A 72,089-nucleotide genomic window follows, 5' to 3' on the forward strand; every position below is an offset into this window, starting at 1 on the left:
AAATGTGATTTACCCTGTGGCATGTTGAATATTTAGCATGGAAAATAATTATTTCCAACCATTAGACGTCTGCCATCACATCAGGTGCTGAGATTATGATTATCTCAAACATGCCTGCATTGGCATGCAGTCTACTTAGTGAGGTTCTGTTTAAAGTGTGCATTTCATATTAAGCCAGCTTGGAGAGGTTACCTTCCTACTGATTTCCACCAACTGTCAGATTGTCTTGTAAACGCTCAATGATTCCCTGGAAGCTTCTTTGATCCTGTTCAGGGCCGGCATTACGGTTAGGGGGCCTGGCCCGCCCTACCATACCTCCTTGCCCGTCCTAATAAAATAATGAAATATTGGGAATTTATTTGACAGAGACACATGCTGAACAGAAAGACGCATCTCAGTTAAAGCATCCGAGCCCCTCTGTCTCAGTATGTGTACACCATATATCGGATGCTGTCTGGAATACATATAGATGTTTTCTCCAGCAATATAGTTTCAGCAAAGAGGAAGAGGCTAAGAGAGAGGGCTCACTCTCTGGTTTCAGCCTCTTGCTAATTGGAAAGAAAAGTTGACGGGTGCACAGTACGCTGTTAGGATGCATGGATTGCCCTAAAGTAAATAGATGTTTCGCTAAAATTATAGAATTACTCCTGTCTAAATAAAATCATTCAAAAAAAATTCCCAGGGAGCATGACTTAGCCACAGAGGATCATTAGGTTCTTTAAAAAAAATAGCTGTGGATTGTTTCAAATCACAAGTGTGTTTGGGAAGCCCGCAATTGGCTAGTACGCATGGCAATAGTCTAGCTGATTGAGTTGCGGCTGTCAGTGAAAAGCATGTGAGAAGATAATGTGTCTTGAGTATAATTACAAATGTTTGCATCAAGAAGAAGGGGAGGAGGGTGTGGCGAGGATATGGTGTGTCTCTCTCCAAAATGCATGCATATGTAGGAAAATGCGCATTTGGTTATGTGTGATTTCTGATTTCTTAACTCACTACGTGCACCACAAATGTTTTCTTCCAAGTCCGTTTTTTTAACATTCATTGCGAATGGTAGTTCCTCAGCATTTGAAAAATCTTTCCAACACTCCTGGCCTCGATAATCACCAAGCCCCAGTGAGAAAGAGGAAAATATCATGATCTGATGATCCCATGGGAAATGTCATAAAAAACAACTCACTGCATCAGTTAGCCTATCCTGCTCAGTCATCATATATTTATATGTATATATTCTTATTCCATCCCTTTACTTAGATTTGTGTGTATTAGGTAGTTGTTTTGGAATTGTTCGAATACTTGTTAGATATGGTGGGGCAAAAAAGTATTTAGACAGCCACCAATTGTGCAAGTTCTCCTACTTAAAAAGTTGAGAGAGGCCTGTAATTTTTATCATAGGTACACTTCAACTATGACAGACAAAATGAGGGGAAACAAATCCAGAAAATCACATTGTAGAATTTTTAATTTATTTATTTGCAAATCATGGTGGAAAATAAGTATTTGGTCACCTACAAACAAGCAATATTTCTGGCTCTCACAGACCTGTAACTTCTTCTTTAAGAGGCTCCTCTGTCCTCCACTCGTTACCTGTATTAATGGCACCTATTTGAACTTGTTATCAGTATAAAAGACACCTGTCCACAACCTCAAACAGTCACACTCCAAACTCCACTATAGCCAAGACCAAAGAGCTGTCAAAGGACACCAGAAACAAAATTGTAGACCTGCACCAGGCTGGGAAGACTGAATCTGCAATAGGTAAGCAGCTTGGTTTGAAGAAATCAACTCGGGGAGCAATTATTAGGAAATAGAAGACATACAAGACCACTGATAATCTCCCTCGATCTGGGGCTCCACGCAAGATCTCACCCCGTGGGGTAAAAATGATCACAAGAACGGTGAGCAAAAATCCCAGAACCACACGGGGGGACCTAGTGAATGACCTGCAGAGAGCTGGGACCAAAGTAACTAAGCCTACCATCAGTAACACACTACGCCGCCAGGGACTCAAATCCTGCCAGACGTGTCCCCCTGCTTTAGCCAGTACATGTCTGAAGTTTGCTAGAGAGCATTTGGATGATCCAGAAGAAGATTGGGATATTGTCATATGGTCAGATGAAACCAAAATATAACGTTTTGGTAAAAACTCAACTCGTCGTGTTTGGAGGACAAAAGAATGCTGAGTTGCATCCAAAGAACACCATACCTACTGTAAAGCATGGGGGTGGAAACATCATGCTTTGGGGCTGTTTTTCTGCAAAGGGACCAGGACGACTGATCCGTGTAAAGGAAAGAATGAATGGGGCCATGTATCGTGAGATTTTGAGTGAAAACCTCCTTCCATCAGTAAGGGCATTGAAAATGAAACGTGGCTGGGTCTTTCAGCATGACAATGACCCGAAACACACAGCCAGGGCAACTAAGGAGTGGCTCCGTAAGAAGCATCTCAAGGTCCTGGAGTGGCCTAGCCAGTGTCCAGATCTCAACCCCATAGAAAATCTTTGGAGGGAGTTGAAAGTCCGTGTTGCCCAGCAACAGCCCCAAAACATCACTGCTCTAGATGAGATCTGCATGGAGGAATGGGCCGAAATACCAGCAACAGTGTATTGAGATAAACTTTTGTTATTGACCAAATACTTATTTTCCACCATAATTTGCAAATAAATTCATTAAAAATCCTACAATGTGATATTCTGGAAATGTTTTTCTCATTTTGTCTGTCATAGTTGTAGTGTACCTATTTTGAAAATTACAGGTCTCTCTCATCTTTTTAAGTGGGAGAACTTGCACCATTGGTGGCTGACTAAATACTTTTTTGCACACTGTATTACTGCACTGTTGGAACTAGAAGCACAAGCATTTCGCTACACTCGCAATAACATATGCTAACCATGTGTATGTGACCAATAAAATTTGATTTGATTTGAGTAGAGAGATGAATGGGATTGAAAGAACCAGAATTTTAATCAGGATATTTTCTACTGTTTTTATTTGTCGGCTTTAAGCCTATGTATTTTGCTTAGTTGACGATGGAAATTACTACTGCATCTCTGAGTTCTAAACTTGAATTTCTTCAGCCGCCAATGGATCACAGTGTATCATTGTGTCCACATGGCAGAGGTGGGTGCTTTCGCCATAGTTGAATTTTAACTTTTAGATTTTGATAATTTTACTTCAGATGTTTAATATTAACCACGTGATTTTGAGAAGAAACATTTTATTATTGAAATGAAACTGTTCCACGAAAATGTTCACAAAATAATAATTATAACTGACACGCAGATCGGTAGAAAGGGTCGGATAAATTGTAAGTGTCCCCAAACTTGAAACTCACCAGCTGTCTACGGTCTTTACTATTACAGCACAAGCACGTGCACACATAAGAAGTCCAGTGAAAAAACATGCCCAACTATGGAAATCAAAGGTCTGTCCAAATGATTTGTTCTGGCGCCGGGTCTGATCTTGTTGCATTGTCATATCAAACAAAGTTCCCATGAAGGAAGCAGCAATAGGGACACATTTTTACAGCTCTGAGAAACACCTTGAAGATGTTTTGCTTTTGCTGTTCAGGAGGCGGTTGGTTATTGCAAATGTGTCATTGATTTATCAGAACCTAATTTGCATTTAAATTTGAATTATGGCAGCAGTATGCTTCCATGGGTTTCCACTATACTGCTTAAAACCAAGAACTCATTTTCACATGAGTGGTCATGAAGGAAAATAAACCAGGAATGGGGATGCAGCCCGTGCTTCAACAGTGAGAGTTGACTGACACCCACCACAGACTGAGCTGAGCTTATCCCCATCTGCCTCAACTTATGACAATTTCTCTAATTGTGCCAAATTGAGCTGCTGTCAGTGATTAAAGCCATTTGGAGGAGGAACAAATATCTTTGCCCTGTAAATTATTAGCTCATTGATTACAATAATGCGGGAAATTGCCCATTAGAATCAAATGTTCACTAAGACACCTGGCCCTCACACTAAAAGGATACAATACGGCAGCCATATAGGGAGGGTGGGCTCGATCAGGCATCAAATGCAAATGTCACAGTAACGTTGTGGAGCCTGAGTGAGTTAATTGACGTTGGAGAAATTTAATCGGGGCTTGAGATAATGGAGTTCTCACTGTGTCATGGGACTTGACCTTCTAGAATTCTCCTTTGCACTCGGCCCATGCTTCAATTGCAAGTGAATGCGTGTTTGAGCTTAATGCTCATTCTTGGATACAGTATTTTAATAACATTTGGGCAAACGCACAGAAAAATGGTGCTGTTGTCAAACCAGACAAATTGGTATCCACATATTGTCTGTACAGTGCAAGGTTTTGAAGTTAATATGACTACACATGTTGAAATGGATTAGAAAAGAGCAAATTCTTACACTCCAAAAGTCTCAACAATGTGCAAGCTTGTCTTGGGGGGGAGATTGTAAATCTACTTGTTGACAGAGGGAAGATAACTTGATTAACATGAGTCACTGATATTCACTCCCTACACCACTGACTCATTTTGGGGGTTATGTTTACGTGGACACCACAGCCATAACTTCATGGGGAGAAGAGAGGCTCTTTTGCAATCCCTCTTTTGAAATCCTTGATTTTAGCTCTGGACATATCCCCTTTCCTCAATCTTCTCATTTCAATCAGTGAGCTCTCACCAATCAGGAGAAATAGGTCTCCTAAGCGTCAACTGTGCCACCCTCACCACTCAAACTTTAATTTCCCTCCACAGTTGCTACGCTGACTTATACTGGGCAACAGGTCCAAGCAATTACTATGCAGTTACTCTGTAATAGACTAGCAAGTACATGTACAAGCAGCTTTGAAAGAGAAGTACTAACTTTGGCCCATTAGTGCTGCTAAGCAATGTCGGCTGCTGGGTTTGTCTTGTCATTTCGTCAGTGGCTGATTCAGACCTGTGGAGGTTTACACACTCTCTGGACAATCACTGATTAGTGATTCATTGATTAACTTGAAAGCTTATGGAAGTATCATATACTATCATATATCATATATATCATATACTTATGAAGTATCATGAGGACATGCTATTGTTACATGCCCTGTCCCATGGTCAAAATCATTCATACACAAATCATGTAGTCACAAAGTTTGCTGGAAGTGAATTTACTGTAAAAGCAAGGGAGATCCGAAAGACAAACAACTAGATCTCACTCGAGCCAACATTTCAACAAAGACTTGTCTATTAGTCAATGATTCTATCTGCATTGGAATCAGCAGGTGCTGTGCTCTAGCTCTCTCCAGGAGCTCAAACTGCATCTTAATGCTGTTTACATTAAGGGGATTTTCAAGCCATGCCCTTGTAATCCCTATTACCAGAGACAGTCAGGAATCCAATAGTTCCCTGCCAAGTACAACTCAAAAACATATGGATCCAACAGGAAAGGCTCATAAATAAAGCAGCATTGTATGGAGTTGCTCTGGCACTTATCAGTGCGGTGTGAGTGGGCACATGAGAAACAGCTTGCGATTTGGGACGCAATCAAGAGAGATGGGTTTAGTTGTTATCTGCTTGTCTAAGTTGAAATAGTGGATTGTTGTCTCATTTGTCTTATTTACCACTTACATACTTTTAATTAGACTGATATGTTCTTTATTACCATGGAAATCCATCTCAGTCCTATAGGACCACACCAAAACAAAGCATTCATATCCATAACACTTAACAGTAGGAGGCAAAAGAAAATAGAGAGTACTGGTTTACTTTGTATAACTAGTTGTAATTGATTATAGAAACAGAACCTTAAAGGCATAGTTCTATCTTAATTATTCAGCCAAATGGCTGAAATGACCATTAGACTGCAGTAAATATTGCAGATTGCACCTTTAATTGAAGATAAATCAATACAATCAAGGGTTTAAAGTCCATCTGTTTTAAAAGATGGTGAACAGTGACTAATCTATTGCACAAGACTGGCACTGTGTGCAAGGAACAGTAGTAAAGGGCGTATTGATTCACTCTCTAAGGATATTCTGTCAGACATTCCCCAATAAATAGCTTGGATGGACCACGCCAATGATAAAATATTCAGTATCACAATTTTCCTCAAAAGCACACACACATACACAAATAAAGCATTTGAAATCTGCATCAAATGTTTAGCACTGGGGTTATCCACATTTATTTCGCAAGTAAAAACATGGTATTTTCCCATGTCAAATAACACCAAGGTTTTGCCAAGATTAACAGATATGGACCATAGTACATTTTATGGGAGGAGAAAATGAAATATTGTGCAGGAGTATAATCGGGACTATGGCAGGTTCGCACTAGGTGATATGAGTGGACCAGTCAAGATATTGTTGTGTGTGTGCACATGTCTATGCTAATTCTTAGTGAGTGTTTTGTGTGTGTGCATGTGCGTATGTGAGTGCGGGTGGGTGCGTGGCTGTCTGACCTTCCCTCTCCATCAACATTGTGACCCCTCTTAAGCACCCTCTCTGTGGATGGTCCCTCTCGTTCTCGAGTAAGAAAAATAAAAAAGAGAGATAATGAGTAGGAGAAAGAGACAGAGAGCGTGGGAGGAGGCTGTTCTGGATACATTTGTTTTATGCCGGGATGCGTTGCTGCTTTGGAATGCGTTCAGCGTGAATATGATCCTCCTGGGCTCCTGCATAAACCAAGAATGTTTCATGGTTGGAGCCATCAGTAATCGCTTCAGAGCCCTTGTGGTATAAAACTGTTTATGTTGCCTGCTACATATTGCATTGGCATTAGAAGTGAATTGCTGTACACAGATAATAAATAACTTTGCTTCCAAATTATTTTCCTTTCATACTATTAAACGTCTAGTCCAGACAGTGGCATGTTGGATAAATAAGTAACTCTAAAACGGTGGAGGACCAGTCAAAGTACATGTACAAGTCATTTCTCAAATCTGCACCGGTAACAAGGATAGCCTAAACATGGGGCTTCTGTAATTTGTTCAATCAGGTTCATTTATTGAGGCCCTATAAAATGAGCAGAAATATTTTTATTTAATTCAATAAAAGTAAATATTTCTTATTCAAATCTGTGTCCAAGGTGAATTTAATAATGCACAGTACATTGTGTTGTTAGCGGAGCCACTGTTGTGTTTGAAGTTGATTTCACCTAGAGCTTCACCACCAACGAGAGGGGGCCCTACTGGACTGATTTTAATGGTGCACAACAGTATTCAGAGGGAGTAGTAGGTTACTGTGGTTCTCTCACCGCTGGAATGTTTAGTTGATCCAAAATTATAACATTTCATGATAGTCCACAAGGATTTGAACATTTTGGATTGGTCTAGTTTTCTTTGCCATTCAAGTCACTTTTCTGTACGTTGGCATGCGCAACTGCAAATACCAAACATACAGTACGTTACTCCACCACATTCATTACCATTCCCTGAAATGGAATGCTACCTCATGTTGCAAATATTGGTAATACAAGTCTAGATACATAAATGTAAATGTTCCATATGCCCTAACTTTGTCTTACAGATAATATGCCCATGCCCACACACACACGCTCATACTGTACACACATTCCCCCTGTCTCCTACAAAGTTTCTCCTATACACATGCACACAGGGGCAAACACATGTGCAAACAACACACACGCACACACATGCACTCACTCACACACTATAATTAGCCTCTCATGTGGCCGAAGCATGTTAACCGTCCTGACACAAGCCTGGCTACCGCCGCCGTTGAGCTCTCCATGTGTGTTTCATTACCATACACAGGTAGTACACGTTCTCCATCACAACCAAAGCTTCTGTCTGGTAAATTACACTCAGGGCTTCCCATGCAAGGCAGAGCAGTAGAGGTGGGGGTAGTGGGGGCTGAGAATAGGAGGAGGGCAATTGAAGATTGAAGACCAACTTCTGGCCAGACCTGATATATCACTGAACCCAATACTTTCATCCTTTTCTTCTAGTAATGAGACGCAGTGCATCCAAGCCCTTTGATTTATAATGCCTGCTATAGCCAAACACTAATCATTTATTATATTCCCTGTGTGCCAAGACGCTTTCACACAATCTGTCAGCATATGATTCATCTTATGATGTACATCTTAAGGTATTACTCAAGGTTTTTAAAGCTTTGTACATTAAAGGGTATTAAACTCCTTGGCAGAAACTGAGCATCACCATGTTGAAAATGTTTGGACTTTCAACCACGTAGTCAGCGGAAGATTTACACAGTGGTTTACAGTAGAACCAGTCGGTGTATCCCTTATGTACAAATATCTTCAGGAGACATACAGTATACGGAACTTATACAGAAGTATCTCTGAGGATCTATATAACATCATGAAATCATCATGACTAGTTGAATCAAAAGCTGGGCTAGAGCAAAAATGTGTAGCACTGTGGGTTCCAGTACTGGAACGGAGAGACACTGAATGGTTTGAGGTACACTAAGTAGTTGTGATGTCCATAATTCAATCCAATTAACTTAGCTGTATTCAATCACCAGTACAGTTGTCGGAGGTTTACATACACCTTAGCCAAATACATTTAAACTCAGTTTTTCACAATTCCTGACAAATCCTAGTAAAAATATTTAATCCTAGTCTTAGGTCAGTTAGCATCACCACTTTATTTTAAGAATGTGAAATGACAGAATAATAGTAGAGAGAATTATTTATTTCAGCTTTTATTTCTTTCATCACATTCCCAGTGGGTCAGAAGTTTACATACACTCAATTAGTATTTGGTAGCATTGCCTTTAAATCGTTTAACTTGGATCAAACGTTTCGGGTAGCCTTCCACAAGCTTCCCACAATAAAATGGGTGAATTTTGGCCCATTCCTCCTGACATAGCTGTTGTAACTGAGTCAGGTTTGTAGGCCTCCTTGCTCACACACACTTTTTCAGTTCTGCCCATAAATATTCTATGGGATTGAGGTCAGGGCTTTGTGATGGCCGCTCCAATACCTTGACTTTGTTGTCCTTAAGCCATTTTGCCACAACTTTGGAAACATGCTTGGGGTCATTGTTCATTTGGAAGACCAATTAGCTTTAACTTCCTGACTGATGTCTTGAGATGTTGCTTCAATATATCCATACAATTTTCCTACCAATGATTCCATCTATTTTGTGAAGTGCACTAGTCCCTCCTGCAGCAAAGCACCCCCACAACATGATTCTGCCACCCCCGTGCTTCACGGTTGGTATGGTGTTCTTCGGCTTGCAAGCCTCCCCCTTTTTCCTCCAAACATGACGATGGTCATTATGGCCAAACAGTTCTATTTTTGTTTCATCAGACCAGAGGACATTTCTCCAAAAACTACAATCTTTGTCCCCATGTGCAGTTGCAAACCGTAGTCTGGCTTTTTTATGGAGGTTTTGAAGCAGTGGCTTCTTCCTTGCTGAGCGGCCTTTCAGGTTATGTCGATATAAGACTCGTTTTACTGTGGATATAGATACTTTTGTACCTGTTTCCTCCAGCATCTTCACAATGTCCTTTGCTGTTGTTTTGGGTTTGATTTGCACTTTTCGCAACAAAGTACGTTAATCTCTAGGAGACAGAACGCATTTCCTTCCTGAGCGGTATGACGGCTGCGTGGTCCATTGATATTTATACTTGCGTACTATTGTTTGTACAGATGAACATGGTACCTTCAAGCATTTGGAAATTTCTCCCATGGATGAAACAGGGTCAGAAGTGAGTTATACACGTGGCAGACCACGCAGACCACGTGTAAACAACACCTGCATATTCTTTATCCCCTTACACTGTGTATAAGACAGTAGTTTTGGAATTGTTAGTTAGATTACTTGTTGGTTATTACTGCATTGTCGGAACTAGAAGCACAAGCATTTCGCTACACTCGCATTAACATCTGCTAACCATGTGTATGTGACAAATGCACAGGATCGGTACATCCGAACAGCACACCTGAGGGACAGGTACAGGATTTGGATGGTCTGTCATGGTCTGGGGCGGTGTGTCACAGCATCTTCGTACTGAGCTTGTTGACATTGCAGGCAATCTCAACGCTGTGCGTTACAGGGAAGACATCCTCCTCCCGCATGTGGTACCCTTCCTGCAGTCTCATCCTGACATGAACCTCCAGCGTGACAATGCCACCAGCCATACTGCTCATTCTGCGCATGATTTCGAGCAAGACAGGATTGTCAGTGTTCTGCCATGGCCAGCAAAGAGCCCGGATCTCAATCCCATTGAGCACATCTGGGACCTGTTGGATCGGAAGGTGAGGGCTAGGGCCATTCCCTGCAGAAATGTCCGGGAACTTGCAGGTGCCTTGGTGGAAGAGTGGGGTAACATCTCACAGCAAGAACTGGCAAATTTGGTGCAGTCCATGAGGAGGGGATGCACTGCAGTGCTTAATGCAGCTGGTGGCCACACCAGATACTGACTGTTACTTTTGATTTGACTCCCCCTTTGGTCAGGGACACATTTTTCCATTCCTGTTAGTCACATGTCTATGGAACTTGTTCAGTTTATGTCTCAGTTGTTGAATCTTGTTATGTTCATACAAATATTTACACATGTTAATTAAGTTTGCTGAAACGCAGTTGACAGTGAGAGGAAGCTTCTTTTTTTGCTGAGTTTATGTATATTAAGGTATGTTCTGACTTTATTGAACAGATAGAGCGACAGGATGACAGTGGCAAAAGATAGAGAGAGATTGTGTCAAAGAGCAGTAGGATTCAAACCCATGCCGACACTGAAGACATGTGTGCCGGAGGCTGCTGCATTACTGCTAGACCAGCCAGGCCACAGTGTCCACACACTCCTGTCAGATCCATGCGATGCAGTCATAAAGTGATGGTGAAAAAGTCACACATGCCATATTGATTCCTGCTGTTCTATAAACAGGCTTTACTTGGTCACAGTGGTGGTTCTTATTGGAGTTGTGTATTGTGTATTATGTCTGTGGGTCTGTGTACGCTCACGCTCACATGCCTGTGTGTGTATGTGTGTGTATGTGTGCCGGTGCACTTGCATGTACTAATACATCAACCCTAATCAAAACCAGCCCCAACCGCAAAATACCTCTACTGTGAGTCAACAACATGCCAGGCTACAGCCGAACACCCTCTGTGCCTTTAATACATACTGCCATAAAATGACACATTCCATCAGAGAACACTAGAACACTGGCATGCCTCTGGGCAAGTCCTCAAATGTCCCAATATCGCCTCATGAAAAAGAGGGCAAGTCAGTCGAAAGAGGGAGACAAGAGACGTACAATTGGAAGTACATCTGGGACCATCGTGTTAACCGTTGGCAGATACAATGCTCAACAGCATCGTAGTGGTTTCAAAAAGGCTTATAAACAGTATATGAAATGTGGCGTGGCTTGGGTTGGATTTAATTAGGAATTAGTAGGGTCTCAGACATCAAATCACTCTAAGGAACGGAGGTTTTGAAATAAAATGTTGGTTCATCAAACATCAAACAGTCAACTAGTCCAATCAAATGCCCACAAATCAAAAGACCCGTAATCAAAGCCACGAGTCATATCATTGATCATCTTTAACCAACTTCCTGTTTTTTTAACCTATCATTAGATGCTTGCCCATATGGGCCTCTTTTGTCTGCAGGTGTTGCTTGTCCTGCTGTAGACTACCAATTGGACAAATTATGAATCCCTATACTTCTAAGTGGCTTCCTTTCCTGTGGCATACTGCCTTTCCGGCACCTCACTCTCTATGGACTGGATAGGTGAAAGCCATGTAGTAGATGCACAAAGCTTGCTAGCTGGTGAGGCACTTATCTGGTCCATTTGTACACTCTTATAAAAAAAAGGTGCTATCTACAACCTAAAAGGGTTCTTCGGCTGTCCCCATAGGAGAACCCTTTGAAGAACCCTATTTGGTACCAGGTACCCTTTTGGTTCTACCTGGAACCCAAAAGGGCTCTACCTGGAACCAAAAAGGGTTCTCCTATGGGGACAGCTGAAGAACCCTTATGCAACCCTTTTTTTAAAAAGTGTAGTAAGGGAGAAGTGGGTTTATGATTGGGCTTTCAGTGTAACACTGGCTCCGTCTTGACCTTGGCCTGTGCAGTTTACCTCGGATGCAGAATCCTCTTTCAAGACAACACGTTGTACTCCCGAAACTAGTGTACGACATTGCTAACTACTTGTCTACCGAAACCATATACCACCAAGATTGTGGCTTTTGTAGTTTGTGGCAACACTACTTCATGTCTCAAGGGAGGTCGCATCACTGCACGATGGGCTAGTCATGACTGCCTAGCTAGCAACTTCCCATCTGCAACACTAGTATACAGGAGATATCGCCCCTTGTTGGCCTGTGGGTCTAAATGAAGGGCAGGATTAAGTACAGGTTTACAGTCTCAGGAACAGACTGTCAAAACTAACAGAACAAAGGAAAGACATAAAGAATGTAATTGTAAATAATGAGGGAAATTAAGAAAATAATGAGGCAGCCCTTCGAAGCCCTTCCTCAAAAAACCTGCTTGAACCTCACCATAGATTCTGCATCCTTCATTACAGTTCCTGAGAGATTCAACATTTAGGGGCAAAGCAGAACTTTAGGTGGCCATGACATGCTATTCTTGGATGATTTCCCATGTCTGATCATTTTGATTTAATGATAGCTAAATTGAATCTCATTTATACGGCATCCCTGCGCCACCCTTTATTCTAACATGTGTCTTTGTAATGAGCCTCTATGATATCATGCAATCTCCCGTGTAGACATCCTCCAGAGAAATCTTCCTTGAAATTTCACAAGGAGTCAAGCCCCTAAGAAGCCCGCTGCGATAGACCGTTTTAATAAAAGGTCATTTAGAACTGTCGGAATCTCTGGTTGCATTGAATCATAGCCAAACCGACAGAATGAGCGCTATTGGAAAGACTGAAGTCTATGCTGTAAAGTGTATGTTCTTGCTTTAAAGGTCCCCTGTGTGCTTGTGCTTGTAAGACATTTCATTAAAGATGAAGATCCCCGAATACTTTCAACAATGCATCTGAGTATTTCGCAGATTCCTTCTTCGAACCTTTCATTTTAAACAACTCTTCTGTCGAGGCTAATATGCACTGAGATGTTTAAATGTGGACATCCTCCTTTAATCCTAAACTTTCATCCCTTTTCCCCCCAAAAAGACTCTCGTCTGTAGGTTATAAAGCTTTTCCTTTATTCCTCCAAATCATCACAGAAAGACCTCCTATGAAATAATGTTTCATAAGACAGCTACATCTGCTGGAAACATTGAAAAGGATGTTAGTAGTAGTAGCCGGTGGGTCATTACTTCTGAAGCCAATACAACTCAATAGTACTATCTGCACATATACTAGATATACCTGTACAGCACAGCACAGGAAAATTGTTTCAGAATTCAATTACCAATCCAAAGCAATTTACAAGGTAATGTATTTCGGTCATTTTTTTGTTTTTCTTAAACGTAATCATTGTTGATCATGGTAATGATATATCTAGGTATATTCGGGAGTGATAATGTCACAACAGGGCACTTAGTTCCCACCAAATCATTAGTGCACATAATACCTCACATAAAGCACAGAAGGTTCTGGTTTTCCAATGTTCATACACATACCCACACAGCTGAAATACTCATCAACGGGTCCCCAATGACCTAGGGTGCGTCAGTATTTTTATACTCCACTTGCTCTGAAAAGGCAAACGAAATAACTTCTACCCCATATGCGTGCACACACACACACACACACACACACACACACACACACACACACACACACAGGTATTACACCACACCAACACCACTTCTGCAAAATAGCAACGCCAACACGTTCACATTTTTGTTTTATGACATTGTTCTTGTGGAGAAATTGATGGTGTGTCTGACTAATAAGTGCTAGGGAGCTAAAATAACACTTGTCCCCCTCGAAGAGCCTGCTTCAGAGGTAATTAGCTTATAGTCTGCAGTCTTGATCAAGCCCTCCTATAATCTAATCATTAACTTGTTTGGGGAAAAAGTGAAGGAATGCTACACCATAAGGATGTGTTGGATTGCATTACACTGGAGCTCCATGGGAAACCAAATCTCCCACAAGTCTCCATGACATCAATTGAAAACTGTTAACTTTAATTCTATTTGAATATCTTGTTAATTTAATTGCATCAGGCTGGGATTAGGGTTCTTTGGTTAAACATAGACTAATGCTTGTTCAGATGGCAGATCTTAGCTTGGTAATTTCTGATGTGATCAAACATTTGTTTTATGACCACAGTCAAATGTAATAAATTCACACCCATTAGACTTGGACTGAAGTTGAATGTGACATTCCTGGTCAGCTGTGATGAAAATGTTTATCATGTTTGACCAGGGGTGTGCATCATTAATATTCTGATGGCCACTTTCTTTTTTATGGTATGATGTCATCGGTTTGAAATATTCCAGGATTAGTGTCCATATTAGGACAACCGACACAAACTCCTTGCAACTCTGACACCAACTTGTTGTGACGATGACAAGTCCAAGTGACTCTGAGGCTGTACGTTCTCCATAGCCAACAGTTCCCTCCCTACTTCAGCATGTCCTCCTAACCCTGTCTCTGTCTGTCTGTCTCCCAGCCCCTGCTGGTGAAGGAGGAGCTTTGCCTGAACAAGCCAGAGCATCAACCAAAACCTCATGAAGGGAAGGTGGAAATTGTCCTAATGTTAAGCAAGTAAACATCCTTGGCATGTTTTCTGCCACAAAAAAAAAAACAGTAATCTACATTTCCACAATGAAGGGAGTCATACATAGTCATTTTCCAATCGCTTTTTCAATTGCATCAATTAACCATAATACCATCCTTAGTCGTCAGACATCCATGCAGTCTGATAATTCAAAGAATTGCCACGAATAACAACGTAAAGGCAATATAAACACGCTACCATTTTTTTATCTTTAAACCGCTGCTGGTCTGGATGATGCCGTCATATAATATAGTCTGTTCAGCGATATAAAAACATACCCTGAGTCAATCAAAAGCTCTTGGGATCCCATTCGTTTATTACCTTATCTGTCAATTACAACACTCACGCAGAAACATACATCACAATCATTAATCTAATCACCAACAATAATATTTGAGTTAATAGCCTAAAACGTCCCATAGCAGCCATGAGTTCATCATCTGGCACCACGTATCGGTTGGTAGTAGGAGAAGCAGCCACTTCCCAACCCCCTTTATTAGTTATTACAGGTTTATTATTATTGTAATACGAACGAGTGAACTTAAAGGGCAACATTGAGGTCTAGGGTTCCTTTAACTTTGAGTATACCTCAATGACATCACCGAGCCATGACTGATCCACCCCCTTTGTTCTTGCATTATAATGAATGTCCAAAAGATATATAGCTAAATGGAATTGGTTTGATTGTAATGTAAATACACAATTGAATGAAAGCTGATTGGAGATCAGTTTAATCTTATGTTTTGAGTTATTGCATGTGACAATAGGAGAGACGTAGAAGGGAAAATAATTAAACCACAATGAAAGGTGGAGATCTCAGAAGATATCGTTGGTTCCGAACACAACGTTGTTTCTGCAGCCTTGAGAATGGTATAGAGTTCTAATGGACTGCAAAGAAAGGAAAAATTTTTACAAAATAATATTGACCACTCATGGGGTTCCTATTGCCTTATGCACCCGACTCATGAAGTCAGAAGTTTACATACACTCAGGTTGGAGTCATTAAAAATCGTTTTTCATCCACTCCACAAACGTCTTCAAAACAAACTATAGTTTTGCCAAGTCGGTTAGGACATCTACTTTGTGCATGACACAAGTAATTTTTCCAACAATTGTTTACAGACAGATTATTTCACTTATAACTCACTGTATCACAATTCCAGTGGGTCAGAAGTTTACATCCACTAAGTGGGGCGGCAGGGTAGCCTAGTGGTTAGAGCATTGGACTAGTAACCAGAAGGTTGCAAGTTCAAACCCCTGAGCTGAAAAGGTACAAATCTGTCGTTCTGCCCCTGAACAGGCAGTTAACCCACTGCTCCTAGGCCATCATTGAAAATAAGAATTTGTTCTAGTTGCCTAGTTAAATAAAGGTAAAAGATTTTTTTTTTAAGTTGACTGTGCCTTTAAACAGCTTGGAAAATTCCAGAAAATTATGTCATGGCTTTAGAAGCTTCTGATAGGCTAATTTACATAATATGAGTCAATTGGAGGTGTACCTGTGGATGTATTTCAAGGCCTACCTTCAAACTCAGTGCCACTTTGCTTGACATCATGGGAAAATCAAAAGAAATCAGCCAAGACTTCAGATGCCTGAGGTCACCACGTTCATCTGTACAAACAATAGTACGCAAGTATAAACACCATGGGACCACGCAGCCGTCATACCGCTCAGGAAGGAGATGCGTTCTGTCTCCTAGAGATGAACATACTTTGGTGCGAAAAGTGCAAATCAATCCCAGAACAATAGCAAAGGACATTGTGAAGATAATGGGGGAAACAGGTACACAAGTATCTATATCCACAGTTAAACGAGTCCTATAAAGGCCGCTTAGCAAGGAAGAAGTCAGTGCTCCAAAACCGCCATAAAAAAAGCCAGAATACAGTTTGCAACTGCACATGGGGACAAAGATTGTAGTTTTTGGAGAAATGTCCTCTGGTCTAATGAAACACAAATAGAACTGTTTGGCCATAATGACCATCGTTATGTTTGGAGGAAAGAGGGGGAGGCTTGCAAGCCGAAGAACACCATACCAACCGTGAAGCACGGGGGTGGCAGCATCATGTTGTGGGGGTGCTTTGCTGCAGGAGGGACTAGTGCACTTCACAAAATAGATGGAATCATTGGTAGGAAAATTGTATGGATATATTGAAGCAACATCTCAAGACATCAGTCAGGAAGTTAAAGCTAATTGGTCTTCCAAATGAACAATGACCCCAAGCATATTTCCAAAGTTGTGGCAAAATGGCTTAAGGACAACAAAGTCAAGGTATTGGAGCGGCCATCACAAAGCCCTGACCTCAATCCCATAGAATATTTATGGGCAGAACTGAAAAAGTGTGTGTGAGCAAGGAGGCCTACAAACCTGACTCAGTTACAACAGCTCTGTCTGGAGGAATGGGCCAAAATTCACCCAACCTATTGTGGGAAGCTTGTGGAAGGCTACCCGAAACGTATGACCCAAGTTAAACAATTTACAGGCAATGCTACCAAATACTATTTGAGTGTTTGTAAACTTCTGACCCACTGGAAATGTGATGAAAGAAATACAATTAGAAATAAATCATGCTCTCTACTATTATTCTGTCATTCACGTTCATTTCACACACAGGTGATCCTAACTTTTTAAAATCATTTTTATGTTTTATTTATTTCCCCTTTATTTAAACAGGTAGGCAAGTTGAGAAGAAGTTCTCATTTACAATTGCGACCTGGCCAAGATAAAGCAAAGCAGTTTGACACATACAACGACAAAGAGTTACACATGGAGTAAAACAAACATACAGTCAATAATACAGTATAAGAAGTCTATAAACGATGTGAGCAAATGAGGTGAGATAAGGGAGGTAAAGGCAAAAAAAGGCCAGGGTGGCAAAGTAAATACAATATAGCAAGTAAAACACTGGAATGGTAGATTTGCAGTGGAAGAATGTGCAAAGTAGAAATAAAAATAATGGGGTGCAAAGGAGCAAAATAAATAAATAAATAAAATAAATGCAGTAGGGAAAGAGGTAGTTGTTTGGGCTAAATTATAGGTGGGCTATGTACAGGTGCAGTAATCTGTGAGCTGCTATGACTGACCTAAGGGAATTTTTATGAAAATTAAATGTCAGGAATTGAAAAACTGAGTTTAAATGTATTTGGCTAAGGTGTATGTAAACTTCAGACTTCAACTGTAGGTACTGGGAAAACAGGACCACAGACTTTTAATTATCTCTGTTGCCATGGCAACTTCTTGGTTGTTAAACTCCCCATATACTTGATTGCATGATTGATCATTGATCATGACTTGTTCCCACAAATGTATGGGAAGCGTATAGTTATTAAGCAATGTGACTTATGAGAGACTTTAGCTGGCCAGTGGAACTTGACTAAGCAGAATGTTAAGGAAAAACATTTCCAAAAGCATCAGTGTGGCACATAATGAAGGCACAATCTGCTACTTTTCATTTCCAGTCAAAAGTGCTGTCCCTGCACTTGTTTGTAAATGATGGTGGTGGGTCTCTGCAAACAATATAACTCAAACCTAAACTGAACCAGTCACATTTCTTACCTAAACTTGACCAAACCTTGAGCCCTAACCTTAACCAATTGGAATTACGTACCTAAATGTAACCAATTACGTTGCTTGCCTTACCTTATGCAATTTCAATTTCACTCTGAGCAGAGTTGCCCAAGAACAAGATGGAATAAGAAAAAATGTAATCTGCATCTAAAGGTTGACAGACGACACAACAGCCACTGCTCAGACAAAACATAGCTGAACTCTCTGTTTGGATTTAGGCATTGGTAAAATGTTTTATGCTGGAAATACAAACCACTTATTTTGTTAAGTCTAGCTAGTTCTCAAGACAAGCTGCAAGTGGTTGGCTGTTAGCTAAATGCTATCTACACATGCGCTGTTTCGCTTGACACAAACAGGGCTGGAGACCTGGCTTCGATCACACCGTAGGTCATGAATTCAGCCTCCTTTCGGCTCACCATGATTCATGTCAGTCAGAAAGGGAATGATGTAAGATCAACCATAACCATATGGAGATGGAGTATAGACAAGAATAGACCGTATAGTTCAAAACCCCGGTGCAGGAGTTTGGTCTAACAGTATAACACAGCACATTCTGGACTACACATGCCCTGTGAGAGATCAGGGTTTGATCCCCATGCCGACCTCTTCAACTTTAAATACTGCATCTGTCTTCCCCTCTCACTTCACCTATATACCATAGCTATCCAAATAAAATAACATTTTAAAGGGGAGGTGAATTCCTCTCCCCTTAAAAACAGGTAAAACATCATTCCCTGCTGCAAAATGTTACATTAAAAATTGAGTGCAATACTCCAGCTGTAAACTGTGTGTTATGAAATTACAGCTGCCCAACATACCATACTGGTCAGGTTATGGCTAAGGTCTGCATCCTCCAGCTTCTGTTGTTATGCACGTGAGTGAGGACCCAAAAGCGGTTTAACAAAAACAGAGTCCTTTAATGTCAAAACACAGGGAAGACATAGATCCTCTTCAGATGTATATAATGGCAAAATAGACAACCCGCAGAGAGGGCGACAAATGAATCATAAAGTCCTTCTGATATTTACAGAAGAGTTCCCCTTCTTAGCAGCGGAGGAGAATAGCTGGGTTAGAGTCCCCTTCTTAGCAGCAGAGGAGAATAGCTGGGTTAGCGGCGACAGACTGCTGGTCTCTCTGGGTAGGCGCGGGTCGTAGAGGACAGAGGTACCTGATCACACGTAGCATCAGATGAACAGGCAGATTCCGACAGGACGGGACAAGGGTGAAGCAAACAAGACGATAGTTTGGTTCTGGCATGAGAAACTCAAACGAGAATCTGACAAAGACAGAAGCAGGAACAGAGAGAGAAATAGAGACCTAATCAGAGGGAAAAAAAGGAACAGGTGGGAAAAGGGTGAACGAGGTAGTTAGAGAAAATGAGGAACAGCTGGGGGAAGGAGAGGAAGAGAAGGTAACCTAATACGACCAGCAGAGGGAGACGGAGTGAAGAGAAAGAACAGGAACAAGACATAATATGACAATACATGACAGTACCCCCCCACTCACCGTGCGCCTCCTGGCGCACTCGAGGAGGAAACCTGGCGGCAACGGAAGAAATCATCGATCCGATGATCATCATCGAGCCGACAGAGAGTATAGTCTACCCCGGGGGGAGTGGTTCCCGGAAGGAGATCAATACTACAATCATACGACCGGTGCGGAGGAAGAGAGGTGGCCCTGGACCGACTGAACACCGTGCGCAGATCGTGATATTCCTCCGGCACCCCCGTCAAATCACCAGGCTCCTCCAGTGAAGAAGAGACAGAGGAAACAGGAGGGATAGCAGACATTAAACATTTCACATGACAAGAGACGTTCCAGGAGAGGATAGAATTACTAGACCAATTAATAGAAGGATTATGACAAACTAGCCAGGGATGACCCAAAACAACAGGTGCAAAAGGTGAACAAAAAATTTAAAAAGAAAGGGTTTCGCTATGATTACCAGAGACAGTGAGGGTTAAAGGTAGCGTCTCACGCTGAATCCTGGGGAGAGAACTACCATCCAAGGCGAACAAGGCCGTGGGCTCCCTTAACTGTCTGAAGGAATGTCATGTTCCCGAGCCCAGGTCTCGTCCATAAAACAGCCCTCCGCCCCAGAGTCTATCAAGGCACTGCAGGAAGCTGACGAACCGGTCCAGCGTAGATGGACCGACAAGGTAGTGCAGGATCTTGAAGGAGAGACCAGAGTAGTAGTGCTCACCAGTAGCCCTCCGCTTACTGATGAGCTCTGGCTTTTACTGGACATGAAGTGACAAAATGACCTGCAGAACCGCAATAGAGACAGAGGCGGTTGGTGATTCTCCATTCCCTCTCCTTAGTCGAGATGCGGATACCCCCCAGCTGCATAGGCTCAGCACCCGAGCCGGCGGTGGAAGATGGTAGTGATGCGGAGAGGGGGGCAACGGAGAACGCAAGCTCCTTTCCACGAGCTCGGTGACGAAGATCAACCCGTCGCTCTATGCGAATAGCGAGTTCAATCAAGGAATCCACGCTGGAAGGAACCTCCCGGGAGAGAATCTCATCCTTTACCTCCACGCGGAGACCCTCCAGAAAACGAGCGAGCAAAGCCGGCTCGTTCCAGTCACTGGAGGCAGCAAGAGTGCGAAACTCAATAGAGTAATCTGTTATGGATCGATTACCTTGACATAGGGAAGACAGGACCCTGGAAGCTTCCTCCCCAAAAACAGAACGATCAAAAACCCGTATCATCTCCTCCTTAAAGTCCTGATACTGGTTCGTACACTCAGCCCTCGCCTCCCAGATTGCCGTGCCCCACTCACGAGCCCGTCCAGTAAGGAGAGATATGACGTAGGCGATACGAGCTGTGCTCCTGGAGTAAGTGTTGGGCTGGAGAGAAAACACAATATCACACTGGGTGAGGAACGAGCGGCATTCAGTGGGCTCCCCAGAGTAACACGGCGGGTTATTGATTCTGGGCTCCGGAGATTCGAAAGCCCTGGAAGTGGCCGGTGGATCGAGGCGGAGATGGTGAATCTGTTCTGTGAGGTCGGAGACTTGGGCGGCCAGGGTCTCAACGGCATGTCGAGCAGCAGACAATTCCTGCTCGTGTCTGCCTAGCATCGCTCCCTGGATCTCGACGGCTGAGTGGAGAGGATCCGAAGTCACTGGGTCCATTCTTGGTCAGATTCTTCTGTTATGCACGTGAGTGAGGACCCAAAAGCGGTTTAACAAAAACAGAGTCCTTTAATGTCAAAACACAGGGAAGACATAGATCCTCTTCAGATGTATATAATGGCAAAATAGACAACCCGCAGAGAGGGCGACAAATGAATCATAAAGTCCTTCTGATATTTACAGAAGAGTTCCCCTTCTTAGCAGCGGAGGAGAATAGCTGGGTTAGAGTCCCCTTCTTAGCAGCAGAGGAGAATAGCTGGGTTAGCGGCGACAGACTGCTGGTCTCTCTGGGTCGTAGAGGACAGAGGTACCTGATCACACGTAGCATCAGATGAACAGGCAGATTCCGACAGGACGGGACAAGGGTGAAGCAAACAAGACGATAGTTTGGTTCTGGCATGAGAAACTCAAACGAGAATCTGACAAAGACAGAAGCAGGAACAGAGAGAGAAATAGAGACCTAATCAGAGGGAAAAAAGGAACAGGTGGGAAAAGGGTGAACGAGGTAATTAGAGAAAATGAGGAACAGCTGGGGGAAGGAGAGGAAGAGAAGGTAACCTAATACGACCAGCAGAGGGAGACGGAGTGAAGAGAAAGAACAGGAACAAGACATAATATGACAATACATGACATCTGTAAACAAAGACAAACAAAACAAAGTATGTAGCCTATCAGGGCGAGCCCCATGTTTGATTCATCGTCTATGAGAAGCCTACGCTCTTAGAAAAAAGGGTTCCAAAAGATTATTCTGCTGTCCTGATAGGAGAATCCTTTTTGGTTCCAGGTAAAAACCTTTTGGTTCCACGTAGAACCCTCTGTGGAAAGGGTTTAAAATGGAACCAAGAAGGATTCTACCTGGAACCAAAAGGGTTCTAAATGGAACAAAAAGGGTTATTCTAGGGGTTATCCTATGGTTCTAGATACTACCTTTTTCTAAGAGTGTATGGACTTAAGATTAATTGGAGGACAGCTGACATTTTGCACATATTTTAGGCCTTTTGATTATTTCTAAAGCCAATAGGAACAGATCTGCAGATGTTCCTTTTTGCATGTTGTCAATTATCATAGGCTTTCTGTCCTCTATAGAATAATGTATATGCATTGGAAAACCAGAATGCATATGTAAAGCATGGACCAATCTGTGCCTGGGTTTAATGACATTCAACCCACCAACACTCTGAACTCTAGTGTATCACTAACCAAACATATTGCCACCTCTGCAACATAATACTGTTGATGAGCTACTGTATCCACTACTTTCATCATTACCAGTGAGTGACTTAATTGTGTTCTTACAAAATGTTGGTAACACTCAAATGCATTATAAACACATTTACAATTATGAGCTATGTATAATACATAGTATTGCTTATAGCCACTAATAAACACTGGATTATATGGTTGGGAGCTCTATAGGCTTACATGAATAGACAATCTCATCAGTTTTCATGTATTATTCTGGTGAAATACCATTTTACTGGGGATACTGAATGTTTTTTTCCTCTTAAATCCAAAGCTAGACTCCAGTCATATTGCCTGTACTGATCCAAAGGTCACAAACTTTGCTACCTCCCACAAAAGCCTTCCAACACACTCTACTTTTACTCTCTCAAGTAGTAGACTCTGGATTTGACTCAGATGACATTGAGACCACATTTCCCTTGCCTTAAGTGTTTGGATTATCACAAAGTGATGTAAATAGTGGGAATAAAATATGTAAGTGATCTGTAAACATAATTTCAGAGGGAGGGGAGAAGGGGGGTCAATCCAGTGGCAGTCTAGTGGTGTAATCATCTGTGTGTATAGTGTGGACAGAGTGCTGAACACTTAGCAGTCACTTGTACCCAGTCCATTCTTTACATTTTTTGAGAAACTATTATGTATTGCCTGTGGTTTTTTTATTACACACAGACTTGGACTATTCCATGTGCTTCTGTGGCAGCATTGATGATTCATTATTGAGGTCAGCGCTCTTGAACTTGGCGCTGTGATTCAATTTAGATGAGTCTTGCCAAAACATGCTCTTAAAATAAACTTTTCACAAGATACAGTACTCAGGAGCAGTTTCAATCATCATGTCAAACCTTCATCGTCAAATATGTTTATCAATCATGAACATTTTTAAAAACAATAGCAAAATGCAGTGCACCAGATGATAGGACTTTTTAATAGTTTGTCTTTAGCAACTACTCCAGCAAAATAATGACATACAGTGCCTTGCGAAAGTATTCGGCCCCCTTGAACTTTGCGACCTTTTGCCACATTTCAGGCTTCAAACATAAAGATATTAAACTGTATTTTTTTGTGAAGAATCAACAACAAGTGGGACACAATCATGAAGAGGAATGACATTTATTGGATATTTCAAACTTTTTTAACAAATCAAAAACTGACAAATTGGGCGTGCAAAATTATTCAGCCCCCTTAAGTTAATACTTTGTAGCGCCACCTTTTGCTGCGATTACAGCTGTAAGTCGCTTGGGGTATGTCTCTATCAGTTTTGCCCATCGAGAGACTGACATTTTTTCCCATTCCTCCTTGCAAAACAGCTCGAGCTCAGTGAGGTTGGATGGAGAGCATTTGTGAACAGCAGTTTTCAGTTCTTTCCACAGATTCTCGATTGGATTCAGGTCTGGACTTTGACTTGGCCATTCTAACACCTGGATATGTTTATTTTTGAACCCTTCCATTGTAGATTTTGCTTTATGTTTTGGATCATTGTCTTGTTGGAAGATAAATCTCCATCCCAGTCTCAGGTCTTTTGCAGACTCCATCAGGTTTTCTTCCAGAATGGTCCTGTATTTGGCTCCATCCATCTCCATCCATACCCATCAATTTTAACCATCTTCCCTGTCCCTGCTGAAGAAAAGCAGGCCCAAACCATGATGCTGCCACCACCATGTTTGACAGTGGGGATGGTCAGGGTGATGAGCTGTGTTGCTTTTACGCCAAACATAAAGTTTTGCATTGTTGCCAAAAAGTTCAATTTTGGTTTCATCTGACCAGAGCACCTTCTTCCACATGTTTGGTGTGTCTCCCAGGTGGCGTGTGGCAAACTTTAAACAACACTTTTTATGGATATCTTTAAGAAATGGCTTTCTTCTTGCCACTCTTCAATAAAGGCCAGATTTGTGCAATATACGACTGATTGTTGTCCTATGGACAGAGTCTCCCACCTCAGCTGTAGATCTCTGCAGTTCATCCAGAGTGATCATGGGCCTCTTGGCTGCATCTCTGATCAGTCTTCTCCTTGTATGAGCTGAAAGTTTAGAGGGATGGCCAGGTCTTGGTAGATTTGCAGTGGTCTGATACTCCTTCCATTTCAATAGTATTGCTTGCACAGTGCTCCTTGGGATGTTTAAAGCTTGGGAAATCTTTTTGTATCCAAATCCGGCTTTAAACTTCTTCACAACAGTATCTCGGACCTGCCTGGTGTGTTCCTTGTTCTTCATGATGCTCTCTGCGCTTTTGACGGACCTCTGAGACCATCACAGTGCAGGTGCATTTATACGGAGACTTGATTACACACAGGTGGATTGTATTTATCATCATTAGTCATTTAGGTCAACATTGGATCATTCAGAGATCCTCACTGAACTTCTGGAGAGAGCTTGCTGCACTGAAAGTAAAGGTGCTGAATAATTTTGCACACCCAATTTTTCAGTTTTTGATTTGTTAAAAAAGTTTTAAATATCCAATAAATGTCGTTCCACTTCATGATTGTGTCCCACTTGTTGTTGATTCTTCACAAAAAAATACAGTTTTATATCTTTATGTTTGAAGCCTGAAATGTGGCAAAAGGTCGCAAAGTTCAAGGGGGCCGAATACTTTTGCAAGGCACTGTATTTACAAAACATTATATAATTATATAATATATTATTCTGAAGTGCATGATCTCCAGAGGCTACATTCACCATATGAACTTGTCATATCAATGTTATATCCAATTTCTTATCAGAAAGTATTTATACCCATTGACTTTTTCCACATATTGTGTTACAGCCTGTGTTACAGCCTGAATTTAAAATGGATACATTTAGATATTTTTCCACTGGCATATAGTACCCCATAATGTCAAAGTGGAATTATGTTTAACAAAAAAAAATGAAAAACTGGCCCCCCAAGTCGAGCAGTGGTCTAAGACACTGCATCGCAGTGCTAGAGGCGTCACTACCGTCCCGGGTTCTATCCCAGGCTGTGTCGCAGCCGGTCGCGACCGGGAGACCCATGACGTGGTGCACAATTGGCGAAGTATTGTCCTGGTTAGGGGAGGGTTTGGCCGGCCAGGATGTCCTTGCCCTATCGTGCTCTAGTGACTCCTTGTGGTGGGACGGGTGCATGGACGCTGACTTCAGTCACCAGCTGTATGGTGTTTTCTCCGACACATTGGTGTAGCTGGCTTCTGGGTTAAGAGAGCAGTGTGTCAAGAAGCAGTACAGCTTGGCGGGGTCAAGTTTTGGAGGACGCATGGTGCTCGACCTTCGCCTCTCCTGAGTCCTATCACAAAAAAGGGGTAAAAAGTACAACAACAAAAAAAATATGAAAAGCTGATATGTCTTGAGTCAATAAGTATTCAACCCCCTCAGTAAAAATGTGCTTAACAAGTCACATAATAAGTTGCATGGACTCTGTATGCAACAATAGTGTTTAACATGGATAGGCCAAGTATCATCAGGGCCCCTAGTACCTGGTTGGAAACCACTGGTGTATCAATACAGCCAGTCACTGCAAATATACAGGTGTCTTTCCTAACTCAGTTGCCGGAGAGGAAGAAAACTGCTCAGGGATTTTACAATGAGGCCAATGGTGACTTTAAAACAGTTAGAGTGTAATGCCTGTGATAGGAGAAAACTTGAGTATGGATAAACAACAATGCAATACTAACCTATTTGACAGAGTGAAAAAATATATATTTTATTCCAAAACATGCAGCCAGTTTGCAATAAGACACCTATGTAATACTGCAAAAAAATGTGGCAAAGCAACTCATTTTTGTTCCTGAATACAAAGGGTTGTGTTTTGGGTAAATCCAATACAACACATTAGTGAGTACCACTCTCCATATTTTTAAGCATGGTTGTGGCTGCATCATGTTATGGGTTACGGGTATGCTTGTAATTGTTAACAACTGGGGAGTTTTTCAGGATAAAAAAAAAACGGAATGGAGCTAACCACGGGCAAAATCCTAGGGGAAAACCTGGTTCAGTCTGCTTTCCACCAGAAACTAGGAGATGAATTCACCTTTCAGCAGCACAATAACCACATGTAAGTGACAAGTGTAGACACAACCTTAGAGACTTACCCAGTAAGACTGCTGTAATGGCTGCCAAAAGTCGCTTTTACAAAGTATTGACTCAGGGGTGTGAATACTTATGTGAATTAAATATTTATGTATTTAATTTTCAATAAATGTGAAAACATTTCTAAAAACATGTTTTCACTTCATCGATTGGGGTATTGTATGTAAATGAGGGAGAAAAACTATATTTTGTATACAGCTTGTAACACAACAAAATGTGGAATAAGTCAAAGGGTATGAATATTTTCTGAAGGCACTGTATATAAACTAAAAGTATGTGGGCACCCCTTCAAATTAGTGGATTGAGCTATTTCAGCCACACCCGTTGCTGACCGGTGTATGAAATTGAGCACACAGCCGTGCAATCGCCATAGACAAACATTGGCAGTAGAATGGCCCGTACTGTAGGGCTCAGTGACTTTCAACATGGCACCGACTTCCCAACAAGTCAGTTAATCAAATGAATGCCCTGCTAGAGCTGCCCTGGTCATTTGTAAGTGCTGTTATTGTGAAGTAGAAACGTCTAGGAGCAACAATGGCTCAGCCATGAAGAGGGAGGCCACACAAGCTCACAGATCAGGATCACTGAGTGCTGAAGCTCGTAAAAATCGTCTGTCTTCGGTTGTGACACTCACTATGAGTTCCAAACAACGTCAGCAGAAGAACTGTTCGTCGGGAGCTTCATGAAATGGGTTTCCATGACCAAGCATCCGCACACAAACCTAAGATCACCATGCACAATGCCATGCGTCGGCTCGGGTGGTGTAGAGCTCGCAGCCATTGGACTCTGGAGCAGGGGAAACGTGTTCTTTGGAGTGATGAATCACGCTTCTCCTTATCTGGGGTTTTGGTGGATGACAGGAGAACGCTACCTGCCCCAATGCATAGTGCCAACTGTCAAGATTGATGGAGGAGGAATAACGGTCGAGGGCAGTTTTTCATGGTTTGGGCATGGCCCCTTAGTTCCAGTGAAGGGAAATCTTAACGCCAGAGTATACAATGACATTGTAGATGATTCTGTGCTTCCAACTTTGCGGCAACAGTTTGGGGAAGGCCCTCTTCTGTTTCCGCATGACAATGCCCCCGTGCACAAAGAGAGATCCATACAGAAATGGTTTGTCGAGATCGATGTGGAATAACCTGCACAGAGATCTTATCTCCATCGAACACCTTTGGGAGGAATTGGAATGGCGACTGCGAAGTCGTGCCTATTTGCCCAACATCAGTGCCCGACCTCACTAATGCTGCTAGTGGAAAGCCTTCCCAGAAGTGTAGAGGCTGTTATAGCAGTAAAGGGGTTACCAACTCCATATCAATGCCCGTGATTTTAGAATGAGATGTTCGACGAGCAGGTATTCACCTACTGTTGTCCATGTAGTGTATTTCCAAGTGTTTTAGTTCACAGTAGGCTACTTTTCTGTAACAATATTACTGAAATCTGATAATAATACCAACAACAAAGGTAAGTTATTTGGGTCGATATTAGACAATGCATGGCATGGGGTTAGGGCTCTGGCCTTACCCCTCATTTGTTTGTGAAGGAGGAACACAGGATGATGCAGGAGACGATAATGTTATGTCCAGCAGGTGGCGGGTTTTGTACACTATAGCACCACCGCAAGGTGTTGCTTATCCTCACTTTTAAGAGGGATCAAATGCCTTCCAAATGCAAGAAGAAAAAACAGCTTGACCACAGGAGCACAAACACCTTGTCAATATAACAACGATAACAGTGAAGACCTACAGTGAGCTACATTTGTGCTGTAACTTGGACAATGAGTGTTTTATATTAATCAAATGTATTAGGTAAATGTATTCATTCGATTTTTTAAATAGCTCACTTAGTGATTATTCAACAAAGTCATAGATCTCAGCGGGCCTAATGTTTCCAGTTTCGTAAATTCTCCTTCCCTGCCTTGCTTAATTTGAGTTTAACTTCAGATATTTACTTTATTGCATAAACAGCCTAGAAATACCTAATCTCAACTGCTCTTTCTTCCGTATAAAGAAGATATTTTATCCTGCATTTGAAATTGAACACAGGTTGAGATCCGTCTTAATTGAATAATGGTGTGGGGGGGGTAAATACACTAATGCTCTTTATTTCCCTCCCGATCTCAAGTTAAAGTGACAGTTGCATATTTACTTTAATTAGGAGAAAGAGGGAGTTGATTTGTTAGTCCCTTCCACCTTGTACAGAAGCTTATTTTAAACAGGAAGGCTCTGAGGCCTAATGGAATTATTTATTTTTAAAAGAGCAATTTGCTTTTATTCCAATGAATATAATAATCGAAATTATTTGTTTTGTCGATTTTTGCCCTTCAGATTACAGATCGTATGCTTTAGATGCATGAGGTTAAATCCACATGTTGTTGCATCCACTAATAATACCAACCCTATGGAAATAAGTATAAGCATTGTTATTAAAACTAGGATGATGCTGATAATAACAATAATATTAATATAATGTGGATAATATCTTAATAATTATATTAATGAAATGCCTGTTTATAAAGTATATAGGCCTAGAAGCTGGTTAAAAATAAACAATTTTCAGTTATGGGCTAGACAAAATGGCAAATTGATACTTTGATTCGTTTGTAATAGGAAAATGCTGTATGCATTAAGCTCATTAAAGCCATACACCAACGTTTTGTTTTAGTTTAGAGATAACGTTTGACACTGTGCTGCAGCTATGTTCGCCCGTACAACTATGTTCGCCCCCCCCCCCCCCCCCCCCCCCCCCCCCCCCCCCCCCCACCACTTTGTGGCATAAAGTAAGCCTACTTCCAAAAAAAGGGGGAATTGAGTTTACGGTAAAGAGCTGTCTCAAATTCGAATGGGGGCTGACTAAATGACGCGCATGTGCGAGTAAAGGGTTTGGTTGCAATAAAGAGGCGGTTTGAGTGCAGACCGCAGGGCAGTAACAGAAGGCGTCTTCCCCAGAGTCACTATAGAAGTCCTGCACACAACTATTTGGGACAGCTGTGAACTACACGCGCTTACATTCTGAGCTCGGTGTGAACATGCGGGACAAGTTGTCTTGCGAAGTCAAAAACTTTCTCTGAACTACTTGAAACTTTTTTCCAAGGCGTTTTGCATCGGACCGTCCCCACGTTTTTAACTCCAGGACCCCTCCGGATCCAAGGACCGACCAATCTGAGCTGGTAACTATTTCCTTGTATTACATTTTGTCTGTAATTTTTCTATGAGCCATCTGTCATAATATGACGTTTAAACGTTGTTTATGTTCAGGCTTCTTCGGGGGTAATGAACAAAGCTGTCAACTTTAGCGCAACTGGTCTGAGCTGAGTTCTAGTAACATAACTGTTCCATTAAAAGTAAATATAGGTGTTATGACAATATCCCCTAATATTCCGTTTTTGACTTTTGGCATGTTTTAACGCAGGAACTAGAAGTAAACATCGTCGACAGTGTCTCGAGCTTGCATGGAGTCAGTTCTGGGTGCCTTCTGAGTTAGATGCGCCAGGCGAGTGTGAAACAGGTGGGATCTTTCACGTGTTATACGGGATCCTTAGGCAAGGGGTTATGGTTAAGGATAAGGGCAGGGGTTAAGGGTAGAGTATGAACGTCCCAAGCACTCTGGATAGCACTGACCGATCTTTCAGGAGTAAACACATTCCAGCACGATGTGAAGTTGATGGAGTAAAATCAACAAGGATCTATGTGAAAATAAAGAAATAATTCCATGCAAAACATACATTTCGATGAATTGCATTATACATTACATGGTCTGAGTCAACATAAGAAAGATTCCTGTGTTTGATGACGAGGATGGCCATTGATTTTGAGGGTTTTCCCCAATTTAATTGATCCAAACCAGTATGAAAGTCGTAGTGAATGCATGTTTCTGTTGTCTATAATGTATCATATTTTTTTCCATTAATTTGTAGGATAAGGTAAGCATACATCCAAATATTAGTAATATATTGATTTACTCAAATATAGCTGGAATGGTTAGGATGATTATGACCATCAGGCTATCGTTGTTATTTGTTTTAGCAGTCTCTTATAGTACTTACTTCAACGAATTTCAATAGGCCATCAAAAAACAAAAGCTAGTGTCGGCGTACATTTCATAATTTATTTTGATATCTATCAACTTTAAGCTGTTTTAGTTGTAGGGGAATTCCATGCTATTAATAATCACATATTTAGAGTTAAACCACTGTGATGGAATATAACGAAAGTCGTCCTTTTATTGTAGGCCACTTTACATGGATAAGCGTTATAGTTTTTTACTTGAACACAGTGTTTTCTGCTGTAGGAATCTATACATCTCATATTAAAACACGGTATTTTGTCTGAAATTACAATCATCTGCATTAAAACAGTGACCACATGTTTGTGCTAATTGCTATGAACAAATTCACGGGTTTATGGTATGAAATATGATTTGGAACAATTGTCTTAAATTGGGATCCTTCTTAGGCCTATTCATTTTTTAATTGTTGTTTTCAGAGACCTTTTTCCCACGTTGCTTAGGTGCACACATCAGTTGCTTTATTTTATTTTATTGCGCTCAAGTGCCCATATCCTCTCATGTTCTGCATCAACACACGGCTAAAAACATGCGTATTCGCGGTAATTGCTGCACAATTAACCAAAGGATCTGCATTAACATAAGAACTCTGAAGTTGCTCTCCAAAACCCATTGGGCACAGACGTCAATTCAACATCTATTCCCCGTTGGTTGAACGTAATTTCATTGAAATTACGTGGAAACAACGTTGATTCAACCAGTGTGTGCCCAGCGAGTACACACACGGTCACCATTCCATCTATAAGAATTGAACACTATATGTTTCTAAGAAAGATACGTTGTAGTCTACTTTAATCCACTTTTAAACAGGGGAGCTAATACAATTAAATCATCCAAGTTTGCATGCAGTTTGGTTTACCAAAAAGGTATGTAGGCATATGACAGAAAGCCTATCCTAGCCACAGTAGTGAGGTTAGGGCTATAAGGCAAATTGACCATATGGATTTAGTTTGACTGAGTCGTAGCCTGTAGTTTCCCGAGTGTATTTGCTCCCGAGTGGCGCAGCAGTCTTAGGCATTGCATCTCAGTGCTAGAGGCGTAACTACAGACCCTGGTTCGATCCTGGCTGCATCACATCCGTCCGTGATTGGGAGTCCCATAGGCACAATTGGCCCAGCGTCGTCCAGGTTAGGGTTTGGCCGGGGTAGGCCATAATTGTAAATAAGAATTTGTTCTTTACTGACTTGCCTAGTTAAATAAAGGTTCAATAAAAAATATATAATAATGATATATAAAAAATATTCCCACATTCTTTAATCCTAAACTAGTGCATTACAATGTAATGCTTACTGTAGCCTATATTCGTCTCTTTGTTTATGTACAACCTGAAAGATGCAAGCTCCCTCTAAATTCTGAAATTAAATGTAGGCCTAATGTTATATGTAAGGCCCATGTCTGTCGGCTACAAGAGGGCGCATATATGGATACAACATAAAGTGAGCCCATTAACTATTTCATCACCTCAGTTTAGATAAACTTGTGGCAAGGAAAAGCTGCGCTGATTTTCATCCATTTTGGCGAGTGGGGACCGAAATGGGAATGCTGGTTTGATTTTTCTTGTCAACACCAATGCAAAATTCTCCTAATTAGCCAACAACGTCTTGGCAATATGTAATTTAGGTTTACCTCGGGTCACCTTTAATCCATAGGATGTGGGATCTTGTTTTCAACTGTCCTAGTAGTCTAACCTCTATATATTTAGAATTAGAGTAGAGAGCACATGTCTGAAACATACTAACAATAATATACCTGCGTGATATGTGTGTGGGACAATTCGATCATGCTTTGCGTTATCTTGTATGTTCAAATCTCACAACACGTCCGCTTTCGGCCGAGGCGCGGAATTTAACGGTTGGCCAGTCACGACCAACCGGGAATGGGACGTAGCAGTGTTCAGCTTGATTGTTGAGTCGTTGAGATGGTATGTAGACATCAAAGGGTTATTAAGGATACGAGACGGCTCGGGAGCAACCGCTGATCTCCCCTAATGACCTCTAAGTAAAAGTCAATTACTTCTGCGTCATGATCAGAAAGGAGAAATCCCCGGGGGACGTTTGAACTTCGGTAATTCTAATTAGGACTATTTCACTCTTATTTACTGCAGCGCAACCATGGCTCTCACTCACTCCCGACTTTTATTTATCAACATTTTAGGCCTATGTTCACCAATATGATCAAGAAGTCCTTTTCTCTAATATGCCTATCTATATACATGGAGACTATTATTATCTATATCTTGATTAGGCCATATCTTGTGGTTTCCTTATGTTATTATAACACAGTATGTATGACTAAAGTAGATAACCCATGACCACTTTTAACAATAATATTAATAATATCAACCAGTAGTAGAATTATGACGAAGTCATATTTGCAGAGCAGTAAAAAAAATGGGGATTACACACAAATCCATATGACTAACAAAATCAAACAAAGCAAATGGCATGGCTTAGGGGTAAATGCTTTTTTGGTGGAAAGCTAAATCATATCACAATGGTGCGGCATGCCAGCTCTGTTTAGACTAAGACAGAAAAGACACAGGATAACTGTGTCATATCCTGACCATCAAATAGGCACAGAAACAGAGGCATTATTGTGCTTTGTTATTTCCTCTTATCAAAACCTGTTTAAACAGATTCACAGACAAGGCTATACATTAAAAACATGAATTGGTAGCACTGGTGCTCCCAATTGAAAACACTTAAGAGCACCACATAAAATGTAGGAGCACCAGAAACTAACCTTTTTACAGCCTTTATTGGGCCTATATGAATTTGAGGTACTTTTGAAGTACATGGTGTCCACTAGAAACTACTATATAACCCTGTAAAGACGTTTGTTAATTTTAAAAGCTAAAATTGTGTTTTTTTTCATGAGCAAGTCTTCACCACATAATTCTACATGTAGGTAAGGTGTTTTGTGGTTGTCGAATCAGTATTTTTGAAAAATGAAATGTGCAAGAAAATTAACTAGCATGTGTCTGCTTGCTGGCTGAACCAGCCTCAAATTAATCCATATGAAATGAAAGCTGTGCTAACAACGTCAGTTCACACACTCAATGCTCCCTGTAGCTAGTGTAGTGAAATTATAGCTAATAACAGCACACGTGAGTTTTTCATGATAAAACTGTTTCTGTTCTGCCGAGATTAATTCACCAATTTTTTGCTGCACAGCTGACTGCTTTAGCTGTGACATTATCGTGTTTTCCCAACTGTTACAAAGTAGGCACAGTGCCAGCAGTCAGAGTCAAATACCTGCTGATTTCTGAGAACAGTCCCATAACTTTGGTGCCGTACAACTTCATCAACAAGCTGGCAAACTAGCTACCGTATTGGCCATTCAAAACATGATATCACTAGGCTGCTAGCTGGAGCAAATTTGCTCAGCTGATCAAGCATGGTTTGCCGTAGTAGCCAGTGCGTCATACCTACTGTTAGGCGGATGATCTAAATCCTGATTTAGTTCCATGTTTGGTTAGACAAATGGCGCCTGGCAACTGCGTGTCGTGTAAGAATGACACCATCTGACGTGAGACTATGCATTGATCTCCTGAAGAAGCTGTCCCTTTACCATTGTTTCTGTACCCCCAAATGTTTGGATACACTGGTAAAGTTACCAGGTTGTTAGCTAGCTAGCTAATAAGGCAATGTTAGTAAACAAGGTGTTAACGGCCCGCGACATGATTTATTAATGTAAAATATGGCCTGCCAATGGAGATGCATCCAGCTGCAGCTGGAAAAAAACGGAGTGCTGGTAATATACTGTAGTCACAACTTTTCAATGGTTTGGGCTAGGGACAAGCGGTTTTGTCTGTAGTAATGGTGCGACATCCACGGTCACAAATCTACGCTCATTTTTATTTATCCAGGGCACTCGGAAACAGTGGTACAGCTAAGCCTCATCATTACGACAATTATAATCTAGTCGCACTGGTGCAAAATATTTAGGAGCATATGGTCACACTTTAGAGCCCTGCTCACGGAGGCATTTCACCTCAGTGAATGGTGTCATTCTATTTACCCTGTCTTAACAGCCCCCGGCATGTTTTCTGGGAATGGGAAACACCCACACCAAACGCACACCAGTGTCTGTGTCAGCACTGGGAGTGCAGTGCACACCTTCTCTTCTCTGACCTGTACACATGTGCCACACACGCGCATGTGTGTACACACACAAACCCACACATGCAGGCTGTCCTCACTCATCGTGTGCCTTGAGGACAATACGTGATTCATAGTGTGTGTGTGTGTGTATCGGACCATGTGTTGAGCTGGTAGCTCCTGTTGCACGGAGGTCTGGTTCAGACAGCTCTTATCACTGTCTTCCCCTTTGTCTCAGTGGTAAAGGGATACATTCACATGCATCACCTTAATCCACTGATATGAGGCCTCTTGAAAAGCAACTAGATAATCAAGCCGAGCCGCTTGTGTATTGGCTTGGCATTGTGGTTGTGCTAGGGTGTGGGGGAAATACGCCAGGATGACTCAAAAAGAGGGGGTAGCAGGAAATACTTAGTTAGAAATGTTATTTGAATAGTAAATATCACAATTATGCTTCCTGGTTCGTGATGAAAAAGTATGATCATTATTGTCCTTATTTGTATTTTTAAAATAGTAGAAGATACTGTTGTTAACAATGTATCATTGGTTTGTAAAACAATAACATATGATGAGTTATACTGTATGTGTTGTCAAAATGACCTGACTTTTTTGTGGTGTTGCTTTTCCAGAGAATCCCGTGATCTGGTGATCAGTAGCGACACCAACCATGGGCAGCAAGACTCTTCCAGCCCCGGTTCCCCTCCACCCCTCCCTGCAGCTCGCAAACTACTCCTTTCTCCAGACCTCCAATGGCTTCCAGCTACCCACGGATCAGGTCCCTGGCATCTATAGCTTCAGCGCCCTGCATGCCGTCCACCTCCACCAGTGGACCCTGGGCTACCCTCCCTTCGCTCTTCCCCGCTGCACTTTCTCCAAGCTCCCAGCCCTGATGGACGGCCGCTTCCCCGGCATACCTTCCATCCCCATCTTTCCCCACCTGGTCCAGTCCAAGGACCAGGCCGCTGCGGCCGACGCCGCAGCTACCGCCATGGGTCTCTTCCAGGGCTCCAAGAACAAGCCTCAGCCACGCTTCGACTTCGCCAACTTGGCTGCTGCAGCCACCCAGGAAGACCCACTGAAGGCAGAGGACTTGAGCATAATGGGGGCAGTCGCCACCACTTCTCCTCGCCATGGCGGGCTAGGCTGTCTCATGGACATAGCCAAGCTGTCGTCGCCCGAGCGCAAGCCCAGCCGCGGCCGCCTGCCCTCCAAGACCAAGAAAGAGTTTGTGTGCAAGTTCTGCGGCCGCCACTTCACCAAGTCCTACAACCTGCTTATCCACGAGCGGACGCACACGGACGAGAGGCCGTACACCTGCGACATCTGCCACAAGGCCTTCCGGAGGCAGGACCACCTCCGAGACCATAGGTGAGACCCGCACTTTTCTATTACAATGAAGCTCAATTTAATGAACGAGGAGTATGGAGATAGATGGCTGCGAAAATGTTGTAAATTAATGAATAATATTTTATTGGAAACTTTATTAATTGGCCACATAACCTTCTACATAAGAACAGCATAGGATATTAATACAAAATATGAGTAATTGCTTCCTAAATTGTCGTATACACTACTGATTAATCATGTTGAGTCTCTGACAGTGTAATGCATCAGGATTGAGTCCAATTCCATTTGAATTCATTCTAATTCAAGACATGGAATAGCCCTGACTGGAATTTGCTCCAACCATATCATGCATTGGACCGTTAATCCATTTAGAGCGATAGGCCACTAACATGATCAGTATGTGAAAAAATCCAGTAACAATCCACAATGTGAATTAAATCGTGTAAAAATCTGGTTAAGTAGTGTCAAAAGCTGCAACAAAGGCATGAAGCGATATCATGTATATATTAAAGAGTTTAGCGGGGGCAATCTAAAGCTAATACATCGGAATGCCTTTGAATTGACATTGGCACTGTTGATATTGATTTGAATTATAGCTGTAAGTGATATAAACAACATCAACATTTTGCATACGTGTTGAGTATGAGAGTCATACGTTCTAATTCATACCTTTTAGAACAACATATCACCATAACGTTCACCTCCTTTTTCTCTTTCTTATTTCTATGTTGTCTCTTATTAATTTGTGGCTTTAGATTGATAGTTGTCTTTGTGTGTTTGTTATGTTTTGTTACTCAGACCTGACACTCTTTTTGTTCTGTTCTGCCCTGCAGGTACATCCATTCCAAGGAGAAACCTTTCAAGTGCCAGGAGTGTGGAAAGGGATTTTGTCAGTCCAGAACTCTAGCCGTCCATAAAACGTTGCACATGCAGGTCAAGGAACTAAAGCCATCCAAGATGAAGTGATATCAATAACTAAAAAAGGAGGAATAGGGGACACTGGAAAGAATAAAAGCAAATACATTTTTTAAAGCAAATTTAGGCATTTAGCAGACACTCATATCCAGAGTGATTTACAGGAGCAATTAGGTTTAAGTGCCTTGCTCAAGGGCACATCAACAGATCTTTAACATAGAACATCTCTGAACTTGAACTGAACTGAAGTGTTCTGACTGAAAAAGTGAAATGTTCACCAACATCTTGAGCTCATCGTGGGGAACGATTCTTCACAGATATTTGAAAATCCTGGATCTCTATGATGTATCCAGACAATTTCCAGGAGCACCTTGGACTATAAACTAAGTTGTTTTTCCACGTTTAGTTAAGAGATAATTGGGCTAAAGGACTTAAGAGCCTGTGTATTGGTTGGGCATGATGAAACCCAGTGGGGCGAATGGATCATACATCATGGATGTATGGAATGTGATCCAGATCCAGATGTGATCCAGATCTTTCTGACAAACTTGACCTCTCAGACATTCCGAGAGACTCTCACTTTTGATCCCCACATTGTTTAAGGGACATTACGTGTCTAACGCAGTCTTTTTAAAATTTGCTCATTTGGTTAAAGCCATGTCAGCATATCAGCATATCAGCCTCTTTCGAAGCTCACATTCCAATGTTATTTTTGTACAGATTTCTTTTTGTATAATTTTTTGTATAATTGTATTTTTGCACTTTAACCTGATTATTGATTATTTACATATATCACTGGATTCCTTAAACTTAAACTTATTTTTTTAAATAAATAGTCATTTTCTAAACAAAATAAATATTGTATAATTGATTCTGGTTTGTTGTGAGAGAAATACTATCAAATACTTTGCCCTTTTAATTTACATAACATCTTTTGAGGTATTTCAATGGAAATCAGTTGCAAACATGTTTTGTTTACTAATTTCCTGTAGTTAACACATTCATTTAATTGGGATTTCCTTGTTTCTGAAGTAGATTCCCTTGAATTGAAACAACTAATAGGCACATTACATAAAGAGTATAGAGACATTTTCAGCAAGTACCTTGAACCTACTATAGATTGATTACATAATGTATCTGTGTGAGTGTGCGTGCGTGTGTGTTGTGAGGTGTAGCAGTGGTCCTAATCTGAATCGCAACATTTTAGGAGTTGGTTTAACACTTGGCAACGTGATTTTGGTGGCAGGTAGCTAACCTCACTGTCAACATTAGGTGTTAACAGGATCATCAGACATGTATATTGTGAACATGAAAGGACAGGTCTTGCATTAGTCAATACCTTGCACCCTGTCACTGTCTTCCCTTTTGAAGCTCTCACAAGTTGTCACTTCACACTATGCATGTGAAAGTCATAATGAACGACGTTAAGAGATCGGTCACATGATACTAATGACACCTCAATAGATTATCTTATTCTTCCAAATTCTCCCCATTGTAGAGATCAAATGCATGACACCCAATGACTATATGATACCACACCCCAGTCAATAACAAACGTTCCCCCAAATGTAATGGAACCTTTCAAGAAACATTCGGACAGTATCAAATGAGTATCTTGGCATAGTTTTAAAAATAATGTTGTCAGATCATTTCAAAACAGGACCATCAATGTTAGAGGAGAAAGACAACCTGTAACCTACCATAACTGTTTCTGCAGAACAAAATTTGTCATCTGAAACAGTTTTCATATATTTGGTTAGACGGCTAAGCATTTTTGTAAGTTGAAAGGCATGTAGACGTAAGGGGCTCCCGAGTGGTGCAGCAGTCTGAGGTACTACATCTCAGTGCTAGAGGCGTCAGTACAGACCCTGGTTCGGTCCATGGCTGAATCACAACCGGCTGTGATCAGGAATCCCATAGGGCGGTGAATAATTGGCCCAGCGTTGCCCGGGTTAGGGGAGGGTTTGGCTGGGGTAAGGGGAGCGTTTGGCTGGGGTAGCCTGTCATTGAAAATAAGAAATTGTTCTTAGCTGATTTGCCTAGTTAAATAAGTAAAATAATGTTGCGGCCGGCCCGAACCGAGAGACCCATGGGGCGGCGCAGAATTGGCCCAGCGTCGTCTGTTAGGGGAGGGTTTGGCCGGCAGGGATGTTCTTGTCCCATTGCGCACTAGCGACTTATGTGGTGGGCGGGTGCAATGCACGCTGACACGGTCGCCAGGTGTACGGTGTTTGCCCCGACACATTGGTGCAGCTGGCCTCCGGGTTAAGAGGGCATTGTGTCAAGAAGCAGTGAGGCTTAGCTGGGTTGTGTTTCGGGGAACGCACGGCTCTCGACCTTCGTCTCTCCCAAGTCCGTACGGGAGTTCCAGCGATGGGACAAGACTGTAACTACCAATTGGATAGCACGAAATTGGGGAGAAAAAGGGGTAAATAAAATATGAATAATAATAATATTTAGAGACTGTGTAACCTATGAAAGCTGTATGGTCTGGTGGAATATGAAATCAGATCTGATTGCACTGCAAAGCATACCTAAATTGCCCCTGTTTCTGAAATAAGATAATTAAACCCTAGCTCGTATAATCATGAGAAGCCTACAGTACGTTATGGTAGTACCTCTTGGGGATATGAAGCAAAAGCGTATCTCACGCAGATTCGTGCTGACCTTTCTTACTTTGCTCAACGTCTCCTTGGAGCCCTTTACTACACTGATGTTTCATTTGAGTTACTAACCTGCAGCTGTTTTTTTTTCTGAACTTGTGTCCCAAATGGCACCCTTTTCCATATTTAGTGCACTACTTTTGACCAGGGCCCATAGGGAATAGGGTGCCATTTGGCCCCGACTGACCTTCCACATTGTTATCACATGATCAACAAACTGGGACTGTTTGGAACGTGCCTGCAGTGAACCTTCTCAATCTACGTGTTGGAGTTATTCAAGAACCACTTGGTGCTAGGTCCAATTGTACTGATTAGGGAAAACAATGATCTAAGCACAGGTCTTGGATCAGCTTATCATATTCCAATCCAAACCTAAGCAATTATGAAGTCTGAAAATGTAAATACTAAACTGACCCCATTTATAACCTAATACCATCAACCATACAGCCACTAAGAACAAGCTACGGGTGAACATATTTGTAGCACTATTAATAAAACATCCATAAATGAGTCACTGACTCATACATAAACGTGATGTCAAGGGACTGAGCATTATAAAAGCTTCATGTTACGTCCAACATATAATATAGTGCAAATATGTAAAAAATGCTATGAAAATGAATGACAAGATGTTCACACGGACAATTGAGTATGTAGTACATCAATTAACTCAATCTTTCCTATAGAGAGAGCTTAGGCCTACAAGGTTCAATTAGCATTTTAGTCAACATTTTGTTATTGATTTTGTTATTGTTCTATGCAATGTTCTCTACCTATATAGTACACGAAATGCCCCAATTCATGTTCTGAAGTTCAGAAGAATACAAGATCAAAATTGCTGACAATATTCAAACCATTGAGGGTTCGGATCATCAAAGCCAATTGTCTCAGAATCATCTTTTTGCAGATAGAACCTTCTAGTCCCAAGCTCTCGTTAAACTTAGTTCCATTTGACATGCACACTACATGTCAAGTGTGCTGTAATGCGTTGAACATGCTCTGGTGAGCTGTTATAGATGAGTTGGATGTGTCGTGAATGATTATTTGTTAATAGAGTGTACGTTTTTGCAGATGAAAGCCATGGATATGTACTTACCTTGGAATGCACATTATAGTTCCCACCTTGATAACAACTTAACTTTGTGTGCATACATATTTAACTATTATGATTCTTAAGGCGGTAGGGACAAAACATTCCAATCTAGAGCCGATTTTGGCTATTGGTTAACTTTGTGTCAATTCAGTGTTCTTTATTACACGCCATACTATTTGCTATTAATGCTTTTTGCTTTGGGTGTTCTAATAATCGCCTTATGTTTGATTTCGAAACCGTGGCATTGAAGCATTTGACATCAATCAATTAAGTGGTTCAGTCCCTTGCACAGCGAAATGACATGACATTGCATATTTTAACACACCTTAACGAGCACATGAGCACAGTGGGGATGTAAGGTAGGTCAGATAATTAAATGTTAATGAATAGTATGAAACTAATGGAATGATTCAAATAATCTGCGGTTTTAAAGAGTGTCCTTTGACTCTATTACATTGGTCCTGGTGACTGCTGAAGAAGTCCAGCCAGTAACTGACTGGCCATAGCGTAGTTTGACAGATGGGCTGGTCCATCTTTAGACCGGTGGGTCTGTCTAAATAGTTTGTTATTGTTGCATAAAATGGATAAAAGTGGGGGCCTCGAGGGAAAAAAAGGGCCAGTGTGTTAGAAATGCCGTGGCAATTCCCAGTCAGTCCCTGTATCCAGACCCATATGGAATAATCTGAGCCCCGGTATTTCACCCAAACCATTGCATTGTGTAGCAAGCAACATGGAAAACCCTGGCATGTTCAAAAGCAATTATATTCAAACACTGGATAGACGAGTGATGAAGAGGCAATACACACACGCGTAAAATAATTATGTTAAAGCGTTATTCTAAACTGGATTAACCTTTAAGTCTTTACTGAAGACTCATCTCTTCAGTGGGTCATATGATTGAGTGTAGTCTGGCCCAGGAGTGGGAAGGTGAACGGAAAGGCTCTGGAGCAACGAACCGCCCTTGCTGTCTCTGCCTGGCCAGTTCCCCTCTTTCCACTGGGATTCTCTGCCTCTAACCCTATTACAGGGGCTGAGTCACTGGCTTTACTAGGGCTCTTTCATACCGTCCCTAGAAGGGGTGCGTCACTTGAGTGGGTTGAGTCACTGATGTGATCTTCCTGTCTGGGTTGGCGCCCCCCCTTGGGTTGTGCCGCTGCGGAGATCTTTGTGGGCTATACTCGGCCTTGTCTCAGGATGGTAAGTTGGTGGTTGAAGATATCCCTCTAGTGGTGTCGGGGCTGTGCTTTGGCAAAGTGGGTGGGGTTATATCCTTCCTGTTTGGCCCTGTCCGGGGGTGTCCTCAGATGGGGCCACAGTGTCTCCGGACCCCACCTGTCTCAGCCTCCAGTATTTATGCTGCAGTAGTTTATGTGTCGGGGGGCTAGGGTCAGTTTGTTATATCTGGAGTACTTCTCCTGCCCTATCCGGTGTCCTGTGTGAATTTAAGTATGCCCTCTCTAATTCTCTCTTTCTATCTTTCTTTCTCTCTCTCAGAGGACCTGAGCCCTAGGACCATGCCTCAGGACTACCTGACATGATGACTCCTTGCTGTCCCCAGTCCACCTGGCCGTGCTGCTGCTCCAGTTTCAACTGTTCTGCCTATGATTATTATTATTTGACCATGCTGGTCATTTATGAACATTTGAACATCTTGGCCATGTTCTGTTATAATCTCCACCCGGCACAGCCAGAAGAGGACTGGCCACCCCACATAGCCTGGTTCCTCTCTAGGTTTCTTCCTAGGTTTTGGCCTTTCTAGGGAGTTTTTCCTAGCCACCGTGCTTCTACACCTGCATTGCTTGCTGTTTGGGGTTTTAGGCTGGGTTTCTGTACAGCACTTTGAGATATCAGCTGATGTACGAAGGGCAATATAAATACATTTGATTTGATTTGATTTGATTAAATTGTTTTTTTCTTATTCTCATCAATCTACACACAATAGCCCATAATGATAAAGAAAAACAGGTTTTTAGAAATGTTTGCTAATAAAACATAAAAAACTGAAATATCAAATGAACATATTATTCAGACGCTTTTCTTAAGTACTTTGTTTGGCAGCGATTACAGACTTGAGTCTTCTTGATTCTACAAGCTTGGCACACCTGGATTTGGGGAATTTCTCCCATTCTCCTCTGCAGATCCTCTCAAGCTATTTTCAGGTCGCTCGAGAGATGTTTGATTGGGTTCTAGTCCGGGCTCTGGCCGGGCCACTCAAGGACATTCAGAGACTTGTCCTGAAGCCACTCATGCATTTTCTTGGCTGTGTGCTTTGGGTCGTTGCAATGTTGGAAGGTGAATCTTCACCCCAGTCTGAGGAGCAGTTTTTCATCAATTATCTCTCTGTACTTTGCTCTGTTTCTCTTTCCCTCGATCCTGGCTAGTCTCTCAGTCCCTGTCGCTGAAAAATATCCCCACAGCATTATGCTGCCACCACCATGCCTCACTGTAGGGATGGTGCCAGGTTTCCTCCAGACGTGATGCTTGACATTCAGACCAAAGAGTTCAATTTTGGTTTCATCAGACCTGAGAATCTTGTTTCTCATGGTCTGACAGTCCTTTAGGTGCCTTTAGGCTCCAAGCGAGCTCTCATGTGCCTTTTTCTGAGGAGTGGCTTCCGTCTTGCCACTCTACCATAAAGGCCTGATTGGTGGAGTGTTGCAGAGATGGCTGTCCTTCTGGAAGTTTCTCCCATCTCCACAGAGGAACTCTGTAGCACTGTCAGAGTGACCATCGGGTTCATGGTCACCTCCCTGACCAATGCCCTTCTCCCCCGATTGCTCAGTTGGGCCGGGCGGCCAGCTCTAGGAAGATTCTTGGTGGTTCCAAACTTCTTCCATTTACAAATGATGGAGGCCCCTGTGTTCTTGGGGACCTTCAATGCTGCAGAAATGTTTTGGTACCCTTCCCCAGTGCTGTACCTCGACTCGTTCCTGTCTCTGAGCTCTATGGACAATTCCTTCGACCTCATGGTTTGGTTTTTGCTCTGACATGCACTGTCACCAGTGGGACCTTACTAGTGTGTGCCTTTCCAAATCATGTCCAATCAATTGAATTTACCACAGGTGGACTCAAATCAAGTTGTAGAAACATCTCAAGGATGATCAATGGAACATGATGCACCGGAGTTCAATTTTGAGTCTCCTAGCAAAGGGTCTGAATACTTATGTAAATTAGCAAAACATAAAAAAAGAAAAATACATTTTTCACTTTGTCATTATGTGGTGTTGTGTGTAGATTGATGAGTAAAACAAATAATTTTATCAATTTTAGAATAAGGCTGTAACGTAACAAAATGTGGAAAAAGGGAAGGGGTCAGAATACTTTCCAGATGGACTTTATGCACAACACATACAGTCGATTTCAAAGTATGTTGAGCGATACAACTCTGCATTATTAGAAAGGCTGAGAATATACATTGAACTTCTATAGCTGATGTGATCCATGACACCATACTGTACGTTTCAGGCAGTGTGAACATTTTGTTAACCACACAATCACGGAAACTAGATACTGGCTGTCTCTTTGTCCCAAAAACAGTACAGTAATAAGAGTGTAAATATATCAGTTCATCTGCGTGCAGACTTTTCCTGAAGTTCACCAATTCTGTCAATGGGGACACTGCAGCGCTACGTGCTCTTTCCATTTCTCCCAGGCAGAGCGAGAGGGAGAGAGATTTCTGAATTTAAATCATTGTAAACAAATAACTTTGAGTGAGGCCTTTTCATCCTTACAAACATTTCAAATCTGTCTCTTTTTCTAATGTTTTTCAGTACAGCTCAACATCCAAATAACAAAAGCATGTATTGAGAAGCACTTCAGTTTCTTATATATCTGGCATCAGAGAACAGTTACTGAGGGTAGCCATGGCTGTGGTTGTACCACTGACTCAGTAGGGGATTTTAGTATAGGAAGCTACCTTACGTCTTTGTGGTCGATATATAGCTTTTATGTATGTACCCAGTGCAGTTTTCATGGTAAAAAGCAGTGCGTTTTCTCAGTAAACTTACATCTCAATAACGTTGTTAGGCGTAGAATCACATACATAAACACAATAGTTGATTAGTAGTGTCAGACAGTACAGGATTTATGTGTAGGATCAGGGCTTTAGGGTAAGACTATGACATTATGAAGTGGTAGGCCCCGTTTGTTAGATATCCTCTGTCAGGTTTTTGTGTTATGGTGGATTGTGCAGTGGGGAAGCAGCTCTGGGGCTGGCTACAGGGAGAAGCAGAGTTCACAGGATGGCGGGCCCTGTTGCTCACCGCCAAGAACTCATCAGTACGTCAACATCTCACTGTCTGACCCTCCGGTGGGACAAGCCAGGGACATGTACTGGTCTGTGCTGGTCATCCACACACACACACACACACACACACACACACACACACACACACACACACACACACACACACACACACACACACACACACACACACACACACACACACACACACACACACACACACACACACACACACACACACACACACAGCTGGCCAGCCAGGCAGTGGCAGCCTTGGGACAGTGTCGTGACACTTCCCTAGTCTGGCCTGCCACTGCAGGTGGCTGAGAGGGCAAGGAGGACACTGTGCCCTTCGTAACAAAGCCCCCCTCCCTCCCCGCAGAGAGGTGAAATGGTACATTCCAAATGGGGAAATGAATAAGACATGAAGACAATCTCTCAAACTGTAAAGCTGGAGGGATCTAACACACTTCCAAAAGGTTGCCAAGCTTTTCAGTCAAATATGAACCTTTGTTTGACCATACCTGACACCTATAGCCTTTAAGCAGCGCTTTTACCTCTGTGGCTGACAGAGATGTCATTCACAACTACTGTACAAATGGAATGATTTAGGGCAGACTCCCAGAAGACAGTGCAAGGGGTAAATGTATGTGTGTGTCAGTGTTTTGGAGAGCTGCATGCAGTAGATGGTGGCCTACGCGATGACACGTTTAATGCCCCTGGCCGGGGGGTAAAGTAGAGGGCGGCAGGATGAGCGGACGAGGGACTGACAGACACAGTGGCCCGAGGGGGACTGGTCCGCCCTCGCTTCCTCCTGCAAGGAAAAGGGAAACTGGTGCGACAGAAAAACTGCTCCCTCAATATAGAAAAGAACAAGGGGAAGGCCAGGAAGGTGAAAGCGGGTCTCAATGAAAATCAGTTCCACTTAGTGTGTGGCCTCTTTACCTTTTGACCGTCAAAGAGAGACACAATAAGAACCGGTCCCCATTGGACCATAGGCTATATGTTAAGGTTGTTAGTCATAGGCCTATAGCTCTCATAGGGGCGAATTAAAGGTGATGCGTGCTTAACTGTATGACCTAATACATGCAAACACCGCCGAATGACTAAGACGATTTTAAAATGCAGATGTCAAATGGAGACAAATTAGCTGTGCATTTTGCAAGTGAGACCTACAAATGTGCAATTTCATATAACTTAAAGCATTTACACCTTTCTGATTGCCAACACGCCATTAAGGTTAATGTGATCTGGCTCTCTCTTGACAACTAATCTGAATTTGATTGGCTAGGAAAAGGGAGCAAGTTAAGTTAAAGTATGTAGTGATTCGCCACGGCCCTTTTGAGACAATGGACACTCACACACACTATTTCCATATATGGGCAATATTACAAGTGTTTAAAGTTCATCATTACTGTGGCCATGTGACTGCCATTTCTATATCAACTCCATCTATACAGGGCACACTGCTATGCAAATCAAAAGCACTTACAATAGGGGTTCCCCAAAAATCCACCATCTGCAATTGTTTGACTTGATAGAGGAAAGGAAATGGGGCAATTTTGAGTATAAACATGCAGTAAACTTGGTTTGCCCTTGGTAGAATGACAACTAAGACCTTATTGTGCTGTTACAATTAAGGATACATAAGGGTTCACCAAGCAAACCTATAGTTCTACTGTATAAGACACTGGTAAAAAAAAAAATATTGAGAATGTAAATTTGGGAGTTCAAAGTCAGAATTACATCTAAATGGCCGATTAAACCAATGGCTGTTGTTTACAAAGGACCATGGGAAAATGTCAGAGTAAGGTCAAAAAGAAAATACAACTTTATGGAAGGAGAAAGTCCAAATTCTACACATTATCTAAACACTACCTGGATTTTAGCCCCTAAAAAAAACGGCAAGTGATTATCTATCCCGATGGAGAAATGTTATTATTTTATTTTCTCCAGACAATCAATCCATACCATAAATATGAAACAAAAAGGCAATAAGGAGTATAAGAGATCTGACTGTAGGGAATGGAATGGTGCCTCATCAAGTAGTATCCAACAATGCCAAAAAACTCAAGTTAGCCTTGAGTTAACATTTATTGAATCGGTGTGATCCTCTCCAAGCTTAGTCCATTACCTAAGCTTTGACAGGACCAGAGTAAAACTGTTTCCATGCCCAAAATGCTGATTTATTTACTAAAATACTAATTTATGACCGTTTAACAACATTATGATATTATTGAAAGCAACAAGCTGCAAATATAATTTGAAGATCATTTCAATGTGCCTAAGGCCCTAAAAATGCAGGGCGCTGCCAAAGGGTAGGAAAGCAATTACACTTTTGAGTGTAATAATATGTTTTAGTGGTCAAATACTGTGCGAGAGAAAATTCCCTGCATGCAATTTGTTTGGGAATTTCACATTTTAAATCACAGGGGTTTAGCTGGATTCTTGCCTGAAACCAATGTTGTCTTATACTTAGTAAACTGTACTGAACATGCATAAATCATCTTAAGAACATACAAGACTTAAAGTTAAATCAAATTTTATTTGTCACATGCGCCGAATACAGCAGGTATTGTAACCTTACCGTGAACTGCTTACTTACAAACCCTTAACCAACAATGCAGTTCAAGAAATAGAGTTAAGAAATTGCTAAATAAACAAGGCTCTATAAAGGGGGTAGTCAATGTGCGGGGGTACAGGTTAGTCGAAGTGTAATTTGTACATGTAGGTCAGGGTAAAGTGACTATGCATAGATAATAAACGAGTAGCAGCAAGGGGGGGGGGTGTAAATAGTCCGGGTGGCCACTTGATTCATTGTTCAGTAGTCTTATGGCTTGGGGGTAAAAGCTGTTAAGAGCCTTTTGGACCTAGACTTGGCGCTCCGGGACCACTTGCTGTGCGGTAGCAGAGAGGACAGTCTATGACTTGGGTGACTGGAGTCTCTGACAATTTCATGGGCTTTCCTCTGACACCGCCTAGTATATAGGTCCTGGATGGCAGGAAGCTTGGCCCCAGTGATGTACTACCCTCTGTAGTGCCTTACGGTTGGAGGCCGAGCAGTTGCCATGCCAGGCGATGATGCAACCGGTCAGGATGCTCTCAATGGTGCAGCTGTAGAACTTTTTGAGGATCTGGGGACCCATGCCAGGTGTTGTGCCCTCTTCACGACAGTCTTGGTGTGTTTGGACCATGATAGTTTGTTGGTGATGTGGACATCAAGGAACTTGAAACTCTCGGTCTGCTCTGCTACAGCCCCGTCGATGCTAATGGGGGCCTGTTCGGCCCTCATTTTCCTGTAGTCCATGATCATCTCCTTTGTCTTGCTCACATTGAGGGAGAGGTTGTTGTCCTGGCACCACACTGCCAGGGCTCTGACCTCCTTCCTATAGGCTGTCTCATCATTGTTGGTGATCAGGCTTTTGTGTCGTCAGCACACGTAATGATGGTGTTGGAGTCGTGCTTGGCCATGCAGTCGTGGGTGAACAGGGAGTGCAGGAGGGGACTAAGCATGCACCCCTGAGGGGCCCCAGTGTTGAGGATCAGTGTGGCAGATATATATTGTATTTACTTCGCCACCATGGCCTTTGCCTTTACCTCCCTTATCTCACCTCATTTGCTCACATCGTATATAGACTTATTTTTCTACTGTATTATTGACTGTATGTTTGTTTTACTCCATGTGTAACTCTGTGTTGTTGTATGTGTCGAACTGCTTTGCTTAAAGGTGCACTTTGGAAGTTAAGCTAATTGTTTACCTCAAATTTTGGCTGTGTTGACTGTGTGGTTTGCACAATCCTTAGTTTTAGACAAACAAACTTTGAATGGAATATAAGCTTTTTTTCATGGGCGATGGAGGAGGGCCCATTTCTGTCAAATCAGGTCATTTCTGGACAATTCTTCTGACCATTTAGGAGGCCATTTTTGACTCAAGAGCACCCCCAAGGCCAAGTCTTCTGTGACGTAACTTTAAGTGAACAAAAATGCATTAATTTAACTTCTGTAAGGTGAAAATATTCAAGCAAGACAAAGAGTGATTTGAAAATCGTCAGCACAAGGTCTGGGTTATAACAGTTTGCCAACATGCTTTTCAGGCTATGTAATGCCCCTGCTACATTCAAAAGACTGATGTAGAAAGTGCTGTCTGGCGTCCATGCAAAGACTTTCCTGGTGTATCTAGTTCATGCTCTGAAACTGAATGTATCAGCTCTCTCCATATTCACTTTGATTTGATTTGCACATTTGACATTTCATTCTAAGGTCTAAAAAAAGAGCTTATGTCGAGATTAAGTGAAAGCCAAAGAGTTTTATAGTCTGCCAATGTAAAAACGTTTCAGCTAAGATTGTTTGCTGTACAATAATATTGTTCCCCCTATGATACACTACAAATTTTGAGGAATAACTATTAATCCTTACCCAGATACAAATAATTATTATATACTTGACTTTTGAACTATGAGCCTCACAACAAAGGCTACTCCAGCGTAGATTCAACCCACTCACAACTCATGCTGTGTTGACTCACCAAACTATTCACTCATAAATACAATTAAACTGATAAATATGTCGCTCTCAATCATAGTGGAAGAATTCGCTGATACTCAAAGTTATATTTATTGACTTTTACAGTCGGCCTGTGTGGTATTATGTGTTCTATTTCTCGAATTCACTCGGGGGAGAACAAATGCAATTTTTTACAGTTGTGAAATAAAAAGGCACATCAAGTTCCGTCATTAAATCCATGTTCTTTCCTCTGAACCCAGAAATCCTTTTGTGACTCCTTTGAATATGGATTCAACTGAATTCCCACACCGCCATAATACCCAACATCTTGCCAGTTCCCCAACCCCTGGAAAGACCCTCTGGTGTGTACCCTTCCTAACAAATCATTATAGCCCAGTTCGTGCTGGCTCAACACATTACTGTCGGGCAACCGAAATTGAAGTTAGCTTAACTAGGGCCTATAAACCGAGGTCGTTGAATAAGCCATTGGCTACTTCTAACACAATCCTAATGAGGCGTGTTAAGTATTTTATAGCCTTCATCCTCTGGAACAAAAGTCCACTCGCAAAATACTCCCTTATTGCCATTGATTATGATAAACATGGGTATTGGTACAGTAATACCCTTATTACTGTTGTCCATTTGATTGTCAACTTCACAAGGACATCACATTGGTGGTTTTGTCTGTCATACATTTCTGCAGATAGGTCCTGGGGGCACTTCTCCAGTCCTGTAATATTAAGACAGTATAAGGAGCAGGAAGAATTGACTGGGTCTCATTTGGATTGCATATGTGCATGGAATAAAAAAAGTTGCATTTTGACTTTTTTCAATTAAAGTATGGTGGTTTGTATTATTCCCTGTGTATACCCTAGTCTCGACCCAAATTGGGCCAACTTCTGGTTTTCGAGGACGGTGCCCTCTCCAGCAGACCAGATGCGTGTTTTGGTTCAGGGGGAAAACACCAGCCGTGCAAGGGAAAATCTGTGCACTCCACTTCTAAGTAAAACGTGTTATCCCGGTCTCTTGGAAGCTGCTCTGCTTGAAACTAAAAAGCTGTTTGAATCAAGTGCCTCTCAGTCTTCTTGCCAGTGGTTCTGATGATTTGTCACAGAAGATTGGGTTGACATGGTGGTGACAGCGAACACAGCAGGTACAGAGTATCTCTGTGGCTGGCATTGCATTAACATGACCCTAACAGGGAGCAATGACAATTACCTGAATCAAAAGAGTTGCCAATTCCTAACGGCTGGCCAATTCCATTGCTCGTCTTTGTAGTAAAAACCCAGAGCAAATCATAGATAATCTGTTCTGAAATCTCTGCTCAGATAGCAGACAAACTAGCCAACTTCTGTGGTGTTTCACATTTGGAAATGTTTCAAGTTCTTAGGGAGGAATTTACTTAGATGAACTGTGGGAAAAGGTAGAGAGAGCGGCTATAGCCATAACGTCTTCTATCTGTACGTCCATGCTGTGAATTTGAGATGGTGTACTTGAGCTTCTGGAAGGCCAGTCTAAAACCAAAGTAGAATACTTTAAACAGGTGGCAATCAAATCAAATCAAATGTAAAGTACTTACAGTACTGTATAGAAACCCAGCCTAAAACCCCAAACAGCAAGCAATGCAGGTGTAGAAGCACGGTGGCTAGGAAAAACTCCCTAGAAAGGCCAAAACCTAGGAAGAAATGTAGAGAGGAACCAGGCTATGATGGGTGGCCCGTCCTCTTCTGGCCGTGCCGGGTGGAGATTATAACAGAACATGGCCAAGATGTTCAAATGTTCATAAATGACCAGCATGGTCAAATAACAATAGTAGCAGTTGTCAAGGGTGCAACAAGTCCACACCTCAGGAGTAAATGTCAGTTGGCTTTTCATAGCCGTTCATTAAGAGTATCTCTACCGCTCCTGCTGTCTCTAGAGAGTTGAAAACAGCAGGTCTGGGACAGGTAGCACATCCGGTGAACAGGTCAGGGTTCCATAGCCGCAGGCAGAACAGTTGAAACTGGAGCAGCAGCACGGCCAGGTGGACTGGGGACAGCAAGGAGTCATCATGCCAGGTAGTCCTGAGGCATTGTCCTAGGGCTCAGGTCTTCCGAGAGAGAGAAAGAGAGAAAGAGAAAATTAGAGAGAGCATATACATTCACACAGGACACCGGATAAGACAGGAGAAGTACTCCAGATATAACAGACTGACCCTAACCCCCCGACACATAAACTACTGCAGCATAAATACTGGAGGCTGAGACAGGAGGGGTCAGGAGACACTGTGGCTCCATCCGATCACACCCCCGGAAAGGGCCAAACAGGCAGGATATAACCCCACCGACTTTGCCAAAGCACAGCCCCGACACCTCTAGAGAGATATCTTCAACCACCAACTTACCATCCTGAGACAAGACAGAGTATAGCCCACAAGATGTATGTATCCACTGTCATCAAAGCATCAGCAAATGTTGATAGTATTGTTCACAACCATGTCCATAACCACTTGCTAAAATCTCTCTGTTATCTGTAGAAACAAACAATGTCAAACCCCAAAGCACTTAGCTCCTCCACTACTTGGCCTCCCAGGCCTATCAAGTGTTCGGCACGTTGCCTTGGAAATCTAACTGAGGCTTGGCTTCCTCGAACTGCTTTGTATGGTGGCCTTTAATGTAAAAAGGAAATATGGTGTTGTAAAAACCAGAGCCAAAATAAATCAGAGGGATTGCACAATAATGAAGCCATTCAAGCATTTTACAAGAATACGGAGGTGCCAGACTTATTTTCCCCTTTTATTTCTAATCAGAACACACTGAGGTATGTGAGCGTCCATCATGTTTTAGCTTATGATTCTTTATCAAATCATTGACTTTTAAAGCCCAAAGATTTTGGTAGAATTGAACAGAGACAGTCCATTTTGTTAGGTTACAGCCTAATTCTAAAATTGATTAAATTATCTGTTTCCATCCTCAATCTACACACAATACCCCATAATGACAAAACGAAACAGGTTTTTAGAAATGTTTGCCAATTTATATAAAAAAATATAAAAAATACTACATGTACAGAAGTATTCAGACCCTTTGCTATGAGACTCGAAATTGAGCTCAGGTGCATCCTGTTTCCAATGATCATCCTTGAGATGTTTCTACAACTTGATTGGAGTCCACCTGTGGTAAATTCAATTGATTGGACATGATTTGGAAAGGCACACACCTGTCTATATAAGGTCCCACAGATGACAGTGCATGTCAGAGCAACAACCTCACAGGTCGAAGGTATTGTCCATAGTGCTCCGAGACAGGATTGTGTCAAGGCACAGCATTGGGGGAAGGCTACCAAAACATTAATGCAGCGTTGAAGGTCCCCAAGAACACAGGGGCCTCCATCATTCTTAAATGGAAGAAGTTTGGAACCACCAAGACTCTTCCCAGAGCTGGCCACAATCGTGGGAGAAGGGCCTTGGTCAGGGAGGTGACCAAGAACCCAATGGTCACTCTGACAGAACTCCAGAGTTCCTCTGTGGAGATAGAAGAACCTTCCAGAAGGACAACCGTCTCTGCAGCACTCCACCAATCAGGCCTTTATGGTGTAGTGGCTAGATGGAAGTCACTCCTCAGTAAAAGGCACATGAGAGCCCGCTTGGAGTTTGCCAAAAGGCACCTAAAGGACTCTCAGACCATGAGAAACAAGATTCTCTGGTCTGATGAAACCAAAATTTAACACTCTGGCCTGAATTCCAAGCATCACGTGTGGAGAAAACCTGGCAACATCCCTATGGTGAAGCATGGTGGTGGCAGCATCATGATGTGGGTATGTTTTTTAGCTGCAGGAACTGAGAGACCAGTCAGGATTAAGAGAAAGATGAACAGAGTGATCTTTGATGAAAACCTTCTCCAGAGTGCTCAGGACCTTAGACTGGGGCGCATGTTCACCTTGCAATTGAACAATGACCCAAAGCACACAGCCAAGACAACGTAGGAGTGGCTTCAGGACAAGTCTCTGAATGTCCTTGAGTGGCCCAGCCAGAGCCCAGACTTTAACCTGATCAAACATCTCTGGAGAGACCTGAAAATAGTTGTGCAGCGACGCTCCCAATCCAACCTGACAGAGCCTGAGAGGATCTGCAAAGAAGAATTGGATAAACTCCCCAAATACAGGTGTACCAAGGTTGTAGCTTCATACCCAATTAGACTCGAGGCTGTAATCGCTGCCAAAGGTGCTTCAATAAAGTACTGAGTAAAGGGTCTGAATACTTATGTAAACGTTATATTTAATTTTCTATCTTTTTAAACATTTCCTATAATTTCTAAAAACCTGTTTTTGCTTTGTCATTATGGGGTATTGTGTGTAGATTGATGAGGGAAACAACGATTTAATACATTTTAGAACAAGGCTGTAACGTAACAAAATTTAGAAAAAGTCAAGGAGTCTGAATACTTTCCGAATACACTGTACCGCATGCTTGCAATTGACATAGTGATTGACAACGGAAAACAATGGTTCTTTGCAGATGCTGACGTTGGCTGTTATTGTTATCCAAGAGGCATACTGGATCACACGAGGTTGGTGACACCTTAATTGGAGAGGACGGGCTCATGGTAATGGCTGCAGTGGAATAAGCGGTGTTGTATCAAATATGGTTTCCATATGTTTGATGCCATTTCAGTCGCTCTGTTCCAGCCATTATTTTGAGCCGACCGCCCCTCAGCAGCTTCCAATGATCTGGAGAGTTTTAGGATTTGACACCGCATAATTAACATCACACTGTCATCTTAACTCTTTGGAATGAGGACATTTTCAATCATGATGGTGACATATTGTTTCTTTGGATCATTTATATCTTGGAAATATAGTGACTGTGTTGGAGTCCCGGTCAGGGCTAACCCCCAAATTCACTACATTGGTGTCAGGAGTGGGATGGTGCCTGTGAGACCATCAGAGCATAGTCGCAGGAATTAGGGGTGCTGAGGATGCTGCAGGACGGTCTTCATGTTTTATATACTACGGTCTCCATGTTTTACTGTCAGGATGCTGCAGGACGGTCTTCATGTTTTATATACTACGGTCTCCATGTTTTACAATAAGATTCATACTGTTACAGTATCTAGAGTTTACAAAATGGTACAATAGAGATAATAAATTAAACACAACAAAGAATGACCCCCTGATGAATAAAAATAAAATACAAAGTTAGTGAACAAGGCGTTTATTACTCCAGTATGAGCGGAGAAATATCCCCCCCCCCCCCCCCCCCCATAGACGAGCAACCCCAACCCAAAACATCTTCCTGCGGCCATGGATCGGAGAAGTGTGTACACGTGAGGGACTTCAAATCAAATCAAATTTACGTTTCTTTGTCACGTCCCCGAATACAGGTGTAAACCTTACAGTGAAATGCTTACTTACAGGCTCTAACCAATGGTGCCAAAAAAAGGTATGTGTGTGTGTGTGTGTGTGTGTGTGTGTGTGTGTGTGTGTGTGTGTGTGTGTGTGTGTGTAGGTGAGTAAAGAAATAAAACAACAGTAGAATACATTTGAAACATTTGAGTAGCAAGGCTATATACAGACACCTGTTAGTCAGGCTTATTGAGGTAGCATGTACATGTAGGTATAGTTAAAGTGACTGTGCATATATGATGAACAGAGAGTAGCAGAAGCGTAAAAAGAGGGGTTGGCGGATGGTGGGACACAATGCAGATGTCCCGGTTAGCCAAAGTTCGGGAGCACTGGTTGGTCGGGCCAATTTAGGTAGTATGTACATGAATGTATAGTTAAAGTGAATAAGCATATAAGATAAACAGAGAGTAGCAGCAGCGTAAAATAGGGGTTGGGGGAGGGGGGGAAACAATGCAAATAGTCCAGGTAACCATTGTTACCTGTTCAGGAGTCTTATGGCTTCGAGGTAAAAACTGTTGAGAAGCCTTTTTGTCCTAGACTTGGCACTGCGGTACCGCTTGCCATGCGGTAGTAGAGAGAACAGTCCATGGCTGGGGTCTTTGACAATTGTAGGGCCTTCCTCTGACACCAACTGGTGTAGAGGTCCTGGATGGCAGGCAGCTTTGCCCCAGTGATGTACTGGGCCGTACGCACTACCCTCTGAAGTGCCTTGCGGTAGGAGGCCGAGCAATTGCCGTACCAGGCAGTGATGCAACCAGTCAGAATGCTCTCAATGTTGCAGCTGTAGAACATTTTGAGGATCTCAGGACCCATGCCAAATCCTTTTAGATTCCCGGGGGGGAATAGGCTTTGTCGTGCCCTCTTCACAACTGTCTTGGTGTGTTTGGACCAATCTAGTTTGTTGTTTATGTGGACACCAAGGAATTTGAAGCACTCAACCTGCTCCACTACAGCCCTGTCGATGAGAATGGGGACATGCTCGGTGCTCCTTTTCCTGTAGTCCACAATCATCTCCTTAGTCTTGGTTACATTGAGGGATATGTTGTTATTCTGGCACCAAACGGCCAGGTCTCTGACCTCCTCCCTATAGGCTGTCTCGTCGTTGTCGGTGATCAGGCCTACCACTGTTGTGTCGTCTGCAAACTTAATGATGGTGTTGGAGTCGTGCCTGGCCATGCAGTCGTGGGTGAACAGGGAGTAGAGGAGCGGACTGAGCATGCACCCCTGGGGAGATCCAGTGTTGAGGATCAGCGTGGCAGATGTGTTGCTACCCACCCTCACCACCTGGGGATGGCCTGTCAGGAAGTCCTGTATCCAGTTGCAGAAGGAGATGTTTAGTCCCAGGATCCTTAGCTTGGTGATGAGTTTGAGGGTATTATGGTGTTGAACGCTGAGCTGTAATCAATGAACAGCATTCTCACATAGGTGTTTTGTCCAGGTGGGATAGGGCAGTGTGGAGTACAATAGACATTGCATCATCTGTGGATCTGTTTGGGCAGTATGCAAATTGGAGTGGGTCTAGGGTTTCTGGGATAATGGTGTTGATGTGAGCCATTACCAGTCTTTCAAAGCACTTCATAGCTACGGACGTGAGTGCTACGGGTCTGTAGTCATTTAGGCAGGTTGCCATTGTGTTCTTTGGCACAGGGACTATGGTGGTCTGCTTGAAGCATGTTGGTATTACAGACTCAATCAGGGACATGTTGAAAATGTCAGTGAAGGCACCTGCCAGTTGGTCAGCACATGCCCAGAGCACGCGTCCTGGTAATCCGTCTGGCCCCGCAGCCTTGTGTATGTTGACCTGTTTAAAGGTCTTACTAACGTCGGCTACGGAGAGCGTGATCACACAGTCTTCCGGAACAGCTGATGCTCTCATGCATGCCTCAGTGTTGCTTGCCTCGATGCGAGCATAGAAGTGATTTAGCTCGTCTGGTAGGCTCGTGTCACTGGGCAGCTCACGGCTGTGCTTCCCTTTGTAGTCTGGAATAGTTTGCAAGCACTGCCACATCCGAAGAGCATCGGAGCCGGTGTAGTATGATTCAATCTCAGGCTTTGCCTGTTTGATGGTTCGTTTCAGGGCATAGCGGGATTTCTTATATGCTTCTGGGTTAGAGTCCCACGCCTTGAAAGCGGCAGCTCTACCCTTTAGCTCAGTGCGAATGTCGCCTGTAATCCATGGCTTCTGGTTGGGGTATGTACGTACAGTCACTGTGGGGACGACGTCCTCAATGCACTTATTGATAAAGCCAGTGACTGATGTGGTTTTTTCCTCAATGCAATCGGAAGAATCCCGGAACATGTTCCAGTCTGTGACAGTAAAGCAGTACTGTAGTTTAGCATCTGCTTCATCTGACCATTTTTTTATAGACCGAGTCACTGGTACTTCATGCTTTATTTTTTGCTTGTAAGCAGGAATCAGGAGGATAGAGTTGTGGTCGGATTTACCAAATGGAGGGTGAGGGAGAGCTTGATAGATTTGGTAGAACTGATTTATGTTTCGCTGCAATAAAGTCTCCGGCCACTAGGAGCGCCGCCTCTGGATGAGCGGTTTCCTGTTTGCTTATTTCCTTATACAGCTGACTGAGTGCAGTCTTAGTGCCAGCATCTGTCTGTGGTGGTAAATAAACAGCCATGAAAAGTATAGCTGAGAACTCTCTAGGCAAGTAGTGTGGCCTGCAGTTTATCACAATATACTCAACTTCAGGTGAGCAAAATCTAGAGACTTCCTTAGATTTCGTGCACCACCCCCCCCCCCCCCCCCCCCCCCCCCCCCCGTCTTACCGATCCTGCCGGTGCAGCGTGTATCCCGATAGCTGAATATCCATGTCGTCATTCTGCCACGATTCCGTGAAGCATAGGATATTCGGAAACTTACCTCGTCTAGTTTATTGTCCAATGATTGCACGTTGGCGAGTAATATTGACGGTAACGGCAGCTTTCCTAGTTGTCTTCTGCGGGTCCGGACGAGGCATCCGGCTCTTTGTCCTCTGCGTCGCTTCCTTTTGTGAATAATTGGGATGTCTGCCCTGTGGGTTGTTTGGAGAATACCGTGCGAGTCCTGCTTGCTGGTGTTGTTGTTGTTGAAAAAATCTTTGTCTAATCCGAGGTGAGTGATCTCTGTCCTGATATCCAGAAGCTCTTTTCTGCCGTAAGATACGGTTACAGAAACATTATGTACAAAATAATTTATAAATATCGCAAAAAAAAGGATGTTTGGATCGCATAACAACTAAGGTATTGGTTATGTTGACAGTCACTGGACCCCGGTTTGAGTCACAGTTGGTGTTATATTATTCTTTATACAGTCTATGGCTCTGACATTGGTAATTGTGCAATATGTCTTTTAGAGCAGCTGGTGAATGTCTTTAAGGTACACTGTGGAATTTTAGTTGTTAATAGTGAGCCTGAAATTTGGGTATGAGTTTAACTATATGGTTCATATATTCGCAATATACAATATACATTCATATCTTACCCCATTTAACCACAAAATACTTTTGTTTTTTCTGAGTACCCAACTTTGAAAATGAAAAAAAGATTGACCAAACTTGATAAGCTTTTGTGCGTGGGAGTGGACCTTTCTGTCCAGTGAGGTTCGTTCCTGGGGACCCTTTTTGGATGCATCTTTAGCCAATGACAACATACAGCATGTTTGATAGTATGACAAACAAAAATGTATTTAAATTGATGCACAACTACAGACGCATCAAATGCAGCTCCATTTCAAATGTTAAGGAAATTGAGAACATTGATTTAGTTTATTCTCATTGATTTGTCTTATTCTTTGCTTTTGCCCCTTAAACAGGTGCAGGTGCAATTGTGAGGCAACCACAAAATGGTTATGTTTAAAACTTTCCAATGAGCCCCACAAGCTATTGAAATCCTTTGGGGCTATTTAAAGCATGAAACCAGACCAGCAGCAGGGTTAGGAATTGGCATCTGGGCAAATGCAATGCAGACATGTTTGTTTAATAATGTTAAAAGTACAGGAAGTTGCTTGCTGCCAGGAATATCTGCAGGGATGTGAAAAGAAGACGAAAAACAACCCCCAATTGCAACTAATCTTCTGATAATTAACTTTCACAACATGCTCCCATCATCTGCGTTTGTTGATGGTTCATTTGCAAGACCGGCAGCAGAGCATAATTAACCTGGCGTGAATACAGATCCTTGTGGGACAACACTCCCTTTATGTAACATATGATGAACAGAAACAAGTTGAGGAGGTGGCAAACATGACTTCATATCATGACATCACATGCCATGATTAAAAGGCCCTCGTTTACGACTCTGTGAACTACATGGGAACCTGAAACAATTTGTTCTGTCATCACAAAGGGTGGCTGAACAGGTTGATGCAATTTTCCTAAGTTAAGCATGCTCCCTCATCATTGTTGTTAGTGTTTGTTGGTCAAAGGGGGTTGTTCAATATGAACACCTGGGATTCTATTTGTGTGTGTACAGTAAATGTAGGACATAGTACAGTTGGGTGCATTAAAAAAGGTTCCTTGTCCTGCAAAGTGCATATACTGTAACTACACCGTCATAGGCATATTTAAAAAATGCATTTCTTTGCACAGGTTAGTGTTAGACGATTGCAAATAAACGTGTCACTTGGTGTCGACCTGTGTGAGAGTTTGTCACACTAACACTGTACCATTGCTGCAGCACTGTCTCTGTACGGACCCACTGAACAGTCCCCTTGTTTATCTCTTCTGGTCACCATCTCTCCTTCTTGTTGTGTACGTTAACTCACCCCCCCTCCCCCCCTTTTATAAATAGTAATAGTTTGATCGTAAATACATTTAATTCACTGCTACCCAAAGTAGCTAATTGATCAAAGACATAATTTCTTTGTGTACTCTGTGTACCATGAGAGAAGCAAGGCCCAGAGAAACCCTGCACCTCATCAAGGTCCAACACATTTATTGTAAGCCACTTACCCAAAGTACACTTACTTCACTATACTCTTTTCATTCCTTCATATCCCCCACTCCCACAAATAAAGATCTGTCAAGTCCCCCCTGCAACTTTAGAGCAAGCCCCCCACAGGACGGAGACCACATCACTGCAGGGTGTGTTTGTGTGTTTTGGATGCTACGTGGCTTTGCAAACAAGGTCCTTCGGTCAGGGCAATGTTTGTGGCTCCACTGTCCTGCACTCATCCTTCAAGGCTTACGGACACTTTGTCAACTCATGATAGGATCTTTGACAGCCATATTATTCCATGACTCCCCACTGTTTTAAGGCTCAAATTTAGTTGATTCTTCAGTGCCGTAATGTGGATGATAATTTTTTTGCGGGGAGAAAACACTTCACCTGCAGGTTTAAGCAGGTATAACCATGTATAAGCCGTTATAATGTTTTAAAATATGGCTTATGGTTTGGAGACGTGCCTTATGGTTTGGACGGTGGTAGGGGCACAGTTGTAGGCAACAAGCATACATTAAGGGATCCATCAAGTAGCCTAGCATACATGATTCCATCTACATCATACAAAGTAAGTATACAGTATATAAATACATGAATATAGCCACATGGAATTGATTATGCCAGTGGGATGACGAGAAGTATTATGCACATCTTTCATCAACAAGATTCTGTCAACGTTAACAAATTCATCCGGCCCTTTGCACATGTATTCCTTTGCTAAACAGCTTGGATGACAGAATAATAACTTCAGATTTAATGATCAAATGATAATAAACTGTTGCATAATGTTACATTTAGACGGTCGTTCTTCCTTCCAAGTTGGGATCCTCCTCTCCCACACTCCAACTCTCCACCTTGTTGAAAGCTTGGATCAGCCTGTTCTCTGTCAACAGTGGAAAGGAGGAGAAGAGTTGAGTGAAAAGTTGAGTGGCCAAGAGCTCCCATTACTTTATGTATAACACAGCTTCTTTGGCAGGAGAACAGGGCTGCGCAAATCTGATTTCAATAACCCAGTTAGTATTATTTTCTGTTATTTATTTATTTAGCATCCTATAATTCCCCAGGCTTGATTCACCTCTGTAGCTGGGATTGACCTGCGTAGGTCTGCTTGACATCGCAAGTATCCAACTAACTGGCTGCCTAGCGATGCAAAACTGGTGCGGCTCTAACAGAATAAATTGTGGGAAAACTAACGAACAGGTCCGCAGGAGACCTGGGTCCTGTTCAGTAGAAGGAAAATGTTTTGAAGCACACATTTTCGTTTTCAACTGTGAAACTGTAACAGGAGGATGCCCAAGCGGTAGAGATTTCAGTGAAGAGGCAGACAAGAAGTAGCAGTGCAATGTTCCATAAACCATTTAAAAGTCTGGTTATTTAGTGTGTCAAGTAGAATAACAAACACGGACTGACACCAGCATCTTAACAGAAACATTTTGTTACGGTATGCCCTACTGAACATGACTCTATAGATATTAACTGCCAGGACATAAAGGAGTCCATGAGAGCCATTAACAAGTGCATGCATATTCTGTACATTAAGCAAAGTAATGAAGCATAGATATGAACCCCTTTTTATGGAGTCTTTTTTTAACACTGAAGACCTCAAGGATTGGTGTGGTTTGTTTTATTTGTTGAAAATGATTCAGCTGTACAGAATTTCACAGTTAATGCCCAACAGGAAGGATGTCTTCACAGAGTTACTAGTAAAAAAGGACCATTAAAAGTGGAAGCCACATATTTTCCCAAAATAAGAACCCTATAACAGGATCACTCTTCAGCCTGAATCCTTACTTGAGATACACATATTGACATCAAGGCCTTATTTTTGCAAAAATGTCCAAATTTAGCGCACACAGACCTCAATTTAGGATTCAGCTGTTTTTAGAGGGCTCTGAAAGGAAAATACTATAGCTAAAGACATTCCATGCCCATGGGGCTGATTCATTTGAAGCCATGCGCTGCATAATGTTCACTTTGTCACTAACGTGCAACAACGCATAACAATAAACTGACATTACAGTATTAATAAATCCCATATTTCACATCTAATCACTTACATGTGGTACTCTATAGTTTGCAACAATAATCTAGGGAGGGGAGAATGGCATTTAAATCAGAACAGCAGCATGGGATTACCATAACTATCAGAACATTCCTGCAACGCTATGGGAGCATTCAGGAGGTTGGTTTTGCCAAAAAGTAGCTCCATCGGGGAGGGGGGGGGGGGGGGGGGGGGTTAATTTACAGTAAGGTTGTTCTTTACAAGGGTGAGACAATTCTTAAAACATTAGTTACATGACCAGACAGTGCTTACTGATTCAGCTCTACAAAGTATTATTTGTTCATCTGCATAGACTTTCAGGCATTTACGTTTTTGTCATATTATTTTATTATTTAAATAGGGAAGTCAGTTAAAAACAAATTGTTATTTACAATGACTAGGAACAGTAGGTTAACTGCCTTGTTTAGGGGCAGAACGGGAATTTTATCTCGCAACCTTTGGTTACAGGCCCAACACTCTAACCACCTGCCGCCCCAATCCTAACCTTACTGGAGATTCCACCTGGCTCTTACTTTTGAAATAATTTTGGATTTCCTTTCATCAGGATGTTGGACATAGCAGTAATTATGATGAGGTCATGTGTAGTAAAAAATATTTACAAATTTGTATTTAAAATGAACAGTCCCTCAATCCCGTACTCCACCTTGTTGGACTTAATTTTGAATAGGAAATGCAGAGAGCTGTTCTAATTTCTGGTCTTTAAAGGGGCAGTGCAGTAAAAACTGTATTTGTCCAGTTTTTATTGATATTTCCACACTGAGATCGAAATAAATAAAGAAAAAAGTATGTTATTTCACCTTTATTTAACCAGGTAGGCTAGTTGAGAACAAGTTCTCATTTAGAACTGCAACCTGGCCAAGATAAAGCAAAGCAGTGCGACACAAACAACAACACAGAGTTGTACGTGGAATAAACAAACATACAGTCAATAACACAATAGAGAAAAAAGTCTATATAGAGTGTGTGCAAATTAGGTAAGATAAGGGAGGTAAGGCAATAAATAGGCCATAGTGGCAAAATAATTACAATATAGCAATCAAACACTGTAGTAATAGATGTGCAGAAGATTAATGTGCAAGTAGAGATACTGGGGTGCAAAGGAGCAAAAAAAAAGAACAGTATGGGGATGAGGTAGTTGGATGGGATATTAACAGATGGGCTATGTACAGGTGCTGCTCTGACAGCTGGTGCTTAAAGTTAGTGAGGGAGATATGGGTCTCCAGCTTCAGTGATTTTTGCAGTTCTTTCCAGTCATTGGCAGCAGAGAACTGTATGGACAGGTGGCCAAATAAGGAATTGGCTTTGGGGGTGACCAGTGAAATATACCTGCTGGAGCACGTGCTACAGGTGGGTGCTGCTATGGTGACCAGTGAGCTGTGATAAGGCGGGGCTTTACCTAATAAAAACTTATAGATGACCTGGAGCCAGTGGGTTTGGCAACGAATATGAAGCGAGGGCCAGCCAACGAGAGCATACAGGTCGCAGTGGTGGGTAGTATATGGGGCTTTGGTGACAAAACGGATGGCACTGTGATAGACTGCATCCAATTTGCTGAGTAGAGTGTTGGAGGCTATTTTGTAAATAACATCGCCAAAGTCAAGGATCGGTAGGATAGTCGGTTTTACGAGGGTATGTTTGGCAGCATGAATGAAGGATGCTTTGTTGCGAAATAGGAAGCCGATTTTAGATTTAATTTTGATTGGAGATGCTTAATGTGAGTAGGAGAGGAGAGTTTACAGTCTAACCAGACACCTAGGTATTTGTAGTTGTCCACATATTCTAAGTCAGAACTGTCCAGAGTAGTGATGCTAGACGGGCGGGAGGGTGCGGGCAGTGATCAGTTAAAGAGTATGCATTTAGTTTTACTTGCATTTAAGAACAGTTGGAGGCCATGGAAGGAGAGTTGTATTGCATTGAGGTTAGTTAAAAACTTTTTGGGAAAGGCGTGCCGCTAGCGGTACACCTCGACAACATCCGGTGAAATTGCAGAGAGCCAAATTCAAATTAAATTACTATAAATATTTAATTTTCATAAAATCACAAGTGTAATACATCAAAATAAAGCTTAAGGGGATAGGGGGCAGTATTTTCACTTTGGATGAATTGCGTGCCCATAGTGAACTGCATCAAACTCTGTCCTAAATTGCTAATATATGCATAGTACTATTACTATTGGATAGAAAACACTCTGAAGTTTCTAAAACTGTTTGAATTATGTCTGTGAGTATAACAGAACTCACTTGGACAATAGTATTGGACATTATGGAACAAAACAACAATTTATTGTGGAACTAGGACTCCTTGCACTACATTCTGATGAAAGATCACGTTACGTCTGAGCGCCGTCTCAGATTATTGCAATGTTAGGCTTTTTCCATAACGTTTAAAAAAAATCTGACACAGCGGTTGCATTAAGAACCAGTGTATCTTTAATTGTATGTAGAACATGTATCTTTAGTCAAAGTTTATGATGAGTATTTCTGTTATCTGGCGTAGCTTTCTATAATTCCTCCGGATATTTTGGAGGAATTTCTGAACATGGCGTCAATGCAAACCGAGATTTGTGGATATAAAATGCATATTATCGAACAAAACATAAATGTACTGTGTAACATGTCATACGACTGTCATCTGATGAAGATTTTCAAGAGGTTAGTGATTGATTTCATTTCTAATCCTGCTTTTGTGATTTTATCTTTGGCTGGAAAAAATGGCTACGTTTTTTCTTTGGTTTGGTGGTGGTCTAACATAAATATATGCTGTGTTTTCGCTGTAAAACATTTTAAAAATCTGACATGATGGGTAGATGAATAAGGTGTTTATCTTTCATTTGAGGTATTGGACTTGTTAATGTGTGGAAGTTAAATATTTCTAAAGAATAATTTTGAATTCCCTGCGCCACCTTTTCAGGTTTTAACTAGTTATTAAGCCAGCCGCCGTGTCAGATTTAAAAAAGGCTTTACGGCAAAAGAAAACCATGCGATTATCTGAGGACAGCGCCCTGCATACCAACACATGAAAAACATATTTCAACCAGGCAGATGCGACACGAAAGTCAGAAACAGCGACATAAAAAATGCCTTACCTTTGATGATCTTCTTCTGTTTGCACACTAAAAGGTCCCAGTTACATCACAAATGGTCCTATTGTTCGACAATGTCCTTCTTTATAACCATTAAAACTCAGTTTAGCTGGCGCGCTTCAGTGAATAATCCATCCAGTTTCCCTCCATCAAAATGCATACAAAATGAATCCTAAACCTTACTAATACATTTTTTCAAACAAGTCAAACAACGTTTATAATCAAACCTTCCTAATACACAAATAAACTTTAACATTTAAGACGGAGAGTATAGTATGTTCATTACCGGAGATAAATTAGAAAGAATGCGCTTTCTTCCATGCGCTTGGAACCACGGCCTATTTCTCAGGCCCATATGCTAGAATATACATAGAATTGACAGATTAGGATATAAAACACTCTAAAGTTTCCAAAACTGTCAAAATATTGTCTGTGAGTATAACAGAACTCATATTGCAGGCGAAACCTGAGGAAAATCAAACCAGGAAGTGGCTTCTATTTATGTTCCATAGCCTGCCTTCGCTCCATTAAAGGGATATCAACCAGATTCCTTTCCCTATCGCTTCCTCAAGGTGTCAGCAGTCTTAAGACATAGTTTCAGGCTTTTATTTTGAAAAATGAGCGAGAAAGATAACATCACGTCGGGTGTTCGCATGAGTTTTGCTTGCGCAACAGAGCTTGGGCAGCCATTGTCTCTCCCTCTCCTACTGAAAAAGAGACAGTGCCGGTTGATATATTATCGATTATATATTTTAAAAACAACCTGAGGATTGATTATAAAAAACGTTTGACATGTTTCTGTGGACATTACGGATACTATTTGGAATTTTCGTCTGCATTGTCGTGACCACTTGAGCCTGTGGATTTCTGAACATAACGCGCCAAACAACAGAGGTATTTTGGATATAAAAATAATCTTTATGGAACAAAAGGAACATTTATTGTACTTCCAAAGTTGTGGCAAAATGGCTTAAGGACAACAACATCAAGGTATTAGAGTGGCCATCACAAAGCCCTGACCTCAATCCCATAGAAAATGTGTGGGCAGTACTGAAAAAGCGTGTGTGAGCAAGGAGGCACTTAAACCTGACTCAGTTACACCAGCTTTGTCAGAAGGAATGGGTCAAAATTCACCCAACTTGTGGAATGCTACCCGAAATGTTTGACCCACAGTTAAACAATTGAAAGGCAATGCTACCGAATACTAATTGGGTGGATGTAAACGTCTGACCCACTGGGATTGTGTTGAAAGAAATAAAAGCTGAAATAAATCATTTTCTCTACTATTATTCTGACATTTCACATTCTTAAAATAAAGTGGTGATCCTAACTGACCTAAAACAGGGAATTTTTACCTAGATGAAATGTCAGGAATTGTGAAAAACTGAGTTTAAATGTATTTGGCTAAGGTGTATGTAAACTTCCGACTTCAAATGTAAATATATTTAAATTTTTATCAACTTGCCCACATGATAAGACTGAGCATTTCAATGGAAAAAGGAAATACATTTTTAAATATATATAGAGTTATTTTCATGAAATAAATAGACAGTGATTTATTAGAAATATAGTTATGAATAAAAAAAACGAATTTTAGCATGGGGACTTTAATTCCATTTGTTATTTTTGTCTTATCACTCTACAAATATTTGAATAGGTTTACTTGGTTAAAATAGTGGTGAAATAAAACCAAATCAACCGCTATTTCTTCTACCTGCATTTTGAAAGTCAAGCAACGAGGAAAAGGCAGAAGTAGAATGTGGAGAATGTGTTCAACTAACAGTGCTAATAAGTTAATGTAAATAAATAGCAAACAGGCTGGAGGTGCCGCAACCACCAATAAGCGGTGTGAGGTTTCGTACTCCTGCAGTTAAAAAGCACAAGTCTGTGGCCCCATTGATAGCCTAGACCATTGTAAACACAGTCTGGAACAACATTAGTGTAGCTTTGGGTGGCATCCCTGTTTTCTTTCTCAACACCAGTAGACAAGATGCTTCCTTCCTAGAAGATGGTCTCTGTGGCCCATGAAAAATGTATAATTGTATTTCTCTTTTGAGTCTAACAGAACGCATATTAGTATGCTGACATTCTACGGTGTGTGTTTGCATACTTGCGTGTGGGCCTCTGCATGGGAGATGACCCATGCCGTTCAACTTTAGTCATTAATGAACATTTCGATAAACTTCAGTGTTTTTCCGGACAAGTCAAACAGTGATGTTACTTCTCCTAAAAAGTATGTGTGTGCGTGCTCACTTGTGTGTGGTGATAATGCCATATTAAAGGTAAAATACTGTCCCATTGTTCCCCTGTAACTCTGATGGTAGGCTGATAAACAATGTCTTGCAGCAGGCTATGTTGATCCTGTCAATGGGAAGCTTTGATAGCTTTGATGTCAGAAGAGTTCACAAATTCTCTGCCTGGATTAAGAACATTTGATAGCTGTGTGTGAGCTCTTATGTCACCCCAAACTCTCTCTCTGTCCCAACAGATCACCGCCAAGAACCACATTTGTATTATGTGGCTATTAACTTTGTTAGTTTGTGGTGTGTGCATCTGTAGTTATCCTCCGAACCTTTCTTGCTCCATCTCCATCCAGTATACCACCCTTGCAGCTCACTGTATCTCCCCCACCCCACCCCCTGCCGAGGTGAGTGATTGGCTGATTAGATTGGACACAGACTAACACAGCAGCGGTTTTACCTATGCAACCACCATCAATCACTCAGGGGAGACGCTCTCTAAACGAAGGCTAGGTAAATAAACCGTCCCCCCTACTAACCCAGAGGCAGAGCCCACCCCTTTAACGGGTCAGTAGGCTCAGTAGTAGGGGACTAACCCTACTTCCCTGACCCCCTCCCTGGGTTTCACACCCCAGCCTGGCCTCCCGTCTCCACTCCCTAGTCTTGATAAAGGGTGAACAAACACCTCTGCTCTTTTGTGCTCCTACTGAGAAGCGTTTTTGCCACTTTCCCCTATGTCAGGCCCTTTAATCTTACTCCTCTGGAAATGTTGTGGAGAAGAGAAGCCATGCATGAATACAGATACAGTATCAGTGGCAATCTAGAAGACACCTCAGATGGCCACCGTGGAAAAAAAGTGCCAATGGCTCCTGATAAGCAGAATGAAACGTTTTGTGATCCAAGCGGGACTTGAACAACATTGCCACGCTTTTACACACACGTACGAATACACCCCCCCCACATACACACACACAAATATATACCCCCCCCACACACACACACAAAGGCTGAAATGCAAACAGTACATGTCACTTATTTGCTCTGCCTCTTGTTTGCTGACTCTGGTCTCTCTCACTGGGCAGCTGGCTCTCATGTTCCTCAGCCCCAGAATCAGCTCATCCTACAATCCAGCACAGCGGCATGAGCAGCGAGGGGAGATAGGGCACAAAAAAAGCCTGGAGAAGTGTTTTCTCTGCAAACCTCAGCTCTCTGAGACCATGGAGATCAGGTTTTTACTCCGAGCTGCATCAATGTCTTCCCTGTGATAACCCCCCATGCTTCCCTTTCCATTTTTCATTCTTCCCTGCTCCCATCCACGACTTCAGTGGCTTCAAGGAACTCTGCGACCTGAGGGAGGGTCGGAGGGGTGGAGTAAAACACAGGCGAGCATCCCCATAATCCCTGCACCCCTGCCAAAGTTAACAGATAGCAGGGATTCAGTATCAAAGTTGCTCATATTTGGCTCCACAAACACAATAGCCCATTGCAAAAATATGAGCCCAAGGAGCCCCCCCAACGTTTAATTATGAACATTGGGGAAATCTAACCGTGGTGCCCTGGGTACTTTGCGCCAGGTTCCCTACCGGGAGTAAAAGCATAGCTTGGGATTTTAACTAACCCCGACTTCCACTCTGCTTCCCCGTAGTCATCCTCCTTTGGCATTTACTGTAGCTGTTCTTCCCCTCTAAATTCCTGCTGACTCCAGATTAGTGAAGCAACAGAACACTTTGCTGAACTATGGAGGGTGAGCAGTGCCAGATGATCATACTAGCAACAATCTGTTGATAAGCATCTGCTTGCTAAGTTTAGGGTTAGTAGAATGTTGAAATGTTACTGCATCTACACATGGACTACCCAAATAAAGTGTTACTTGAAAATGCGATGCTTAAATGCTAAATAGGACTGATAAATACATGTATATTTTCAGATCAGTGATTCATGCCACGATGAACATCTAACATGGCTAATTCGAAATTGAATTTATAAATGAAAATGGCAAATGGTAAACAAAAAATGGTAAATGCAAAGTGTTTTTATTTTTCAACTGTCAAATGTTTTTCTTTTCTATTTTAATTTTCAAAATTGCTTCCTGGAGGTAAGAACCAGGAAACCAACACGACACCACCATGCAGAGATACAATCTAGCCATGTCACGCTCACTGTGCATTGATTTTAAACTAGTGTAACTGATGGGGTTTGAACCAGGTGTCCTGTACCCCAGAAGAACATCTTAGCCTGCTAAGCCAAAGCCTGGACAACTTAGCTTGGGGAGCCATTGCAATTTTTCTGATCTCACTCAGGAAAAGTTACGCAAAGTTACTCATCACATGGTGTGGTCGGTCATCAAACCTCTTCTTTCTGGTTTGTTGTTCGCATGATGAGTAACCTTGCTTGATACCTGAAGAGTTGCATTGGCTATAAGCTTTGGTTTAGCTGGCTAATGTCCTCCACTGACGTGCAGATGACGCTTGTTCCTATTTGTGCAGTGGCTCAGATGGGTCTCTGTGAGGAGGAGGTCAAAGAATGGTGAATTGTAACTAGGTAGTTCAGTTACTACACATGCTTGATGATTAGGTTTAACCTTGCCTGAAACCTGAAGAAGAGCATTGGCTCCCCGAGTCAATGCTTAGGCTTCAGCTTTGCAGGCCTATGCTTTTCTGGTGCTCAGGAGACCTAGGTTAGCACCATGTGTGTTGGTTACACTAGTCTAAAATCAATGTACAGAGAGAGAGAGTACATGAGGGTGTGTTGCTCTCGTGCTTCACGCCTACAAGAAGCAATAGCATACACTAGAAAACAGCCACTTTCAATTTACGATTTTCTGTTTACAATTTGGCTTTTCCGTTTACCATTTACCATTTTTATTTATAATTTTCAATTAACCATTTACTCTTTTCAAACTTTTAAATGTAATTGTGTCATAAACCTGGTCTTAGAGCTTTTTATATTATATAGTACGCAAATCCGAGACCCTATTATGATATTTTGCGTTTCGTATGGTATGTATTAATTTGTGGTAGTCCACCACCCATTTCGTATGATATCTTATGAATTATAATTCATATTATATGTTACGAATTAGCAAAACATAAATTTTTATACATTTGTAAAACATACTAAATGTTACGCATTTTCTAAATTTTTCTAAATATGTTCGGATTCTAGCTAGGTGGCTTATTTTAGCTAGAGGGATAACATTAGCTAGGCTAGGGGTTAGGGTTAAGATTAAGTTCAGCCTTTATCATGTTCCCCTTCCTATTTAGAATTTAAGCATTGCATTTTCTGTCTGGCACTGATCACCCTCCTTTCTGAACAGCCCAAGAAAGAAAGAAGTAAAGAAATTAAGACTGCATTCATCCAGTTTATACCATTGATTTGACATTTAGAAATATTTAGGGTCATTCAGTAAGGGTAAATTCTTAATTTAGGTTACAAAGGCATTATTTGCAATTTCAGTAAAATCATGCACATCAATGGGAGATATGTGCACATGTACTGTATACTGTATATAATTTTTGCTATTAAGGTGCAATTTAGTACACATACAGTTCTGGAAAGAATTAAGAGAACTTGCTTCCTTGTGCTCTGACAATGTTCCCAAACTCTGAGGATTGGTTATTCCAGCAGACATTGCTCCATGCCACACAGCCAGGTCAATCAAGGTGTGGATGGAGGACCATCAGATCAAGACCCTGTCATGGCCAGCCCAATCTCAAGGCCTGAACCTCATTGAAAACCTCTGGAATGTGATCAAGAGGAAGATGGATGGTCACAAGCCATCAAACAAAGCCGAGCTGCACTGAATTTTTGCGCCAGGAGTGGCATAAAGTCACTCAACATCAATGTGAAAGACTGGTGGAGAGCAGGCCAAGACGCATGAAAGCTGTGATTGAAAATGTATTTCATATTGTTTGTCCCTAACACTAAACCTTGAAAGGTTCAATGGGCCGGTGTCTGGCTGGATTCGAGCCCACTGAGGTTTTTAATTAATTTTCTATAGGCCGTAGTAAAACAGCAAGGCATGTTCAAACTATGCATACTGACTGATTTGGGATTGTAATGGGGTCAAGTAGATGTACATTTGGTAACACTTGATTTGAAACACCTGTGTACAATGCATGTACAATGTTTGCTATGAACATAACAGCTCATGTCTCCTTATAATAGCCCACTTTAAATTCACAAATGCCCATACCTATGATGTATTAATAATATTGACAAAAACAAACATTTACATATCAATGAGACATAATTCCATATTGCTAGTGAATACCTGTTTGTGAACATGAGAGGGGATATCATTGCATTTCTATGGTATTTTTCCTGTCGGCCAGGTGTACTGTATAACCTGTACTGTTGCCGTTCGCTGACATTTAATTTACACAAATTAATCACTTTTTGGAAGCCTGGGGTGACACTATTAATCATTACTATTGAACCTTGCGAAAAAAACAAGTAAAAATACGAGAGGGTGTGTATTGTTAGAGATCCTTTTAATAAAGAGTGACAGGGCAAATAAATCTTATTGGTTGAGTAAGAATACATTGTTTATGTTTTGAAACCCCTATATTTTCCACTGAAAGAAACCTTGTCTGTCACCATTAATAATCTTAATGATTCTAAGAGAAAATGTATCTGGGCTTATATTACCTCTTCATTAATTGGAATACAAAATGCACAAAGACCTTAATGTACCTTAATAAAGGTGCAACACTTATTTGTCTAAATCAGCGGCCTTGTGGGATATTTGTGTGCATTTGTATGTCATTTGTACATCTTTAAATTGTTCCTACTTTCTCAGTCATTACTGAC

General features: G+C 41.9%; 1 protein-coding gene across 1 annotated transcript; it reads left to right on the forward strand.

The window, feature by feature from the left end:
* Window positions 1–29,569: 29,569 nt before the first annotated feature.
* LOC110505219 (protein odd-skipped-related 1) lies at window positions 29,570–37,941 on the forward strand. Its single transcript, XM_021584303.2, has 3 exons — window positions 29,570–29,819; window positions 35,445–36,183; window positions 36,996–37,941. Exons 2-3 carry the CDS (start codon window positions 35,483–35,485, stop codon window positions 37,126–37,128), a joined length of 834 nt encoding a protein of 277 aa, XP_021439978.1. The 5' UTR covers window positions 29,570–29,819; window positions 35,445–35,482; the 3' UTR covers window positions 37,129–37,941.
* Window positions 37,942–72,089: the final 34,148 nt, after the last annotated feature.

Source organism: Oncorhynchus mykiss, chromosome 25 (genome assembly GCF_013265735.2).
Source record: "Oncorhynchus mykiss isolate Arlee chromosome 25, USDA_OmykA_1.1, whole genome shotgun sequence".
Taxonomy (NCBI): Eukaryota; Metazoa; Chordata; class Actinopteri; order Salmoniformes; family Salmonidae; genus Oncorhynchus; species Oncorhynchus mykiss.

Bases quoted from the DNA above. Each gene is read 5' to 3' on its own strand.
- LOC110505219 (XM_021584303.2), top strand. From the start codon at position 35,483: ATGGGCAGCAAGACTCTTCCAGCCCCGGTTCCCCTCCACCCCTCCCTG. The intron at 36,184-36,995 runs GTGAGACCCGCA...TCTGCCCTGCAG, and splicing joins GACCACCTCCGAGACCATAG to GTACATCCATTCCAAGGAGA.